The following is a 71,719-nucleotide window of genomic DNA, read 5'->3' as shown; positions in this document are numbered from 1 at the left end:
AAGACGGAGCGGTTGTCTTATTTGGCTTAATGGTTTTTCAGAACTCTTTGACCACATTGCTTCTAGTTTAATTCCTGCAGAGTACATTCTGCACTCTCTTTTTTACCCTTTGGCTTCGCATTTGCTTAAATATGATATCGAACATATTTCTACCTTTCACTTGTTTTTATTTTTATGATCCTGTTCGTTTTCTTCGTCTCGGGGCGATTAAGTTTAGACTGCTTCAGTGAAGTTCCGCTGATTAATTCTGTCTCCGCTAATAATTCGCCTAGAATACTGGTTTAATTAAAGCTGTCTGCAAATGACCGAGACGTTTGGCACCCAATCTCGAACGCGTTGGTTGCTAAGTGTCTGAATTGTTTCTATCCTCCTTTATTTCCAGTGTCGTAAATTTTTTGTCTGTGCGTGCGATATCGCTGTGCGGAGAATCTTGCATCAAAGAAGAAAGGAATCCTACGTTCATGATTTATTAATTTGTTCATTTTTGTACAGGACGGTGTGTCGGTATAAGCACTCATTTTTATGAGTGTGTGCAAAGACTTCTGTGGGCGCTGCTGCATGCCATTTCTCCTTTTTGTCACTCTGTTCCGCGCAGTGCATTCAAACTGGACCTGTACTTCTACTAGAAGAAGCAGTCCTCTTATCCGCCCTCCATAACTGCTACGCTACGGCCGCGCATATTAGGGAGGCCTCACAGTATCGTTGTCACACGAGTACAACAATGTCGTCGTCATTGGAATCGCTGCAGGAGTCGTCCCCGGACTGCATTTCCAAAAGACTTTCGGCTTTCCGCACCATAAGTTGAACAAAAAATCTCCAAGATGAGCCTCACGTCTCTTCGGCATGATCGCATCCCGATCATCTTCCTGCAGGAAGCAGCCAAGACTTGGCGGGAGTCGGCGTCCATGGCTCGGAAATGGCGGTTCACTGGAGCAGCACACACACAAAGCAAGCACCACGGCCTTCACCGGAGCGAATGAGCTTTAGGGAACGCGCCCGGTTCTTCAGTGTGAACAGCTCGCGTGCTCCAAAGTTATTGTTCGTGACGTCGACCCAGCATCTTCCCCAGAGGAAATACTGGAAGAGTTTCAAGATGACGGTTTCGGGGTTATTTCTGCCTATTGGTGCAGTAGCGAAGTAGTAGCGACAGAATCAATCAGAACGGTTTGCGCGTACCGACAGAATCAATCATAACAACTTTTGCTGGCTCCTCCTGTCCTTCTGTACTCAAGGTCTGGCCTATAGTGTACCGTATTGACCCCCTGCAGCCCTATTCAATGCTCCAACTGCTGGCGGTTCGGTCACAGTGGTAAAGCGTGCAAATCAGCGACCCGCTGCCGTCTTTGTGGTCAAGGTCATTCAGCTGACAACTGCGCCTCTGATCAGCCCCAGTGTTGCCCCAGCAACTCCAACACTCAGCTGATGATGTCAACTGTTCGAAGCGAGCTGACAAACAAAGCCTGTGAGATATAATCCAGGTGAAGCGATGCTCGAGGGCAGATGCATACGCACTTCTGGACCGGCAGAATAATTCATGCGCTAGCCGTGCGCGATCTTTTCTTGGGGAACTCGTGTAGAGTCGGAAATTCTAGTTCACAGTAAAACAGGCTCTTTCTGTGGTCGTGGAGCGAATGATGTGCACTTTTACGGAGGCTTTATCTCAACTTACTGCAAGCCAATCTGTACTTCCTCAATCATCTGTTCAGGCGGCGACGTCTGCATCTCTTCCAGATTGTGCTGCTAGTACTACTCACTCCATGTCGCCTCCTGACGCATCCCAAGTACCGCCTCCCACCAGCGCTACTGGCAGTGTCTCTAGCGTAGATAATTGCAGCACGGATGTTGAAATGTTCTGCCCTTCCAAGGAGCGTCCAGCTCCTGGTTGCTCCGCAATCCAAAACAAAGAAAGGACCCTCAAAAGTAATCCCCCAGTCTGATGTGCTGAAAGAGGCTGTTGCTGCCTCTGATTTCATCAGTGAATAATCATGGCGGGTCTATAAGTTCTTCAGTGGAATTGCCGCTCTCTACTTTTTTTCCCTCCCGCTCTTGAACTACTTCTTAATAAACATTATGCAGATAGAGATATTTTGCGAGAAACGTGGCTCCCTCCAGTTAAATCATTTCGTGTTTTCAGAGTTAATCGCATTAACGGCAGGGGCGGTAGGTTAGTAACTATGATCTCTGCAATAACGTGTCACTGGGCCTTTATTTCGCAGAAAATTATGCTCCCTGACAGTGAACCGTTGGCGGTCGACATCTCACTTCCACAGTGCGCCCAAGTTACTATTGTAAACGTCTACTTCCCTGTGAACGTTCACAGGACACACAGTTTGGATAGCTGGCTGAGCGACGGAAACAGTATATAGTCATCGCAGGGGATTTTAATTCGCGCCACAGTATCTGGCGTAGTAGTTCATTCTCCTGCGGCCAGCTTCTTTGGTCATGGGTGGCCATGCATGCAGTGTGGTGCTGCAATTCCGGAACAGTAACCTTTATTCGAGGAGCTTATCGTTCAGTCATAGCTATAACATTAGCTACCCGTGGGTTTGGGGTATCTGCATAGTCAACAGAGGACTCAGGTACATCTAGTGACCACTTTCCAATAACCTTTAATATTCTATCCTCTAAGAAAAAGTTGGGCGACCATGAGATCTGTAAATCACATTTCATACAAAACATTGATGTCTGCCTCACTTCCCTCTATAATTAGCTCGAGTCGAGCAGAAAGAACTCAGCACACCATTTCCTTTCTGCAAGATGCTGCTGAGCATTCTGTATTCTCCGTGCGCACTTCAGCCCCTGACAGACAGCCGCCTCCATTGTGGACGGAAAGGTGTGAGAAAGCTTACCGTCGTCGAAAAGCTACCTGGAAAAGCCTTTTCTATAACCAGAGCACAGTTAATTGTATACATTATAAGTCGTTCACTGCATCTTTCAAACGAACTGTAAAAAAGCCAAAGAGGAATATAATAAAAATTTAACTACGTACTATCGAGTCCCCAGAATAGGAAGGCTCTATATAGATTCATGGCGCACAATAACAACTCTCTGGCCGCCAACCGCACTAAGTCAATAGTGTTGTCTCCTCAGGAGGCTAAGCAAAACGTTGAACGTATCGCCCAGGGGCTGGATTTGGGTTTCCAAATGCAGAAAACTGAACCTTTACACCCACTTGCCCCAGCTTGGACTATTCGGAGGTCGATGCGTCGGAGCTCCAGCCAATTGTCTCCTCAATGCAGTCTGCCGCTCCGGGATGTGATGCGGTTGCTGTGCACATGTTGAACATTTTAGCGCAAGACTTCACCACTCACCTTCTGGATACTGTAAACGCGTCGTTTGGAAAAAACATGGATTCCTCACGGTTGTAAGATGATTGCGAAAATTATTTTGCATTTGAAGAATGCAGAGAATGGATTCCTATTAGACAACATGCGGCCAATTGCCTTAACCTCCAATTTACTCAAGTTGATAGCATGTTAATGACGTTAACGGCCTCAGCTCTGGCGCAGATTGGCTTCCGTCGCGGTTATTCCATATGGGCCGCCCATGTGGATCTAGAAAACCGAATGAGGCTTTTAGTGCGCAAGGGGAATGTTTCAGCCTTGGTGACACTTCATACTGCTAAGGCCCACGGCAGCGCGGAACACATGGTCCTTCTCAGCGAACTTGCGCAGCTACAGCCACCCCACTACATTTATGCCTACATTTTTTAATTTTTAAAAGCCATTGTTCTTCTGTAAAGACGAGTATTTCTGTTTCAATAACTATATTCAATCCAGGGGTGTGCCGCAATGATTTGTTCTGTCAACGTTGCTTTTTAACATATTGGTTCGGGACATCCCAAATCATCCTAACATTACAGTCTATGTATACGCAGACGATTCAGCTTTTTTCGCCTCAGCAAAGAATACTCATGCTCTTTACCAACATTTGCAGGCATACCTGGCTGCTCTTGAAGATAAGTTGGACCAAACTAATTTATCACTTAATGTCAGCAAGTGTGGCGTGCTGGTATTACCTCCAGAGACCCCTTTGTACATCTCGCTTATCTACCACTCCACCCCCATTCCGCAGGTGGAGTCGGTTACATACCTCTGCGTTACTTACGACCTAAGTTTGACTGAAGCCAGCATATTACGAATAATGTTATTAAAGAGAACCGTGCTCTGGGCCGGTTGACACGAGTAGGCAATAAACGCTTTGGCATGGGTCGCAACACATTACTGTTTCTCTATAAGGCTTATTGAGGGCAATTCTGGAAATTGGTTGCGTCCTGTTCTCTGGAAGCACAAACTACAAGCGGAAGCGCTTAGCCTTGCTGGAAAGGCGTGCCCTACGGCTATGCCTGGGGCTCCCAATATCAGCTTCAAATGCTCTCCTTTAACAGGAAGTTCGTACTCCATATCTATATTCCCGCTTCACACTACTCACAGTGCGTACTTTCCTCAGGTAATTTGACCAGGCCCCCGGTGTAAATACTCCCATTTTTCTATCCCACCTCCATCTGTTTTCCTCTAATCACTGGTCACGTTATGAGCTTCCGCAGATTAGGTTCACGCAGAACCTGTTAGCCCCGCTTCAGTCTATCTGACCTCCTTGCAACGAGTTACTGACACGCAGGCTGACCCCGTCTTCTATTACGACCATATCTTTCCGTCCCATGCGAAACACATGCCTGCAAATATCCTAAATGGTCTTCTTGATGAACACTTATAAAATTTTCCTCATCATGCTGTTCTCTCCCCTGATCCTTCAGGGAACTGTAAGAAGGTGGCGATTGCGATATATTCGCTGGATCCAGCTTCTGACTTTCAGCTATTCCGTTCGCATCCCTGATTATACTCCTGCATTTTTGGCAGAGTTTTTGGTTATTGGTTTGGCTCTTCTTAAAATTTAGAGGCATGTAGCACGGGTACTTATCCTTGCAGACTGCAATTCAGTTTTAGTGTCTCTCCAAACTTCCGGCACCTCTCTATTGAATCGTTCCCTTGGGTTTTTTGTTCCGCGCATGGTGAGGGAGGTCCGCTTTGTCTGGGTACCTGATCATTTGGATATCTATTTCAACAAGATGGCTGATTTATTGGCAAGGTGAGCTCTGACTGCCCCGGTAATCTATCCCGTACCTCGCCTCACTATGTTGGAGACTTCCCGTTTCCAGCGGTTCCAACATATATCAGCCGGCTTGGGTGATCCGTTGCTAAATACCGTAAATTATCAACTTTTAAAGTTCCCATGGAATGTCTGATCGTGTGAGTGAAGGCTGTGTGAAGTGCCCATGACGCCTTTCCGATGCAGAATCCCCCACCTCAATTTGTACTTATGCAGACGCGCCCGTTCGCTACGACAAACTTTTGTAACTCATGTGGAGAAGTTGAAACAACAGACAATTTCTTCTCTCTTGTCGGCGGTATGCATTTCAGAGAAAACAGTATTTGGAGGTCCCTCTTTCGAGGTTAGGACTCCCTTTGTCTCTACCAATTCTTCTTTCGTTTTGTGCGAGCGCCACGGGATTCTCGTTAAGCACTATTTGCGGCTACCTTCATGATTGCATTATTGCAACTGGTCGCTTGCCCGGTTAAATCCATATATAAAATGCACTGCATATCCGAAAACTATATTTCATTTTATTCCTGGCATTTTAGTTTTCTTAGTTTATTTAAATATTTCAGCAATTAATATATTTTTCTAAGTTCAGTCATTCTACTTCCTTGACATTCACCACCGTACCTTGACCGATCCCCCGTGTTTGTATGTGCCATGTGTACTGAAGAGAAAAAGAAGTATAACAGATATAAAAGTCCACTGAATGTCCAGAAGCGTGTTTTATTTTGTTCCTGATGTATCTAATTGGCTTATTTATTAAAGATCTTTAACAATTCATACATATTTTCTGATGTCAAACATTCTACTATTTTACTTAGCTTTTTTTTCCCGCACTTATAACTCCTTGGCATTCACCACCGTACCTTGGCCAATCCCCCCCCCCCCCCGTGGGTATGTGCCATTTTCATATGGAGAAGAAGAAGAAGAAGAAGTAATGTCGGCGGTGCCTGACCGAGCTCTAAAAGGCATCTTACGCGGGCCTAATAAGCCGCCCCCAGCCAGTGGTGAAGCCGCGCGGACAGTCGTGAACAACGGCGCAGGTTCGCGTAGACAAGGTAAAGCGACATCAGTCAACTATTGGTTCGACCTAAATGAACCCGGCCACCAGGCAGCAGCGGCGTCGTTCGCCATGTGCGCTCTCATCAGCTTCGCCGTGCTAGTCTCGGGAGCCACCTTCTACGTCAGCGGCGCAGCCGAAGGAGAGGAGGGCACACCCACCGCAGAACCAGTAACTACACCCAACGCCACTGAGCCTACCGAGTCAACTGAAGCAGCGCTACCGCAGCGTCGCTTAGGCGAAGTCACCTGGAGCAGCGAAGACGGCAGCATCGTCCGCAATCCCGACCAGGTAACGACATGGGACGACGACCTACCTGAGTCCGTCGACGAAAAGCAGCATTTATCTTTGTTATGTATGCCGGCAGAAGCCAGAAACTCGTGGACATCACTTCAATCACCACTGAGACTTTCCCGGGACTTATTTACACTTTCAGTGATCTAACAACTCTAGTCAAATTACATCTCAGCAGTAGATCATAAAGAAGAACAGCGATTATTTTCTGGTTGTCTGAATTCCATTTATCTGTCCCCTCCCCCCCCCCCCCCCCCCGCCCCTCCTCATCAGTGCCCGGCGCGCAACTCTAGCAGAAATGGAAGATATGAATGATATGGAGTTGAAAAATAATCGTCTCGTGGCAACTTGGTCTTGCTGATAGTAGCTATTTTCCAATGTGTCATAGTTGAAACTTTTTTCTTCTTCAGCGGGCGATCTCTATTTCAAAACTGGGCTTCGGTGCCATTGTGCTGACAGGCAATGCCCCGTATACGCGGTATCCGTGAACACAGAAAAATTCGTTTGGTCCAAGTTAACGCGGTTCTCAGTATTATGACGTCACTTGCAAGGCATCGTTCGTAAAAACCTGCTGAAGAAGTAAATCTAACTGGCGAACTGGGCGCAAATGGGCAATCGCCCCATGACTCAGTAGTAGTCTAGTGATGCAGGGGAAAAATAATGCGAAGGTGTTGCATTGGATGTAGAACTAAACAGTGCTTAGCAAACACCATGAATGAAAGTGATAATATCAAATATGTACAAGAAACTCTGCTTCCTGCCTTGTTCTGCCATCGGCTACCGGCTTGCTTATGTTTTCATACATCGTGTGCTGAATGGCGGCGCGCAAAAATATGACACTTATTGTCCTACCCGGCAAAACAGGTTAGCAGGGGCTCCCGTACCAAGTCTGCTATTCTTGCTCGTGAGCCTATTAGCGCCACGTCAGCATACAAACATGACTGCACGCTCTGTCACTCTCTCTAACACACACACTGCGCAGTAAACAAATTTGAGCCCTTAAAGGCATAACACTAATCACGGCACCCTCTATTTAAAAGGGTACGCGGCGCCTGTTATCACCGTTAAATACCCATACACCCTTCAAAGGTGCATAGGTGCAAGGATGTGTAAGGGTGTACGGGTGCTCTTTGACAAGCATGTTTATAAAATGAGGTGAGCTATTCGAGCTTTTCTTTAAATGATAGCTGCAGCTTTGACATATGACTGCGATTTTGCCTTCCAGGCCCCAGAAGTGATAATTAACTGAATTATTTTGGCTTAGGTGCTAAACATCACTGACTCCAAATGCGGTCTTGCTGAAATGACATACATAAACTGTGATAAAGTATGCCCGTCAAGGACAAGTAAGTGTTGTGCGCAGCAACGGTGTCTTCTGTGTTGAATTCTGTCACCTCCTTAGCTTTGTATGACTCATTCCAGCAGGAATGCAGTAGCAGGCCAGGGCCATGTTCCCACCGGCCGACCTCTCCACCTTTTCCTCATTAAAAATTTCCTTTCTCTCTCTCCAGCGAAGCTGACGCCTGTTTATGTTTACAAGTAAGCTTACTTGGCGAGTTAGAACATTCGCATTTTTCGAAACGTAGTGAAAAAAGCGAGGACACAGAAGAAGACAGACAAAAATTATGAGAAAGCGCTCGTGTCGTCTCTCTGCCTTCTGTGCCCTCGTTTTTTACGCTACGTGTCGAAAAATGCAAAATGCTGTTCATGTTCCTCTGCCATGTTGTACGCGGCACTTTCTAGCATTGCGTTACTATGCGAGCGGGTTTGCAGATTGTTGCCTCTTTTAAGAAAACCTTTTTTAAAAATTTGAGGAAACTCACGTTATGATCACCATGCAGACATCATAAAGGTGACTGCACAGCAAACAGGTTAGACACACCATGAAAGAGATATTTTTTGTATTTTAATTATACCTTGAAATACTGTAATTGAAATGCGAAGTCTGACAGGTGGTCGGAAGCTTTTCGTAGAGAATGTTTAGCTTCCTTCCAGGAGCGCACGCAGAAAAAAATTACCAGCCTCTTTCAAAGCAATCAAAACTTATGAAAGTGTAAAGCAGACGTAAAATAGGTTCACCTCTAGCAATCACGTCCATACTGTACAGGTGCGAGTTATAGACATGGAAATGTTCCCTTCAGGGTGCAAATATTTTTACAGCGTACCGCCGCGTAGCTCAAAGCGCCATTGAGATGTCCACTAACCCAGGGAGCCGGTTATGCGCCTTTCCTTTCGTGACTCTCTCTGAGGTTTCACACAAAGATTGGGATTTTGCAGGACAGGAGGCTAGCAATGCTTTGGCATTAAAAAATCTGCTTCTCGCTCGAAGCGTTTTGGACTGTCTCGCACTGCAATGCCAAGGTCGATGCCGGGGCGTCTTGAAGAGAACTAGATCCGCTACACTACTGGTTGCAGAAAATCGTTAAAAGTTTTTAGGAAGATGCGTAAGGGCTGCGGCTGGTAGCACTAAAGCATCACGCCGATAGGCTATGTCTCCATTGCAGCACCACCTTCAAAAGCGATGAAGATCGACGCAGCAGTCGTTCCACGGTGGCTTATCCATCCGGGGGTCGATGCACTCGTTTGATATCATATAGCGCCCGACGGCACTCTGAAAAAGCTAAGGAAAAGCTGCGGAGTTTAAAAGAATAAACAGATAGATTGAGCCTAGCCGCAAACCCCAGATATTTGCCCGCAAAGTGCATTATTATCCCGTTCCACTTGAGCCAACAGGGCAGACGGTACATTGGGCTTATAAAGAGCATACAATGAAACCGATAAATTCAGGCGTGGACAACAAATGTGTACTTAATGGGCATTTCGACGTCTGGAAAGAGTTCTCCGCAATATTCGTCGCGCGAGTTCGCCTTCTGCAGGTAGAAAAAGAAGATAAAGAAAGGCACCCAGCATCATAGACAGAATGTATGTGCAGCCTGACCAACCTCTGAAGGGCATCTTGCGCGGGTCGAAGAAGCCGCCATCTGTCGTGGACGTTGGCGCAGTTCACCGCAGACACGATGACACGCCTACAGTCAAGCACTGGTTCAACCTGAATGAACCCGGGCACCAGGCAGCAGCGGCTTCCTTCGCCATGTGCGCTCTCATCAGCTTGGCCGTGCTAGTCTCAGGCGCCACCTTCTACGTAAGTGGCGCCGCTGGAGGAGAGGAGGGCACACCTACCACAGAACACGTGACTGCCGCCGCACCCAACGCTACTGAGTCAACTGTAGTACCGCATCCTCGCGTAGATGAAGTCACCTGGAGCATTGAAGACGGCAGCATCGTCCGCTATTCCGACCAGGTAACGACATGGGACGATGACCAACCTGAGTCCGTAGCCGAAAATTAACAAGGGTCATTGTTATGTGTGACGAAAGATGCTTGAAACCTGTGGATATCCGATTGTTCACGAATATACTGAGACTTCGACGGAACTTATTTCCATTTTCAGCACATTAACAACTTGATTGAAATTATATCTGAGCAATATATACGATAAAAAGGAACGCCGGTGATTTTCTGGTTGTCTGAACTCTATTTATGTGCTGTCCGGCATCAATGCCAGGCGTGCACCTTGATGGGGAATGGAAAACGGGATTGGTATGGTGTTTAAAAATGACCGTCACCAGTCGAAATGATGTTAATTATAGTGTCTATTTGCCAATTCGGCTTAGTTGAAGTCCGGCTTTCCTTTTCAGCGGCGGATCTCGAGATGGAGATCCGGGTTGCGACAGCAGTGTGCCTATAGTGAACGCGCCTGAGTACGAAGTTTCAGTGACATTTCAAAAAACTTTGTTTGGTAGAAGCTAACGCGTTATCAGCATTACGGAGTTAGCTACAAGTCACTGTTCGTAAAAACCTGCTGAAGAAGTGGACCAGTAGTTCCCAAAATGTCAGAATGGGAGCAGTCGCGCAATGACTCAGTAGTGGTCTTGCGATGCAGAGCCAAAATAATGCGAAGAGGGTGGATTGGATGTAGAAATAAACAATACTAAGAACACTCATTAAATTTATTACTGGAGCTAAAAAAGAGAATACTCCGTTCTGTCATATTTATCGGCTACTGGCTAGCTTATATTTCATGCATTGGGTGCCGAGTGGCAGCGTGTAGTGATAATTCGCAGCAAACCATAGCGATTATTCTCCTACCCTCCAAAAAAAGTGCAGCTCAGGTTCATTTAGCAAGTCTGCCATTCTTGCTCGCCAGGCTCTTAGCGCCACGTCAATATATAAGCATGACTGCTTGATCATGCTGGGGTTCATGTGTGCGTCGTCGACTAATATATGGCCATTAGGGGCAAAAATTGACCGTGGTAGTATTTCATACCAAACTTTTCTGGAAAAAAACATTCTTGAGCGAGAAACCGTTTATGAACGCGCTTTTTTCATACAATGCAAGCGTTCGCCATAACAATCCATATATCATCATATCACCCAACGGCAGCCTTGTGTTTTTTTTCTATTACCGTTTTTGCTATCGTCAATAGCGTTCTTCATTGGTTTTCTGTGGGGAGTCTTAACTGTTCAATACGATCGACAGAAACGCTTTAAAAGAAAGAGTTTGAGACATATCAGAATAATACACCGTTACCTTCAAACTTCCGTTAGAGTGTCTTACAATTTTTCAATTTTCAAAGTTTTTGTCCCAAAAAAAGTTGGACATGCTTGTACTTCACTCGGCGCCTATAGAGAGCTAATGTGCACACACCAAGCAATTCTTCCTGCATGTAAATTGCATGGAACTTCGTCACTCATTGTCAACTAAATGCTGCCACGGCCTCCGCGATGGCGCAGTGCTTATGGCGCTTGGCTGCTGACCCAAAAGGTTTTATAGATTTGGCAAATGGATAATGGCGAAGGGTGTTGTGCAAACGCCGAACATACGGCCAGTAACAGAGGTGAAACAACAGCTCCTGGAGAGCCTGCTGTCCCTGAATACGGTGTCGCTCGATGGGGCGACAGCCTGCACGGTGACCAGCGGATGCCACATAACGGTCGCGGCTACCAAATGGTAGCCATGACCTGCTGTCACCTTCGCACGGAAGGAATTCGAAGATTAATGGTGAACGACAAAGCTCCCGACTAATTTCTGTGCACATGGATAAACGACGACCAATATTTTTTTTTCTCCTAGAAACGCAGAGCGGTTACAACGCTACAGCAGGTTTAGCTTAACGGTGATATGTTCACCGCGCTTATTTGGTGCCCAAGTGAAGAGGAGAACTTAGGGCAGTTAGCCAATCTGGTATCCTGCCCCACATCCAACCTTGACAGCAAGTCCAACGAGCGTCCTCGCGGAAGCCGGCTGTCAGTGAAGTCGGCGAGCCGAGCGAGTAGCTGCGGCAGACGTACCTCCGTAGTTCCCTCCTGCCCACCGAGTTAAGGGTGATGGAAAACATTTATGTAGGGATACACTTAAGGAGGTTATGCTTTAGCTGGCCCAAAGGGGGCCAGTCCTTAAAAGTACTAGGTGGAGGTCCCTATCTTTAAATCTGTGGCAGAAATGCGCTGAGTAAAAACGAGACGAGACATTACTGGACGAAGGGCAACTATCAACTGAATTTAATATGCAAAAATGAGACATACAAAGGAAAAAGGAAACCATCAAGGAGCATGCGTGAGATCCTTATTCTGAGAAACCGGCATGAGCTGTCTTTGAAGAAAATCAATCTCCCTTGACGATAACAGTATTGAAGGCGTGCTGGCGCAACCTTCGCTACAATTAGCTATAAGGAAAGCCTCAATTATCTCTCTGCTGATTCTGTCTGAGGCGTGGCTAGCACATGTGTTGTTTTTTTTCAGACCTGGTTTTCTTTTTTGCAATGACCGCAAACTAGTCCCCTAGAAAGTCCCTAGCTCGGGACCCCAGTGACATCGGCCGCCACCCGGGCTCGTGCGACCAAGGCCCGTTGAGCCGGCAGGTCAGAGCAGCCGAGCACGGCGCCTCCCAGTCATCCCGGGTTGGGTCGGGGTAAGGGGGGATAGCAAGGTTGGAGGGGCAGGCCCACACCATGTGGTAGATGTCCGAAGACTTCTCCGCACAGTGCGGACAGCGGCCCGAGAAAGAAGGTTTGAAGTGTCAGAGAGCTGCCCAGCACAGCAAAGTATTAGTACACAGGCGAAGCAGAAGCCGCTCCTCCTCCTTTGAGAGACCTTTACGCGGGCGGGGATAAAGACCCTCTGGTCAAATTTATAAAGTAAAACAATGTCTTTAAATAAGTAAGCTGGAGAGAATTCGAATTCCTGATTGTCCGGGTTGGAGGGGAATGTCCGATGAGAGAGTGCGCTGGTGGCGACGTCAGCTGCCTCACTTCCCTCAAGGCCCATGTGACCAGGAGCCCAAACGATACGCCGGTGAGCGGGGTCCCCAGTGTAGACGCTGTTTTGGAAAAGGTGGTAGGGTAGGTACGGTACCCAGCCCTGCTCAATGTTCCGACAGGCCCCTCGCGAGTCGGAAGTAATTGTTTTTGAAGTGGGACCAGATGCAGCCAACGCAATGGCGACCTCCTCCGCGTGTGTTGTCATGGGATCGGAAAGTAAGGTGGTTCACTGTTTTGGACTGGTGGACGACTGCCGCCGTGTACCATCCCCCATTGTGGGGGCCGGAGGCATTCACGTAGAATCCGCCGGAATTCATCCATTCCGAATCCATCCATCCGGGGTCTCCTGAGTGAGGAAGAAGGCGGGTGTTCCGAAACGAAGACACAAAAACATGCTAGCCCCACGCAGTTAGCCGGCGGTGTGGTACCTTTGAAACACAGTCCTTGCCGGTTACTGCTGTGTACGACGTCCTTTCTTGTTTACACTTGGCTGTTCGGCGCGCAGGACATGGAAAAGGGGAGGGCCTGCTCGTGTAGCAAGATTGATGGCCATCGTGGGTGAGATTCCTAAAACATTTTTCTATGCAAAATTGATTACGAATGAGTTTATTATCGGCGAATTTTGCTCAGTGCAATCTAAATGCGAGTACCACCCCTGTGCTAAGCAATACAAAAATTCACACGGACACCAGATTGCGTTGTGTGTCCGCAGTGCGTTGGCTTTAGAAGCTGTTCTTGCCTTTTTATCGAGTTTTCTCTTTCATTTATTTTAATGCACAGAAAAGATGCACAAAGTTAGCGTTGCTACCTGGATCCTTAGCAGGCGTCTGGTCATTGATCCATTACAGAAATGCCGTCTTTCTGGATTCTAAGTAGGATCTGCAACTGTATCCTTAGCCGGTGTCTGGTAATTGATGCATTACAAAAATGTCAGTATTCCGGGACAATTGATTAAGGCTGCAACATATACAAACATTTCATTAGTGGCGTGCGGGGCACTTTTAACACAATAGCGTTAAGGAGCCTTTGTTGCAGAAAATCCTGCACCGTCATCGGCGTCCATCGCCGGCGTCGTTGGCTGTCAGTGAAAAATCCACTAAGAATCCCTTGAGAAGCAACCAAGATGGGCCAGCTAGGTGGCAAGTGTTTGGTGTCATCACTACCGGCTTCCGGGAAAATTGCTCGCCTTAGCAGGTGGCAGCTAAATTATTGATAGGTACGAGAGATTGCACGAGAAGAGCAACATGGGTTGCGTAAGCCCCAGCGGTAGCAGCGCTTGCCGTCGCACGGCAGCAGCGTATCGCTGAACCGCTGCACCTACGCGCCAAGAGTAGTATTATGACTCCCATGGATCTATCAATATAGAGAATGACCAATTGCATATATGGGCATTACCGCTAGCCCGCCATGCCCCTAAAGCAAAGCTTAATTGTCCTTTTAAATTTTCAAAGTGGTTGCCATATTGGATAGGTGTTAAATGTTATATGGAGTGAAAATACCCCCCGTAGCCTGATGTTCACAGTCCGCATACACTTTGTGTTTAGGTAGATTCAGATTACTATCATTATAAAGTGTCTGTAGTCTCGAAGGCAGTAGCAAATCAAAGAATTATATGGTGCAATTGCTTTTGTAATGCTGTGACCAAAATGGCATTCTTGTAATCATGATTTCTATGTTAAGGTCTGTGCAGAGCGGTTTTGAGGATGAATGCCAATGCACTGGTGCTATTATTCTTAAACGCTCTTTTATGGGGCAGCAATGAGGCCCTCGAAGTACTCTGCAAAAGTGAAGCCCCACGACTGACTATATTATTATAGATGAAATTTAAATGCGCTGAAGTAGATGACGCCCGATGTAATCGCCCTCAAACGTTGTCTTCCTTTTATGAACGCGGTGGAAGCGAAGGATAATTTCATGCGCAGTGTTTCTTTTTGAAAAGTCCAATTAAACCATTGATTCGTCGTTATTCCAAAATACTTGTAAGTATATACTTTATCAACGTACTCCTCCGACCTACAGTGCACAAATTTTAAGGTAAAAACTACAAACTTAGTTTTGTTATCTAACCATTCTATTGTACTCTTCAGTTTTTTTATATTACCTCAGCTTCTTTTACTGTGTTAAAATCAGGGATTCGCCATCGGCGTATAAAAATATCTGTGTGCATTGAAGGGAACGGCGATAGCTGTTTATAAATATTGAGAAAAATATAGGGCACGACCCAACCGTGCGGCAGTCCAATATTAACCTTTTTAGTGCAGACTGGTAGCGATAAATTTTGACGTATTCGGCAGGATTACTGAAGTAACTTCTGAAAAAAAAACTGCTGCGGTTTAGCATGCTGAGCACGGAATATTAGAGCGAAAAGCTCTACTCCTCCCGTGCTGCGCCTGAAGGTCGTCTGGCTCTTAGATTTGACCTCTACCGGCATGTGCGCTGCATGTGCAAAATCGCGCGTGCCAGGTGACTCGACATTCTTCACAGCTGCGCACTTGGCAGTCACGTCCGCCACTGCTCTGGCTGCTGCTCGGCCTTTCCTCCTTGTCAGTTGTTTCATGTGATCTGTCACGTCATTCCGTCTTGCGCTTGGTCGTCACGTCCGCCACTGCGCCGACCGCCGCTCTGGAAACTCGCTCTTGCACTTGTGGAACGGGATGCATCATGTGATTTACTCTCGCAGAAACAATTTTCTCTCGGTGAAGTCTTGAAAAAATTAATAGAAGCCAAAGCTAAACCGTCTTCAACAATGGTGAACCGAACCTTTGTTCTGTATATCCTGGCTCAGCTGAGTTGAGCCACAGCCACTTTTTGTGCGAAAGCAGGTTTTTTCAGGTGGACACCAATGCCACGTACATAAAAATGCTACTGAGGTGTCCATTGGCCCAAGGAGCCAGTTATGTGCCAATCTATTCCTCGGAATGATTGGAGTTTACAATGCTGCCAACGCCATGTTTCTGCCAGACCGTTGTCAACGCAGAGGGCCCACATCTCTCTGTCACTACCGCTACGCAGGCCAAAGTGCGATTGAGGTGTCCGCTCACCCAGGGAGCCACTTATGCGTGTTTGTTTCTAAAATTGAAAATTGGTTTTTAAGGAAAGGAAATGGCGCTGTTATGGCGCGCAGGCAGCATCCACTCATACGGCGTCCGGCTCGGAGCCGTAACCTCGATGGAGTGCCTTCGCACGGGCTGTACGGCGCTGCTCATGGTGGGACGGGTGTATATTCCTCAGGAGCGGCTTGATGAGCAGCTCTCGGTGAAGGAGTCGAGGGATGGCGAGGAGGGTTGGGTCATTAGCCGGTATTTTGATTCCGAGGGAGTTCAGGATATAGCGGCCTGTGGTGGTTTGTGTGAGCCTGATGTATTGGGTCTGTAGGTGAACGTCCACGAGTTTCCCGATCGTGTTTTGGAGGTCCAGGTCTAGTAATCTGTCTCTGGGTGTGTTGAGGGGAAGATGAAGTGTTACCTTGAATACCTTGCGGATCATGGCATCCAAAGCATTTATGTTGTGGTTGGAAGGTTGTAGTTATGTGGTAGTGTACAGCCTACGGCTGAGGACGAAGGCATGAATGAAGCGACAGAGGTCGCGTTCCTTCACGCCTCGATGAAAGCCCGAAACTCTGCGGATGAGGTGCGATATCGCGTCTGCAAGCTGCGTCAGTTTGTTGAGGGTGGTGGCGTTTTTGCCATCGTTTGGCTGTGCAGGCCCAATACGCGGAGGGTGTTAACCTCCGGTACCGGGTCCCCATTCAGTTAAATGGCAGTGGGGCAGCTAGGGGGAGCGGCGGTTCTCAGGCAGGATGAGAAGCAGTTCAGACTTCTGTAAGGAGCGTGACACTTCTATCTTCCATGCATAATTTTGGGCGAAAGTGCCTGCGTCCTGTAAGGTGTTCTCTAAGCCACCGTCACTGCCATGGGTGGCCCACAGCGTGAGGTCGGCATAAAGTGGGCTTCGAGTGGGGAATAGTTGCCAATTTTTTGGCTAGGGGGATGAGGGTGATGTTAAACAGAATGGGGGAAAGGACGGATTCTTGGGGTGCCTATACTGTGAAGCGTGCAGGAAGGGGAAGAGGTAGGACAGAAGTGTATCTCAGCCGTGAAGTCAGAGACGAATGCTTGAACGTAGGTGTATGTGTGCTCACCCTCTTTCAATGTGGGTGGTGGTGGTGGTGAAAACATTTATTATCAAGGGACAGCAGGTATGTTTGGTTCAGCCCCTCAAACACCCCAGAGACGTGGGAGTCTCTCCTGCGTACTTCGGAGCCGGCAGACCAACGCCGGCGAATCAAGCGCGTGGTGGAGGCCGCAACATCCCAAGGGATCCCTGCCGACCTCCTCTAAGCTAGCGCAACCAGTCCTTGGACTGGTCCCCTGTTTTTGGGAGTAATAAAAGAGATCACCACCACCACCCCTAAAGGACCGATCCTTACAAGCTCTACGTGGAGGTCACTAGTTTGCGACCCCAGTGGCGGTGGCCGCAGCACGGGCGCGCTCGACTAAGTCGCGGCAGCCGAGGAGGGTCGCCTCCCAGTACTCCCGGGTTGGGTTAGGGTTGGAATAGCCGGGCTGGATGGGCTGGCCCAAACCATGTGATAGGTGTAAGAAAACACCGCTCTACAGTGCGGGCAACTGCCGTTAAAGGATGGGTCAAAATGTTTTCGGGCTGCCGTGCACAGCAATGTATTGGTGAGAAGGCAGAGAAGAAGCCGCTTATCCGCCTTCTTCAGGCCTTTACATAAGCGAGGGTAAATGCGTTCACTCTCTTGATAGAAGGTTTTAACATCTTTGAAGGTAAAGACAGGATTAAAATCGGGTTCCTGATCGGGTGACGAGGAGAAAACAGCCCTGTTAGAGAGCGCGCGGGCGGCTGCATCTGCTGCCTCATTTCCTGCTAACCCCGGTGAGAAGGGGCCCATGTAAGGTGGCGAGATGCGGGGTCCGCATCCCGTATGCAATTTTCGTCGATTCGATAGGCCAGGAAGGGAGTGCAGCCTTGTTCGACGTTCCGACCGAACCCTCGCGAGTTGGTGAATATATAATTTGAATTGGAAGGTGAGGCCGCGAGAGCAATGGCGACCTCCTCTGCGTGTGTTGCTGTGCGGGGTCTGAAGGTGAGGCCGTTAACACTGTCGCGGTTGTGAACTACCGCGACCGTGTACCATCCCCTGTGGTGAGCGCCGGAGGCGTCCAGGAGGCTTCCGCTCGTGCCAGGCGCCGACCATTATGACCTTAGTGTGACATGTTGGGTGGAAGAAGTCGTACATGGAAGGCGCGTCTGCACAGTTCTCTGATCTGAAACCTGTCTTCCATGGGAGTGGTTTCTTGGATATGGAGTCGAGAAAGAAGGCGACGACCCGACTCCGCTTGCGACAAGCGCGTGTACTGGTTTGTAAGGTGCACCTCCCGGAGCTCCTGGAAGGTATTCACCTCCCCAAGGGCCATAAGCCGGTTATTTTAAGTAGTGGTAGGGAGGTCAAGGGCACATTTAACAATTTTCTCAAGGATGACCTCAAGGGCATCCTCCTCTCGTTTCTGTAGGTGCAGATAAGGAGTCGAATAGAGAATTCGAGTGGATACGAAGGGGTTTGCGAGCCGCAAGGTGTCCTTACTTCGTAACCCCCCGCGTCTGTTGGAAACCCGGCTGACCATGCGGCCCACCTGGTCCCCAACCTTACGGAGTTTGGCCAGTGTAGTGTCTGACCGTTTGTGTTTGTGGATGTAGAGCCCGAGTACACGTATCTCATCAGTTTCGCATATGAGACCGTTCTCAGGTGACAGAGAGATTTTAGTTGTGCACTTTTGCGAGGGGCGGAGGTGCACAAATTCCGACTTTTGAGGGAAACAGCGTGGAAACGTTGCCGTGGGCGTAGCGGTCTACTATCGTCGCCGCTGTTTGCAGGCTAGATTTATAGTCCCCTGTGCTGCCCTTGGTGGCCCACAGGGTGATGTCATCGGCGTACAGGGCGTGCTGCACACCGGCGACACCACGCAGCTGTGCCGGTAGGGGTATCATAGCCAGATTGAAGAACAGCGGAGAAAGTATCGCGCCTTGGGGGGTTCCCCATGTGCCGAGTAGGTAAGAACCGTTCTCTATCTTGGATGCGGATGTAGGAATGAAGATCCATTAAAATTGGCATATGTATTGGAATGTGTTGAGGCCACAGTCGGTCTGGCTTAGATTAGTGAGTATGATCTCGTGTGTTACATTGTCCTTTAACATCCAAGGCGAGTACTACCCGGTCATTATGGGGGCACTCGAGGGGGTCAAGGACTTCCCGATTGAGTACATCGTGCACTGATCTGTGTGGGTGGAATCCGAACATGGTGCTTCCAAAGACATGTTTGTGTTCAAGATATGCAGATAACCGATCCCGCACCATCGTCTTCCTTAGTTTGCCCACACAGGAGGTGAGAGAGATGGGGCGGAGGTTATCTGTTTCATTTGGTTTGCCTTCTTTAGGAATAAAAGTGACCAGAGGCATTTTCCAGTCGATTGGCAGGGGCGTCCCCGCGCCAAATCGCATTGATGTAGCCGAGGAAGGACTGGTATGCCAAGTCTGGCAGGTTCGTCAAAAGCTTGATGGTGACCTTATCCCTTCCTGACGCAGAGCCCCGTTTCATTTCGGCGACAGACGCCCGCAGATCATGGAGCTGGAAAGGTTGATCCAGTTTCGTGTTCTCTCTGCCTGTACAACAGTACGCAGATCCACAGTGATCGTGGGTTGTACACATATACTGGTCCCGAAGTTTCTGTGCCAGTTGAGTCGTGCTGCCAGGGAAAGCGTGCATGGCTCGCTGCTAATGTTTTTTTTGTGTTTCGAATCGTGTTTGGGCTTGGTCGATTAGGGCTCGAAAGAAACGCCATGCGTTGCTGCTGGTCATTTGTCGCGCGGCCGTGTTGCATCTGTCTACCCAGTTGCCGTCGGCGAGTTGGGCCGCGTCCTCTGTCGCTTTCTGGGTAAGCTTAGCAATTCGAGCTTTAAGCTTTATATTGTGTTTCTTGCGTCGCCAACGGTGGACGAGGCTGCGACGGAGGTGTAGAAGGTGGTTATCCACGCCGCGACCTGCTGGATCTGAGTTTCATGCGAGCAGAACTGTCTCAGCAACAGTTGGCACTATTCTAAGAAGCCTTTCTCGGAAATTGGTGCATTATAAAGTCAGCCAAAATTTTGCCTCATTTCATCCAATCTGGGATACGGGCTTCTGTTCTGAGACGCTTGAGGGGGCATGTGCGTAGTATAGCGTTAAGGCTGCAGTGGTTGCTACCGAGGGTCTCCTCGATGTTGAGCCTCGGTGACGTATGCCGTGTCATGGAGTTTCCTAGCCGGGTTAGGTGGACGGGGTCAGTGTGGAGTGTGAGGCCCAACGTGGACGCAAGCTCCGCCAGCTTATGTCCGCGCGACTCCTCCTTGCGATACCCCCACAGCTCAATGAGAGCGTTAAAGTCGGCCACAGTCAGCAGGGGATCACGACCCGCTAATCTTAGCCCGCGGCTAAAGGGGTCCGCCCAAGCCATTCGCTCGAGTTTGGGAAAGTAGTACACGTTGAGTACATGCAATGGCGGGTCCCTGCGGCGGAGTGGTAAAGTAGTCACCATTACATAGGAATATTTGAGCTAGAGGTCGAGATCCACTTAGTTGGTTCTAAAGCTTTAGAGGGATCCAAAGCTAAGACGCTAGGGTGTGACCCGGAAGAAGTGGGTCAAATATATTGTATGTGAGTTGCAGCATGGCGTCCTGTGCCGATAGAGAGGGGCGAGATCCCACCATACTATGCAGGTACAGATTGTCGTTCTCCATGTGACTTGTGAGTCTCGCTAACCCAACATGTTCTAGGAGCTTCCGAAGGCATAAAGTTAGCGAAATCGGGTGATGGTTTTGGTGTGTACGTTTTTTTGGGGGGTTTGGGCATGAATAGTACTTTCGCGTGGCCCCAGGAATGCGAGAGGTTACTTTGCCTCCAGCACTGGTTGAAGTATTAAGGCGAAAGCCTTTAATGGTTCATACTGTCGTGACCAAGACGTGTTAGAAAATTTGTCCGCTTTTCAGATTGGTCGAAATTGTCGTGACGTCACGGCGCGCGAATTTTGACGGGTATCCACCAAAATATGTTAGACAGTTACTGCGCAATTTCCTTTCCTCAAATACAACTTTCGACTGGTGTCCACCGATACATGTGAGACAGTTACTGCGTAATTTTCTTTCCTCAAATGCAATTTTCATTTTCCTCATTAGGGCCCCTCTTTCTCTTTCTTTCTTCACTCCACTTCCTCCCTTCCTGTAGGGTGCGGTTTTGGTGTCCACCGAGATGACAGAGAATTACAGCGCCATTTCCTTTCCCCAAAAAGCGCTGCGTTCAAAGGGCAACGCATCGCGCCGAACGGGTGGTGGCGTTCCGTGGACTGCCTGGCAGCGCTACAACACGCTGTCGCGTTCCACTCCTAAAGGCAAAAATTAAGCATCATTAATTGGCAGTTAATTAATGCACCAACAGAATTTGAAGTGAACAATCGCGTAGCAGAATGCAGCCCTCAGGCTTTCGCCTTTCCCCACTTTAGCCGCTAAAGTTCCTCGTAATTTTTTACACAATCTGGGTGATCGATCGGTAGTCTATATTACACAGCACGGAGTTTGTGATTTGGTCTGCACCAGGTGCGGAGTTGGTTCCGAGAATCAGGAGGGCTCTCTGACTTCCGTCTCCTTGATGTCGGTGTCGAGTGTGGAATTGACTTGTCTTATGTACGGCAATTATTCTGCCATTTTCTTTTCACAAAAATTAGAACAGACCTCAAGTAATCACTCCAGTTCCAGGCCATCAATATTTTTTAAGACCTCGCCTGTAAGTCCATCCGGCCCAGGAGCATTGCACAGTTTTGTTCGGTCTTTGGATGCAAGAACCTCATTCATGTCGAACTTCCTCCGCATCCCGTCAAAGTCCCCTTTGCTTGGTGGTGGTGGCGGTGAAAAACTTTAATCAAAGAGAGCTTGAGGGTAAAAAAACCCTGCTGCATGGTCGGTATCCTTAGTCCGGGACACCGCATGGCGAGGCCCCGTCTCGCGCCCCCTTGACCAGAGCCCTTTGGGACTCCAGTGTGGAGCAGTTGAGGAGGGCAGTCTCCCATGCCTCTCGGGTGGGGATGGGGGAGGGGGGAAGGTGAGGATTCTGAGTACATGCCAACACCATGTGAAAGATATCGCAGATCTCTCCACAGTGCGGGCAGCGCCCATCTGCGTTCGGATCGAAGTGTTTTGCTATTGCAGGACAGAGAAGGGTTCCTGTCTGCAGGCGCCGCAGAGTTCGCTCCTCCGCCTTACTCAGCCCCTTGGCGGGTGCCGGGTAGAGACGGTGGCTGTCGCAATAATAAATTAGGATTTCGCGGAACCGCAGAAGCGGTTTATGAGCTTCCGAGCCATGAGAGCTAGGATGAGGAGCCCGGTGTGTGAGCGCTCGGGCGGCCGCATCAGCGGCCTCATTGCCTCGTAGACCCTGGTGGCCAGGAGCCCAGATCACTTTTGTGCGAGTTGGATCGGCGAGAGCGCGTCTTACAATTTGCGAGGCCATAGGTGATATTTCGCCTGCAAGATAGTGTTCACTGGCCCGGCGAGAGTCTGTAATAACCGTTTTCGATTTTGGATCGGCGGCAGCGAGAGCTATTGCGACTTCCTCCGCTCGTGTTGAATTTGGGGCCCGAAAAGATAGCCCATCGACATTCATTCCCCGGTGGACTACGGCAGCCGTGAAGAATCCCGCGGGCGACGGCCCTGTGATGTCCACGTAATAGACGCCCTCTTTATACCCATATTGCCTCTCAAGCGTGCGAACCCGCGCTTGTCGTCTGCCTTCATGTGAAGCCATGTCCATGTTACGCGGGAGCGGAGCGACCAAGAGCATGTGGCGCCACAGCACCGGGATGTTCTCCGTCCCCTCTGGTATGCATGTGTGTTGGATGTGTAAGCGGTTTAGCAGGCGGCGCCCAGGCATCGTCTGCGATAGCCGCGTATATTGGTTCACGAGGTGGGCCTCCCGCAACTCCTGATAGGAGTTTACCACTCCCAACGCCTTCAGTTTGGCGTTGGAGGTAGCCACCGGGAGCTCCAGTGCTCGCTTTGTTGCCTTCCTGATGATGGCGTCAATGCGCTCGTCTTGTTGTTTGGTGGTGCGTAGGTACGGCACGGCGTAGAGGATCCGGCTGGTCACGAAGGCATAGGCGAGCCGTAGCGCGTCCCTGCCCCGCAGACCACCCCGCTTGTTGGAAACACGGCGGATCATGCGCCCTACCTGTTCACCTATGCTCTTGAGTTTCGCTATAGTAGAGTCCGGCCTGAGTTTGTTATTGATGAACAGACACTGTAGTGCAGTGTCTTCTGACACTTATCACATGGTGTGGGCCTGCCCCTCCAACCCGGCCATTCCCCCTATCCCCAACCCAACCCGGGAGGACTGGGAGGCGACCCTGCTCGGCTGCCACGACTTACAGGCCCAACAAGCCTTAGTCGGGCGCGCCCGGGCGGCGGCTACCGCCACTGGGGTCCCAAACTAGGGACCTCCACCTAGTGTTTGTAAGGATCGGTCCCTTACGGGCCTATCCAAACACCTCCTGTTCTGAATAAATGTTTTCACCACCACCACCACCGCCACTTCTCTGATGGGACCGCCCGACAGAGATATGTGTAGAGACGTGTTGTCCTTGTGGTTTGTCCTGACGTGTAGAAGCTCTGATTTGGCGGGAGCACATTGGAGACCACAGTAGGCAGCATATGCTTCGACTATGGAGGCGGCCTGCTGAAGGCGGTCCTCCATCTCCCCAAGGCTCCCCTCGGTGGTCCAGATTGTAATGTCGTCTGCGTAGAGTGCGTGTTTTATACCATCCACCTGAGCCAGTCGGCCGGGCAGGTGCATCATGGCGATGTTGAAAAGGAGCGGTGATAACACCGCCCCCTGTGGTGTACCTCGTGTACCCATAGAGTACGGGCCGTATTCCTCGTCCTCGATCCGTAGGAGTGCCTGACGCGCAGAGAGGAAGTCTCTGACATAGGCGAAGACCTTCGCCCCGCAATTAGTGGTATTCAAGTTAGAGAGTATGGTGCCATGTTTAACATGGAGGCGAGGCGAGCCCGCTTCTGAAGGAAGGGTATTCGGGTAGGTTAGCGGCGCCATAGTCTGGTCGAAAGCCGGAAATAAAGAAAAGAATGTTTTTGAGGACAGGAAAGGGTGCAGTAAGTGTCCCACATATCTCGGTGGACACCCGAACAGCGCCTTAAGGAAGGGATAAAGGAGGGAGTGAAAGAGGAAAGGAAGGTGGTGGTGGTGGTGTGAAACATTTATTTATACTATATACAAGAGAGGTATTGCTTAGACCGTGCCTGAAGGGCCCGGCCCTCACAATCACTAGGAGGGATCCCTAGTCCGGGATCCCTGTGACCTCCGCGGCGGCCCGGGCTTTTGTCACCAGGGCTCGTTGGTCCTGGAGAGTTGAGCAGCCGAGCAGGGCAGCCTCCCAGTCATCTCCGGTGGGTTGGGGGTGGGGTGAGAAAGCAGGATTGCCAGGACATGCCCACACCATGTGATACGTGTCCGCAAACACTTCCCCACAGTGTGGACACTCGCCCGAAAAGGCTGAATTGAAATGTTTGAGCACCGCCGGGCACAGTACCGTGTTGGTGTAGAGGAGAAGAAGCCAACGCTCCTCTGCTTTCTTGAGGCCTTTACAGGGGGGTGGGTATCGGCCATGAGCGTTTTGATACAAAAGAGAGATCTCCCGAAAAGTAACAGCCGGATTAAAATCAGTAGCCGGATCAAGCGGCGAGAGAGGCGATGCCCGGTGGTTAAGCGCGCGGGCGGTAGTGTTCCCTACCTTATTTCCCTCTATCTCCGCATGTGCTGGGGCCCAGATGACGGTGCGCCGGGTAGGGAAATCCCGGTACTCACATCTGTGTAAAATTTGTAAGGCACGATCTGGAATTTGGCCCTGTTCAAAATTGCGGCAAGATTCCCTTGAGTCGGTGATAATGACTCGGGACGCTGGATCCGCAGCTGCAAGTGCGATAGCAACTTCCTCCGCGAATGTAATGTTGGGGGCACGGAAGGTGAGGCCCTGAACTGGGTTGTTTTGGTGGACAACGACAGCCGTGTACCAACCCCCATGGTGTGGACCGGCCGCGTCCGTGTAAAATACCCCTGGTCGAGCACCATACTGCTCGGAAATGGCCTCCGCTCGCGCGAGGCGGAGGCCATCATGGGCATCTTTTGTCAGGTTATTGGGGAGGGGGCGAACCTTTAGTGCGAAGCGCCAGGCCTCGGGCATGGATACCCGCTTCTCCTCTTGGATTGTGTAATTGATGTGGAGGCGGGTCAGTAGGCGGCTACCCGCACGTGTTTTGCTTAACCGCAAGTATTGATTGCTGAGATGAGCATCGCGCAGCTCCCCAAAGGTGTTCGTCATCCCCAGGCCGAGGAGCCGTTGGTTGGATGTTGCAACTGGGAGGTCGAGAGCTCTCTTATAGATTTTTCGGAGGATCACTTCGAGAGCGTTCTCATCGCATTTGCGCAGGTGGAGGTACGGTGTCGAGTACAGGATTCGACTGGTTCCGAATGCATTTGCCAGCCGCAGGGCGTCTTTGCATCGCAACCACCCTCGTTTGTTTGATACCCGGCGGACCATACGGCCCACCTGATCCCCACCTTTCGGAATTTCTTCAGCGTGGTGTCAATCTTGCGGTTCTTTTGTATGTAGAGTCCCAATACTCTGATTTCATCGTGTTCAGTTATCGGGCCACTAAGCAGGGAGAGGGCAATTTTGGTTGTGCACCTTGGATTGGGACGTATGTGCACGAATTCCGATTTGCTGGGGGAGCACTCAAGGCCGCAGGGGTGTGCATAATCGTCCACAATAGCCGCCGCTTGCTGCAGGTTGGCCTCGATTTCTCCAACCGAAGCCCAAAGGGTGATGTCGTCCGCGTACAGGGCATGCTGCACACCCAGGACATCACCCAGCAGGGTAGGGAGCTTCATCATGGTGTACTGCAGTTTCGACCACCTTGGAATATTAACGTACATTAACATCACACAACACACCAGCTCCATTTTGCACTTCGCCTTCATCGAAACGCGGCCGCAGCGGTCGGGTTCGGACTCTGGTACTCCAGCTCAGTCGCCGAGCGCACTAACAACTTAGCCCCCGCGGCGGCTGGAAATGAACTCCTCACAACCACTCACGCCAACTGACTTGACGTCTGCCCCGAAGCAAGACATGCGGAGCCTGCGGGGTCCTATAAACGTTTCCCGATTTCCACGTTTGCCGCTTTCCAGCAGAGAAGCTCGCCGCTTCTCTACAGGTCGTGGTGGCTCGATGCCCATTGCGGTTGCTGAGTGGTTAGCGCGCTCCGATACTAAGCCGGAGTACCAAGCTTCGAATTCGGTAGGGGAGGCCACGTTTCGATGAAAACGAAACGCTCATTGCGCCCATGGCTGTGCGATGTCAGTGCGCATTAAAGAAACCACGTGGTTCAAATTACTCCGAAGCCCTCCACTACGACACCTTTCTACTGATATCCCGAACTTCCTACCGCGTACATCTTCAGCCGGGTGAGCTACAAAACGCCGTACCTAGATCTGAAAGTGGCGGAAAGAGAAAAGAATTTTTCTTTGTGAGAAAATGCGGTAAAACAGCGCTGGGGCTGCCCACATGCACATCCACAGAGACGCTGATCGCTCTGATGGTGCACGTACCCCCCCATCTCCAATTCCACTCATTCTTCCTGGGAGGTTGCTTTACAGACCGCTCAGCCCGCCGGCCAAAAACGCCTAGTGAATCGGTCTTTTATGTGAAGCACAAGCCCTAGACTCCTGGACCCGTAGAGGACCGCCCTTGAAGACTTTTTTGTCTAATAAAAGTTGTTTCCATCCATCTAAAACATTGGTAGAACTAGCAAAAGCGGTGCGAACCTCTCAAATTGAGAAATTTAGCCCCACGGGGAAAGGCACAGCCATTTTGCAGAAGTTGGAATTAATCTGGAGTAGGCCCCACGCAAAAGGTAGAGGTGAATGGGGACGTAAGGAAATATCTCGATTTCCTCCTGCTGAAAAACATGCATCCGGAGCACAACAAAGAGAGGAGACAAAGACTGAGTGGAAGCACTAGAAGTTAGATTGGGCAAAACTTCCGAAGGTGAGATGGCTTACGTAGACGCGGCGGAGGGTGGCGGCGGTTTTACGGTGGCAACCGCCGTCAGCGGCTGGCGCAATATTGTGACAGCTGCCACTCTGCACGGGCGGAGCATAGAAGTTGCCGAGGATATTGCGATCGCGTTGGCTTGAGTAGGAACGGAAGCGAAATTTATCATCAGTAACAGCAAATCTGCCATTCAAAAATTTTAGCAAGGGAAGGATCTAGCTCTTAGCGTACAGAATCCTAGGCTAGAGAAAATTGAATAGCACAATTCAAATAATTTGAACTGCTGCGCACGGTGGTGGTGGTGAAAACATTTATTCAGAACAGGAGGTGTTTGGATCGGCCCGTAAGGGACCGATCCTTACAAACACTAGGTGGAGGTCCCTAGTTTGGGACCCCAGTGGCGGTAGCCGCCGCCCGGGCGCGCCCGACTAAGGCTTGTTGGGCCTGTAAGTCGTGGCAGCCGAGCAGGGTCGCCTCCCAGTCCTCCCGGGTTGGGTTGGGGATAGGGGGAATGGCCGGGTTGGAGGGGCAGGCCCACACCATGTGATAGGTGTCCGAAGACACCGCACCACAGTGCGGGCAGTTGCCGCTAAAGGAGGGGTCAAAATGTTTTAGTGCTGCAGCAGTCACAGTAAAGAGGCGGCCCACGATCTGGCTTGAGATCTCTGCAGCCGACCCGCTACGGGGCCTCTCGATGACCAAGCGAGCAGAGAGCGCATGAGAAACTATAGGAATATCACGCAGCATTATAGATTTGATCGTAGACTGGTACCCCCGCCAGAGATGAAACAACCGACAGGCAGTCGCGTAGAGGCGTCGGCAAACCTACAAGTATCCGCACCCGGTTATGGCGAACCACATGTTCCCCGTGGCCAGCAGCGGTAGGTGAAACCTTGGCGGGGCGAGAGGGACCCTTGATCACAGAATATGGGAATGCCCGTACTCTCCCAGCGGGGCATGTAATGCAGGTAGTAGGGAAACCTGGTAGACCTCCCGGCCAGCATCGAATGCAGCACCCCCTTCCCCGCCGGCCGCGTGCCGCGGAGGTGGGGGAGTTCGCTTTCTGTTACCTCACAGCACTGCCATGTTCCCACCTAGAAGTGAGAGAGTTACTGCGCCATTTCTGTTCCTCAAAAAGCACTAATTAATTAAAGACCGCTAGGTGGCCTAAATTATTCCAGAGTTCTCTACTGCAGCATCTCATTTTCTCTCCTACCTTCCACCCTTCCGTCAAGGTGCGGTTGAGGCGTTCACCGAGGAATGACAATTACTGCACCATTTCCTTTCGTCAAGAACCAGTGCTTCTTCTGGTTGACGTGTCCGTGTGCTGTCCTCCGTTTTCTGTGCGATTTCAGTGCAGCTGAAAGGTCTCCGGAGCCCTCCACTACGGCACCACTTTCTTCTTTCACACCCGCCATCCTCTCTTCCCCCACGGCGCGCCTGTGGTGTCCACTGGAAAGTGAGACAGTCACTGCGCCATTTCCATTCATTAAAAGTTTAAAATCGGTTTTTGAGGAACGCAAATGGCGCAGTAATTGTCTGGAATCTCGGTGGACACCCAACCACGCCCTAAGAAAAAAGAGGAACGTGGGAGTGAAAAAAGAAATTGAGAAAGAGGCGCCACAAAGGAGGGCTCAAGAATAAATTCGACCATCTCGTGACCTTTAGCGTGCACTGACATCGCACAGCATACGGGCGCCTTTCGCCACCATCGAAACGCGGCCGCGGCGGTGGCATTAAAAACACTTTCTTTCTTTTTTTGTTAGGGCCCTCAAAACGAAACTAAAAGGTGTTCGTGCGTTGTGCGATTTCTGTGCACAATAAAGATTCCCAGGTGGTAGAAATTATCCCGGAGACATGTACTGCAGCATCTTTCTCTCTTCTTTCTCTCCCGCCATCCTCCTCCCCCCCCCCCCCCGCAGTTCAGGTGTCCAATGAGAAGAGAAAAAGTTATGGCGTATTTTTTTCTCCAAAACCAATTTTCACTTTTCAACCAGGTGAAGTGAGATCTTGTTTGGATAGTTTTGGCATCGATCTAAGCAGTTCAACGTTCGTATGGGTCACTGGTGGCTAATGTCGCGAACAGGTGCAGTAGTTTTCTCACAGGGGGAACCTACACCTTTAGTTGTAATAACTGAAAACCGCAATGATCTGTTCCGACCTGTCGGAAGAGGACTGGTCCTGCGTGGACACAATAGAAATTGGTAAGATTGGTTTATGGGGTTTAACGTCCCAAAGCGACTAAGGCTATGAGAGACGCCGTAGTGGAGGGCTCCGGAAATTTCGACCACCTGGGGTTCATACAGCAGGACGACAATGAAAACTTCAGAAGCCAAGACCCTGCCAAGATACCTGCTACTCCTGAACAGAACCTTTCAAGGGATTGGCCGCTAGGGGGCCGTGTAGTACAGACGCACCCCACATCGGCTCCGCACAAAGACAGCGGAATTCGCCAATCGCCAGCATCATCAGCCAAAATTTCACCACCCACGGATCTGCGAATGTGAGCGCTGCACGCCATCACTTTTTCGACCGCCTACGCCATTTTTCGGGCACCCACGGCCCTTTATTCTCTGTGACCTCTCCGCCTGAGCGAGGCCTCGCTCCGCTGGGAGCTAGGCCTACTCCGACGGACGCTTCCGCCACCAACGCCATCATGGAGGTGCAGGTGCAGGGAGAGGTTCTTAACCCCAACGACTACGACCCAAGGGACTGGACGCACATTCTTAGTGTGCCTGCCCGCTACAAGGACGTCTTTTCAACAACCCGACGCCAGGAGGGCGCAGCCTCTGCTACCGGTTCCCCCAAGTCTCCATGCCTTGAAAAGTCACTGCACCTGCAAGCAACGCGCACAGCTGCGCAGCGTTCGCGGCAGCAGCCACCGCTTCCTGCTGCAGATTACAAGATCGTTTTTAGATCACGAGGCGGGCTGCAGCTGGACCTGCTTCCACCCCGACAACTACGAGAGGCCATCCTCCAAGCGGCGTCCCAGCTTAAGGAGCCAGCGCGCACCCAAATCAGGGTACACCCGGTCAACAACACCTGCACCGTAAGCACGCCCCTAAAGGATGACGCGCTCGCTCTGGTTCGGGTGAACACCATCACACACCAAGGCAAGGAATTCGCCGTAGCACCTTATATAGCCCCGCCGGACGGAGCAGTACGCGGAGTCATCTCCAATGCCTATTGGAATGAGACCCCGTCAGAGCTCCTGCAAGACCTGCTCACCGGCAACCCAGACGCCCTCATCGTGGACGCCCGCCGAATGGGCTCCACGCGTTCCATCTTAATAACTTTTCGGGCTGGACCTGTCCCACGCGCAGTTCTTTATGGAGGAGCCCTCCACAGATGCACACCGTACCGGGGGCATATAGACGCCTGCACGAACTGCCGCGTCCCAGGTCACCGGGCGGATGTGTGCGTCCATCCAAGGTCTCATAAGTGCCCCCGCTGCGGGCAGTCCCACCCAAAGGAAGATGTGCCCTCATGCACCCCCTGCTGCATTCTCTGCGGCGGCCCTCATATGACCGGCACCGGGAACTGCAAGGGACGGGGCCGCAAACTAGCGTCCCCGAAGAACGCTCTCTCTCCTCCGGATACATCGCGGCTTTCCCGCTGCGATCAACCAGGCACAGCCAGCAGACGCAGCTCGACGACTTCCCGGTCGCCTTCTACAAGCCGGCAGAATGGCAGCAAGAACGCCACGCGTCTCACCTGGGCAGACCGCGTTTCTGGCAAGGCTACCCGTCATCCCCCACCACCCCAGTCCTCCCAGGCAGATCCGAGAGACCAGGAGCTCAAGGCCTTGCGTGAAGAGGTAAGCCGCCTTTCCTCCCTCCTAAGCACCCCTGCCCCCTCCATGCCCCCTAAACCCGCACCCGCTGTCATTAACTCGACCCCATCATCCACAGACACATCGAGCACCCCTCCCGCAAAGAAACAACGCACCACAGACGCCACACCCCCTCCCGTACCCTCAGAAATAGACGCTAAATTAGCAGCACTCGAAGCCAAATTTGACCACAAACTAAAGGAGCTAGACGCACGCCTCGAGGCCAGATTCAATCACCTTGCCGCCACCCTCACCGAAAAACTTGAGCAGCGCATGGACGCTATGCTCACCAAGATGATGGAGCTCTTGGAACATAATCTTAACCATCGCTTCACCCAACTTCAAACCCCCTCCACTCCCCCCATCCTTCCTCCGCAAGCACAAACCACCTATCCTGAGCCACACATACCAATTGACACCCGTCTTACTTCCATCCTCAATCCCCCTACCATCCAATATGGCGGGGGGGAACACTAATTATCTACACATTTTAACTTGGAACTGCCGCGGCTTCCGGGCGAAGCGCGCGCCTGTGCAACTTCTCCTTCCCACCATCACACCCACGCCCCACATACTACTTCTACAGCAGACTGCACACCGGGCAACCCTCCCCTCCTACACATCTACACACTCGGATACCACTAACACACCCAGGGCCTCCACACTCATCCACCGCAGCCTCACCTACAAAACTCATCACATCACGTCTGAGACGCCCTGCGTGATCACAGAACTTATACATCACACACATTCACTTCCTTCTATATTTATAGCAAACATATACCACCCCCCGTCCCTGCCGATGGCCCCGCTAGAATCATTTCTGCGAAAGCTACACCATCTAGCAGGGAAACATCCCCTACTCATCGGTGGGGACTTCAACAGTCAGCATACTGACTAGGGATACACAACCACGACACATCGAGGTCGCAGGCTCTGGCTGCTCTTGCAGAACCTCCAACTCACTGTGCACAACATGTTTCAGACGCCTACGAGGATCGGCAACAGTGTCAGCATGGACACCAGTCCGGACCTTACGCTGAGCCGCTGTATCCGCGGCGTTACCTGGAACAGAACACAACATACACTGGGCAGTGATCATTACATTATACAAATCACTGTCCCGTACAAAGCATCCCGTCACGCAAATACAACACACAAACTCATTAACTGGGATGCCTTTCGCGCTGTACGCACCGCCCTCCCAGACACTCCCATCGCAGACATCGACGAATGGGTGCAGTCACTCAAGCATGACGTTCACCGCAACACGCGAGACATTGAAACTACAACCGAAACACCTACCCTTGACACACGCCTAGCCCACCTCTGGGAGGCTTATCACAGCATCCTAGAACGCTGGAAAGGCAACAAACACAACAAAACGCTTACGAAGCGGCTGGCCGCGCTGCAGACACAAATCCAACAGCACTCTGAGGAGCTCTGCCGATCCAACTGGGGACAGATATGTGACGGCATCGCCGGAAACCTGTCCAGCAAATGCGCATGGCAACTCCTCCGACACCTCATTGACCCCACGCGCACAAAATCAGCAACACAGCACCACGTGACACGCCTCACACATGAACACATTGACGATCCCGACACCCTTCTAGACACACTTCAAACCATGTACACATCTCCAGGCGGCCCCATACCTCTACCGCACTACACAGGACAAGCAAATCCAACACTCGGCACCGACATCACGGAGACGGAAGTCAGAGCGGCCCTCCTGACTCTCCGCGCCAACTCCGCACCTGGTGCAGACCAAATCACAAACTCCATGCTCCGTAATCTGGATGACCAATCGATCACCCACATTACGAAATACTTCAACCAGTGCTGGAGGGAGGGTAACCTCCCGCAGTCCTGGCGCCACGCGAAGGTAATATTCATACCTAAACCCAACAAACCACTTACACTTCAAAACCTTCGCCCTATTTCGCTAACCTCATGCCTTGGGAAGCTCCTAGAGCATGTTGTGTTAGCGAGACTCAAGTCACATGGCGGACAACAATCTTTACCCGCATAGCATGGTAGGATTTCGCCCCCATCTATCCGCACAGGACGCTATGCTGCAACTCTCACACGACATTTTCGACCCGCTTCTTCCGGGTCACACCAAGGCAGTCTTAGCTTTGGATCTCTCCAAAGCTTTTGATCGCATTGAACATCAGGCGATCATGACTGCTCTATCCCCCTTGAATGTGGGTGTGCGCACGTATGCCTACATTCAAGCATTCCTCACTGACCGCACAGCTGAGATACTTTTCGGCCCTCTGTCTTCCCCCTCCTACACTCTTCAGAGTATCGGCACCCCTCAAGGGTCCGTCCTTTCCCCCTTTCTCTTTAACATTACCCTCATCCCCCTCGCCCGAAAATTGGCCACAATTCCCCACCTGAAGCACACTCTTTATGCCGACGATATCACCCTGTGGACCATCACGGCAGTGACGGAGACATAGAGAATACCTTACAGGAAGCAGCCACCCTCACCCAAAATTACGCACGGACCATCGGACTGTCTTGCTCCCCAGAGAAGTCCGAACTCTTCCTCATCCGGCCTAAGAACCACCGCTGCCCCCGCTCCCCCATTGCCATTGAACTGAATGGTGACCCGGTACCTGAGGTTGGAACCCTTCGTGTATTGGGCCTGCACATCCAGAACGATGGCAAGAACACCACCACCCTCAAGAAACTCAAGCAGGTTGTAGGCGCGATATCGCACCTCATCCGCAGGGTTCCTGGACGTCATAGAGGCATGAAGGAGCGCGACCTATGTCGCCTCATTCATGCCTTTGTCCTCAGCCGTGTGCTGTACACTACCCCATACTTACACCTATCCAAACATGACATGAACGCTTTGGATGCTTTGATTCGCAAGGCATTCAAGGTAGCACTTCACCTTCCCCTCAACACACCCACAGACAGATTACTAGGCCTGGGCCTCCACAATACGATCGGGGAACTGGTGGAGGCCCACCGACAGGCCCAATACATCAGGCTCACACAAACCTCCACAGGTCGGTATATCCTGGACACCCTAGGAATCAAAATACCGGCCAACGACCCAACCCTCCTCGCCATCCCACGATCCCTTCACCGAGAGCTCCTCATCAGGCCGCTCCCGAGGATAATGCACCCGTCCCACAATGAGCAGCGCCGCAGAGCCCGTGCGAAGGCACTCCATCGAGCGTACGGCCCCCAGCCGGACGCCGTGTGGGTGGACGCTGCCTGCACGGGTGATGAAGCGACAGCAGCTGTGGTGGACTCCTCTTTATCCGCCCTCCTCACACTACCTCTCCCTCCAGACACGTCCCCACAGGCTGCAGAGGAAGCCGCCATTGCCCTTGCTATAACCCGCACGGAAGCCCGGTACATTTTATCCGATTCTAAAACTGCGATTCTAAATTTTGCTCGAGGCCGAGTCCATGTCCCTGCTTTTCGCATACTGGATTCGCCCGATGCCCCCCCCGCCCCGCCAAGTGGAGCTGATATGGGTGCCCGCGCACTCCGGGAATCCCGGAAACGAGGCCGCCAACCTTTTAGCCCGAGGTTCTTTAAACCGGGCTCAGGTGGCCTCGGATCGGGGATTCACGAAGGATCGCATGCACTCATTCAGTGAGCTGACCCAGGCATACAGAGCCTCTCGCCAGCTCTACCCCCCGCCCCACCCCTCCCTAGATAACAGACACGCAACACTCTGGCGCAGATTACAAACACATACTCTCCCCTCGCCCCTTACACTAACCCACTACCATCCCTCCTTCCCCACTCCTACTTGCGCCCTATGCCCAGAACCCTTCGCTTCTTCCCTCCACATCCTTTCCCTCTGCCCGGCGGACCCTCCCCCGCGGGACCTAGAGAACCTCAAGACCTGGGAGGACTGGGAGACCCTGCTGCGCTCGGAGGACCCGGCCGTGCAGACCATCGCCACCGGCCGTGCTGCCAGTGTTATGGACCTTCGGAACATAAACACTTGAGTGCAGTGGGGTCGTGCGGGGACCCTGGGGCGTGCCCCGAATTCCTCTGTAAATAAAGTTTTCTCTCTCTCTCTCTTCCACCTTTCAATACGACTAAATACTTGGACTTTGCAGCAGAAGCTACGCCATGTGCTTTTTAAAACTTTAACATTCTGAAATGTCCATAGCACAACCAAACACCTCAGCAAGCAAACAACTCTCTCTCAGCCTAAAAATAAGGCTCCTTGATTTATTCGCTCTGGTGATGCAGTCGTTAAGGATTAGGCTCCGGAGCCCAAGATCGCTTTTTATATCATGACGGGTTGTCTGGAGTTCGACAGCCGCGAAGTGCAAAACAGCCATTTAATATAGCTTCGGTGCCCATACCAGATACTCAGGTATCGGCATTAATCTAGGTAATATAGTATGGTGCACCTTATAGCTGTGATTATCTGGCAAGCAAAATTGAATACTCGCTTATCTAGAATGGCGTTCCTCTAGAAGCGCTGACAAAGAGCTATGTTACGATTTTTTGCCGCAGTCTTTTCAGCGTGGTCGTCTGCATGTGCTATCCACCATGTATTGCCCAGGGACAAAAATTCCAGAATCAATGGAAACAATGGTCTAAGACACACACACTGCTTGCAGAGCATGTAGGCGTAAAAGGCACACAGAAAAGATGGAGAAATAATATCACAAGACTAAGCCCTACACCCTTTTCTTTATTTTAGCCAGATAAAGGAAGTACATAATCAGATGATATGTCCTTTGCTTAACGCTTTTCATTGCTTTGGATAGGGGTGGACACCCAACTGCGCGGGAACGCGGACGTGCTCTGGCTCCGTGAATGGTCAGTGTTTTTGACCGGAAAACCCCAGTTTAATGCAAAGTGTTTATTGGATGTGTTCCGTGAAGTTACGAGGACCATCTGAAAACCAATTTTATCTCTGTGAGTAGAATCTATTTCCATTTACGGGACATTGAAATCTTGAAGCGGCGAGAGTCACGCTAACCCTAACGCCGACGTAGCGTCGGCCGTGGCCGAAGCAGGAGACGCATGGGCTTCGCTGGCCCTACCGGGGCTGAGCAGCCTCGACGGCGGCATGGCATCAGCATCGACTGCGGCACACATTACGGCCCCGGTTATTGAAAATAGCCCGGGTACGGACCAGCCCCAAGCCATGGAGCTTGCAAGCACCAACAACGCTGGAGCTACGAGGGGACTGCAAGAACAACCAAGAGTCTACCCAGTCAACGAGACCACGTGACGAGTGATGAAGGAATTAGTGGAGCGCAGAGCTCAGAAGGATAGGAAAGCTACCGGTCAAGCAAGTACACCTTCCGAGGCAAACAAGACTCCAGTGAAAACGAGTGAGCCGCAGCAGCAGAAACCTGGGACGCCAGGACCGAACGCCATGGTCCCGAACGCGCCACCGGCGTCCGCTGTAAACAACCAACTGAAGACACTCGCTGGTAAAAGGCGAGATTTCGTACAGCTCCCGAAAGGAGGATACAAAATCGTATTCCGACCGAAGAGCCACAACCTAAGAGTGGGAGATTTCAAGCCCAGCGATTACATACAAGCCCTGGTGAAGGAATGCAACCTGGTCTACATCGGCGACATGCTTGTCGCGGTGAAAGCCATCTCAAACATAATAATAGTCCGGACGCCAGATGGTGCGAAGGCAGAAGCTCTGCAAAAGACGAGGAAGTTGTGCCTCGGAGACAAACAATTCGAGTTGAATGCCTACTGCTCCACGGCGGAGGGAACTGTCCGGGGTGTGGTGCATGGACTGATGGCCGTCACCACGCAAGAAATCCTAATGAACCACATCCAAGTAGCAACGCCGGGAATTCGTGCAGTCTACACAAGAATACTCGGGAAGTCAGAGTCAGCGCTCATCGCGTTCGACGGACCGAGGTTGCCCAAGACAGTCGCAGTGATGAGAGGACTGTACAGAGTTCACCCTTACCAGCCTACGAAGCAGGTGTGCTTCAGATGCCACCTGCAGGGGCACCGATCAGACGTTTGCCCGGAACCACAACCCATTCCGCAGTGTCCTAGATTCAAACGTGCCAACGTCGACGGACACGAGTGTGGGGAGCCCAGGTGTGAGTGGTGCAGCGACGCTCACGCCACGGGCGATATAGGATGTAAGAGACGTCTCAAGCAGAAAGGCCAGCAGAACCAGAAAGGCAATAAAAAAGAAAGCAATTACCGCGGTGGCCACAGGCCGCGGTGGTTCGACAGCGAGGAAGCCGAAACTAGAGGAAAGAACGGATCTTCGAGATCTGCGTCTCGGAACAGGCGCGGCGGCCACAGAAGCCGAACGCCGTTCTTCAAAGAGGGAGACTTTCCGGGGCTAGTAGACGCGAGATCCACCGACCACGGTGGCGGCAACGCCTGGGTTCGAGGGAACGCTCATGACGCTTCCGCATCTAAACAGAACACCAAGAAGGTGAGTCAGTCTAGGAGCGAGTCTCCAGTCTATCCCACTGCTCTAGACTATTCGATACAGGCTAGATTCGAAGCTCTAGAAAAAACAAACAGGGAACTTAGAGAGGAACATGAACGACTAAAAAGGAGGCTCTCGTTTATAGAACAGCGACAACAAAGAAGAAAATGATACAAACCGAGGAAAGGTACACGGAGTACAATTGCCCACGACGACAGCAAGCACGCAGGGGCCAGCAGCCGTACAACCGCAAGTAAGGGAAGAAATAGATGCTACTATAACACTACACCAAATACAGGAGCAACAGAAAACAGTCTTGACGACGCTGGAACAAATCATGACCAGACTGAACGCGACCGATCAGAGATTGGCAGAACTGTTCAGGAGACAAAACAAGAGAGCACCGGAACAGGTCGACCTAAACGAAAGCGCGAAGATCTTCGCGGTGCAGCAGTAGTGTCACTTCATGGCTAACGCAGAAGAAAAATTTACAATATGGCAATGAAACTGTAGAGGATTTAGAAAGAAAACGATTTCAACATACATGTAATGCAGCATAAACACCCACCAACTGTAATAGCGCTGCAAAAACTAACACTTCGCCGAAGATAGTCGGCTACGACACCATAGTAGATGAAAGATATAAAAAAGTGGCCATTTTATGTCAGAAGGGGGTCACTACGCACAAGCACACGGCACCTGAAGAAGATATAGAACACCTTGTGATAGAGGTAATACCTAAGAAGCGCGGGGAGAAGAGCCTATTCGTACTTTATATTCACCACCGCGCAAGAAGAGACATGACTTCAGAGATATCATTAGAGCGGTGATCGGCCTGGTAAAACAAAACCACCTTGTGATTGTAGGAAATTTCAATGCTCCGCACAAAGAGTGGGGCTACAAGATGAATACAAAGAAAGGAAAAACCACCCTAGATGGAGTGGACACGCACGGGCTGGAAATCGTTACCGATAGCAGATACCCTACTAGGGTCGGAAACAGCGTTTCAAGAGACACTAGCCCTGATTTGACCATCATAAGAAATATCCTAGACTACGAATGGTCTAACACCGGGGAGCAGTTCGGAAGTAACCACTACGTAATTCAAACGGAAATTAAACTTACAAGGTTCAGCACAATCCAGAGGAAGACAAAAATCACAGATTGGAAAAAATTCCGAGAACAGTTTGAGAATGAAGCCGGAAGAATTGCGATAACGGACATCGAAAAGTGGACCAAACGACTACGGGAGGTCCACAGAGACAATACTACGACGCTAGAGCTTACCGATGAATTTCCACGTGCGGATAAACGATTGCTACATCTTTGAGAGGCTCGTAGGGGGCTGACGAAAAGATGGAAGAAACAAAAACATAATCGGAAATTGAGACTCAGAATAACTCAAATCAATAAGGAGGTAGAAGACCACACCGCAAACTTAGAGATAATTGGCACCAAATTTGCAATGAACTACACGGCAACTTGGGTAGCGCTAAAACATGGGCGCTGCTCAGGCACCCCATAGACCCGACAAAATCGAAGAGAGAAAACAGCAAAACGATAGAACGTATCACGCACAATTTTCAGGGAACGGACGCCCAGATTACAGATTTTCTTTGGTCCAGGTACGTCAAAAGCACGCAGGTGCCACCCTCCACCATGGTGTATTCAGGGACAAGGAACTCGAAGCTGGATGAACCGATAAAAGAATACGAGGTATACGCGGCTGCCAGGTCATTCACGAGGAACACAACACCGGGAAAAGATCAAGTAACCATTGCAATGATCAGAAACCTCAGTGATGACCAAATCGAAAGCCTGACCGGACTAATCAACGAGCACTGGGAAAGGGGCACGGTCCCGGCGGAGTGGAAACACGCTGAGATTATCGTCATACCTAAACCAGGGAAAACGCCCAGTTTAGAGAACCTTAGGCCGATATCACTAAATTCATGCCTTGGTAAACTATACGAGAAAGCGGTCAAGACTAGACTGAGCAACTACATGGAGGACAACGGTCTGTTTCCGGATACCATGTCCGGGTTCAGAACGGGACTCTCCAAGCAAGATGTGATGCTCCAATTAAGAGACATGGTACTAAAACAAATATAGGGAACTCGAGAAGGCGTAATCTTGGCTGTAGACCTCAAGGGGGCCTTCGACAACATCAGCCACAACGACATTCTCGCAGAACTCTCGACAACAAACTGTGGGGAGAGGATCTTCGCATACGTAAAGGCTTTCCTGTCTAACAGAACAGCAACCATCGGCATCAACAACATTAGGTAAGAAAAGAAGACGACGCCCAACAGAGGGACACCACAAGGATCCATCATCTCGACTTTGCTCTTTAACATAGCAATGATTGGATTAACTAGGAGACTGAAAAACGTGAAAGATGTAAAACATTCAATTTATGCGGACGACATAACAGCGTGGACGACAAAAGGATCGACAGGAAACAAGCAAGAAATACTGCAAAGAGCAACGGATGAGATCGGTCAATTTGCTTTATTTAGCGGGATGCAGTGCGCTCCAGAAAAATCAGAATTTATTAGACTTCACAAAAACAAAGAGGACAGGGGAACGATAGAATTAGAAATAGATGGACAACCCGTAAGAAGGACAAATAAGCTTCGCATCATGGGAATGTGGCTGCAGGAGAAAGGCAAACGGGACCATACCATCCAGCTCTTGGAACACTCCACGAAACAGATATGCAGGATGTTAAGCCGGATTACGAACAAGAGAAAAGGGGTGAAGGAGCGAGATGCGTTTCGGATCACTTCTGCGCTCATCATACCGAGGATGACGTACGCGCTTCCGTACCTGCAACCTAACTAAGGGGAGAAGAACAAAATGGAAACATGCATCAGAAAGGCATATAAACAAGCCTTAGGCGTCATGACCTGCGCCTCGACAGAAACGCTAATGAACATGGGTGTGTACGGCACCTATGAGGAGCACAGCGAAACCATCCTCAGATTTCAACTCGAAAGACTTAAAAGAACAGCCGCTGGCCGCGCACTACTACTAAAGTTAGGATACCCGGTAGAAGGCGAGGGCGAAGACAAGACAGACATTGACAGCAAAATTAGGAGCACTTTCTTGGTTAAACCAGTGCCCAGAAACATGGACCCGATGAACCACTAAGGAAGACGGGAGGCGAGATCCTTGGAGTTGGACGGGTTCCTAAAGAAGAAACAGATGGTTCTGTATGTTGACGCGTCCGAGTACAGAACGAAGGAAAACGCTAGGGCGGTAGCAGTAGTGAACGCCAATGGGAAGATAATTACTGGTGCATCAGTGCGCAAACACAAGCAGCGGAAGAGATCGCCATAGCTCTAGCCCTGACTGAAGCCCATCGGCAAGGACTGAGTTACTGGATAGCGACGGATTCTCAGTCTGAAGCGAGGGCATACAGAGATGGAAGGATCGGCCAAAAAGCCGCGAGGATTCTCTTCGCACAAAACAAACACAGACATGGATCAAACAACACAAACATTCAACACAGCATCATTTGGGTCCCTGACACTGGGGTTGAGGGAAATCTCATGGCAGACACCGTTGTCCGAGGGTTCACGAACCGGAGGGTGGGTTTGCCGGTCGAACCCTTCAGCACTCCAGAATCTTACGGGGAGGCAATGAAGGCGTTGTTGGGAGCGCGCAAGAAGTACTCGGCTCCGGCGGATATCCTCAACAGAGAGCAAGCCACCACGCTCAGACGACTACAAACAGACACCTACCCAAGCAGAGCCATGTATCAAAATGTGGCCGAACAGATACGCGAAAGAGTGCGTGTGGTGGGGGGGCTACGCCACAACGTACCACGCCACCTGGGGCTGTGAAAAAAGCCCTTTACTACCAAAGGTAAATAGCCCTAGTCTAAAGCAGTGGGAGGCCCTCCTGGCTGACTCCGACGCGAGCACACAGCTTATGCTGGTGACGAGGGCCAAGGCAGCGGCGGAGGCCAACGGGATCCTGGACTAGGGAAGACCGACCACTGAAGCTCCACATCTATCTATCCCCAACCCCCTACTCCCTAACTCTTCCTTTTGTTACAATGAATGTGTTTACTACTACTACTGGATTCCATATCGTCCTGACTGCTCCAGCGTTGTAGGTAATGCTTAGTCATGCATAATTTGTTTTAAAATTCAACATGCAGATTTATTTTTTCTACTTTACGCAGCTGCTGTGATCGAATTATTTTCAGCAAAAAAGAGTGAACTTGGCTTGACGAGTCATTATTATGGCCGCTTCTTCGGCACTGGGACAAGGTTGTTGGACAAATCTGCAAATAGGAGAAATAACAAGCAACGAATTAAAGTGTGCTAAAGCAGCTATACCGTTAGTTACATGTATACCAACAGCTAAAAGAAGTAGCTGGTGTTCTGTCGACCTCCATAAGTGGTTTCTGCCGGTTCCCCGGAGTTGGAGGTCATTTTTCGCGTTGTAGGGTATGGCGACAAGCAAGCCAAAATTTTCGGGGAGGCCGGGGGGGGGGGGGAGAGGGGGGGGGGCAGTTTTTTAGGCAGAGTAACTTTCTGTTGGTAACATCCTACCGCGGTTCCTAGGCCTAAAACAAAGGCGTGAATGCCACAGAAGTTCAGACTGAAGCGTGTCACTATGAGTTCGGAAAATATCACATGCACTGCTATAAAGAGTCGAAGGCCTCCAAACGCAGCTTGTCCAGCTGTCTTCTTGCTTTCTAGCTGCGCTCTACTCATTTCTTTATATATAACACCCCTATTTCTCTTCCCTCATTTAGGAATCCTTCATCAATTGCTTGTGGCAGTGCGATGGATCAGAGCGACCTACGGTGAAATGCTTGAGTCGGCTTCGTACTAATGACGTATTCTTTTCAACCAGTAGTTGTGCCCCAGCCAGAACACATACACTGCATTGATGATATTCTGATCTTCCAGCATATTGCGAGTTAGCTTAATAGATCTCTCTCCCTTCCTGTGTTCGCATTTTCCGTTCATGACGACCAAGTATAAATGCACTGCCGCTGTCATAGTGACGCTACCGCTGCTTACGTGCTTCTAAAGTTTCACATTGGTTTAGTACCGTCGCGCACCGAACTCCTCTCTGTGGCCAGCATTTTGAAGGCATATAAAATAGGACGCGAACCCAGTTTTATGGTCGCATGGGTTGAGCATGACATCTCCGCGGCACTTCCCAATAAAAGCCGAGACCAAAAGAAGCGGAGCACTTTTTGGCGCCCCCTGCTGCGCTTTTCTTCTCTAGGAATCCAGAGTTACCCTTACGGACCAGTGGTTATTTTCGCATTGCATGTCCTGCCCAAGCCCATTTCTTCCTCTTGATTTCGAATAGGATATCATTTATCCGCATTCGTTCATTCATTCATTCTGCCCGCTTGCGGTCTCTTAACGTTACACCTATCGTTTTTCTTTCCATAGCTCGATGCGTTGTCCTTAACTTCAGCTGAACCTTTTTTGTTAGCCTCCACGATTGTGCCCCATAACTGAGTACCAGCAAGATACAGCTGTTGTACACTTTTCTCTTGAGGCATCTTGTTAAACTGCTATTCATGGTCTGAGAGAGCGTCCCACATGCGCTGCACCCCATTCTTATTCTTCTAGTTATTTCCATTTCGTGATCCAGATCAGTAGCCACTACCTGCCCTAAGAACACGTATTCCCTTACTACTTGAATTTCATGATTAATGATGCTTAATGTATGTAACATTAATCACCAAAACTGGTTTCTCCTATACGATAATCAAGTCGTTTATTCTTTGCACATCACGTGTGATGTCTTTCATGTAAGGCAGACGTCCAGTTGAGTTAATGAGTGACTACAAAAGAACAAAAAATGTGGACAATATAGCGGTATCTGGGAACCTGGCGTCCCAGTCGCATGTATGCAGCAAAGGAAAATGCCAGCTGATTAACGGACTCTGTGTTCGTAACCAAGGGCAAATCCCAGCTAACGAGCGCGATAATGACGGCCTACCACATTGCAATGTACCATGATCCATGTGTCAGTAACCCGTCAGTTTATTTTTTTAAAGAGAGATCGAATACCTATAATCGCTTTCATATCACTGCGTAAACTTCTTGTATGTTCTGCCCATCATTATTTGGTGCTTCTCATACAATGAATTTTGTATAAATCGACAACCTTTTGAATAGACTCATTAACTAATAGCCCGCCCTGTTTCTGTCCGGCCATTGTGTTCGTGTGGTCCTTTTCGCACTGCGGCTATTCTAATCATATAAAACAGCAGGGGCAAATTGCTGACCACGGTAAGCGCAATCACAACGCCTACCACTACCGACCAAGTGAAATATCAGTGCGATGCCAGGTATTACGAAGTAAAATTTTATGCTTGCTTCCATGGCTCATATGATTGAATTCAATAGTGCATAGCTACAGGAGCGGCAATATGACAGTTAACCCGTTATGAGTATCCCAAATTTGATAATTTTAATATGAAAATCAAGCCTCTTCCAGTTAATAGTTGTCCTCTGAGCATACACTGCACTCTGCAGGTTTGAAATTAAGTACAGCAATAGTAACAAAAAATGTGTACGCGTTGAAAAGAACTGTTCCACGCGTGTTCCTTAAAATTGCAGCTGCATGTTTATGTGCGCACGCGAGCCTAGCCTTTAGCCTACAGATTTTCTTCCGTCCTACACACATAAATGTGTTGCTGTACAGTAAATATTAATCAAAATTTACAAGATCTGCGCAGATATCTTTAATAACAGTTGTATTTTAAACGCAACAAAATCCTATCCGGAATTCCTTACTGGCCAGGTCGAGGTGCTTAAAAACCTCCAGGCGGGTGACAACACGCGAGGTCTCACGGCTGTGTAGACCTATTATGGCAGCTGGCTACAATATACTTCAGTTTTTACGACAGCTTCTTGAAGCGCCTCATAATATCGTGGCAGCAAAGACGCATGGATTCCTAATAAAAAGGTACTAATATATACAGCGCTCGAGCGGTGCGCCGGATTATATGCTACAGTCGTTAAAGAGTATATTAAAAACTAAGCAAGTTGGTAAGCGTCCATTGTGAAAAATTCAAGGGCCAGCAAACAATGGCACAAGCGCCCTGCTGCAATAAATTTCTATTACAGCGAGCGTTCTGTGTCCTCCCAGCACCTCCCCCTTTTGTGTCGTTGTTTGCTAGCGCATGAATTTTCCCCAATGTACTTAAGAGTGTCCAAGGGCTCAAAACAACGGCCGTATCATTCACGCACATTTGTATAGATCGTTCTTTACTTGTCGTATATAACAACGCTACTTCGGGCCCGGCAGGTAACGAGGAACGCAGCAAGTGCACAATTGAGCGCCCCGTTTGAGCGCTCTAGAAAGGTATGTGAACGTGTGCACAGCTGTCAAATACTTGACTAGAGCACTCGTGAATTTATGGTGATTGCCGGTGCCTGCTGTGCACGAAAAGGTTTCTTTTTGAGCACTATGTCACTCGTAAACAACGCAAGTTTACTTCCCGGTGCCCCGCTTTAAAGCTTTAGAGAGGCGTGCGGACGACTGTACTAATCTTCCCACATGCATTTTCATATACCTTCCTGGTCAAATCAGACAGAAAGACTCCCCTCGCTAAGAGGACTATGCGCCGGTTAAGAAGCAGCAAAGTTTTGCGCTACTTATCCGGCAATTTTTCAGACATGCTTTAACTAAAAAGCAAATAAAATACATCGAACACAAAGTTTTTCTCGGCTTCACGTGGCAAAAATGAATGATAGGAACCTTCACATAGCAAAAGTAAAAAAAGAAAATTTTCCTGCGCTTTGGTGGGCCGATGATGCCCCCGTAAATTGGTGCCCAATACTCACTTTGCCTATCTCGTCATTACATGAGTCTTTAGGTCGGTGGCCGATGCCTGTCCACCAGAAGGCGTAAAACACGTTGCAGCGCTGCTGCCAGCCCATTCAGAACTTGGGCCTGACGGTCGGACACAGCCTGCAGTCGCCGAGCTGTGATATCCACCTGTTAGAGGGCGCTACACGTCAGCTACCTATTTCAGCCGTAAAAAGCGTAAGTGCGCATCACATTTCGAGGAACTGTGCGTTTTAAGCGGACTTTTTTAAATAACAGAAAATTTTCAGAGGCCTTGCAGGAAGAAAAAAACATGGTGATTCCTGTGTCAGCGAGCCATTAGTGTCTTTATAGGCAAGGACCCTGGCATACGTCAGAATAATGGCCTTGGTACATGACGACCTTGGTACATGAGTTGGTACATGACGACCGCTTTTGCTTCAAATGTTCGACTCTTCTTTTGCTATGATTGGCATTTGTTTTTTTATTTCTATATTTACTTTTATTTTATTTTTTATTTTTTCTTTGGGGGGGGGGTTAGTTTCTGACTGCATTTGCTTCTCATGTATGACTCTGCTGTTGCCACCGTTGCTTGACACTGCTTTGGCTAAGAGACGGCTTCCTCCTCTTTTATCACAATCTGTTAGTTTATCTGCAGGGTTTAAAGGTTTCTTCTCTGTTATCCTGATGTTGCTGCTTATTTTTCCACGTGTTGGGTCGGAAGCGATAAAGCGATGTGTCACATGCTTGAGCTCTATGTTTAAATATGCCACCTTTCCATCTAATAAACAGTTGGTAGTGTGCGCATGTAGTGTCCCTTTCTTGTTAGTGTATTTGTTGCGCCGCCGCTCATTTCACCCTGGCATACCTTGGAGCCGGAGCATAAAAAGAAATATTTAAAAGACGACAAGCTATTGCGCGGCAGTACAGCGTCGCAGTGTTTATTGCTTGCCGCCCGGAACAAATTCTGCCCAGGCAATAAACAGTTTCTCGTTAATGCGGTGTTGTGTGCACCAATCTGTGCAATTCCTTTTTGGCGCGCTTTCTTTGAAAACACTGAACCAACTCGCCCAACTGTATTTCCGAGGCATTCAACGGGACAATCATATTAAGGCGGAAGCCTTTAATGTCTCATCGTTGTAAGCAGCAGTTGTCGACAGAAAATGTCACGCTTTTCAATTGGCGGAAACGGTCGTGACGTCACAGTGCACGAATTTCAAACGGGGCCAATTGTATTTCGGCTAGTAACCATACAACCAATTGAAGGGATCGTATAGTGATGCTCCAAGTAAGTGGGACTGAGCTTAGTTAATTGCTTAATTACCCAATTAGCCTAATTAGCTTTACTAGTCAGGCCATATAAATAAATAAAACCGATTAAGAATTTGGTCGAGCTCAGGAATCGAGCCCCGGTCTTGGGCGTGAGAGACGGGCATGCTATCCACTCCGCCATGCCAGCTCGATGGTTTGGAATGAACAAAGGCGCGTCTAGTGAATACGGTGTTTTCACTCACTCTCATCCTCCTCCATTCCCTTCCGGCGACGTTTGGGTGTCCACCGACAAATGAGAGACAGATAGATTTCCTTTCCTCAAAAACCAATTTACCGACGAGCTAGGCGTAGAACCGAATGGGCGATGGCGTTCTATGGACTCCTTGGCAGCGTTGCAAGACGCTGTCGCGTTCCACTCTTAGGGGCGAAGCTTAACATCTTAACCACACATCAGTGACCACACTTTAGGTCAAAAAAGTGCCCCCCTGAATTTTGACGGGTGTCCACCGAGATATGTGAGACAGTTACTGCGTAATTTCCTTTCCTCAAATACAATTTTCATTTTCTTCATTACGGCTCCTCTTTATCTATCTTCTTTCACTCCCACCTCCCTTCCTCTACGGTGCGGTTCAGGTGTCCGTCGAGATGACAGAGAATGACGAGATGACAGAGAACTCTTAGGGGCGAAGCTTAACGTCTTAACCACACATCAGTGGTGGTGGTGGGGAAAACTTTTATTTTGTGAAAAAGAGTTTGGCAGCCACAGAGTGGCCCCGCTACATGGTCGGCGTCCCTAGTCCGGGACACCGCATGACAAGGCCCCGTCTCTCGCCCGTGTCACCAGAGCCCTTTGGGACTCAAGCGAGGAGCAGTTGAGGAGGGCAGTCTCCCATGCCTCTCTGGAAGGGGTAGGGGAAGGGGGAAGGTGGGGATTTTGAGTACATGCCCACACCATGTGGAAGATATCACAGGTCTCCCCACAGTGTGGGCATCGCCCATCCGTGTTAGGATCGTAATGTTTTATTATTGCAGGACAGAGTAGAGTACCTGTCTGCAGGCGCCTTAAAGTTCGCTCCTCCGTCTTACTCAGCCCTTTTGCAGGGGCCGGGAAAAGGCGGTGGTTGTCGCTATAATGTGTTAATATTTCCTTGAATCTCAGCAGCGGCTGGTTAGTCTCCGAGCCAGAAGAGCTGGGATGAGGAGCCCGGTGAGTAAGGCAGCCGCGTCAGCGGCCTCATTACCTCGTAAGCCCTGGTGGCCAGGAGCCCAAATGATTCGTTTGGGTGTTGGATCAGTGGCAGTCCGTCGTAGAATACAAGCACCTAAGGGGGAGATCTCCCCTGCCAAGTAATGTTCACATGCTTTTCGGGAGTCCGTGATGATTATTCTCGAATTGGCGTGGGCGGCAGCAAGCGCTATCGCTACTTCCTCGGCCCGCATGGGTGGTGGTGGTGGTGAAAACATTTATTACGAATGAGCAGGAGGTATGTTTGGATCAGCCCGTAAGGAACCGATCCTTACAAACACTAGGTGGAGGTCCCTAGTATGGGACCCCAGTGGCGGTTGCCGCCGCCCGGGCCCGCCCGACTAAGGCTTGTTGGGCCTGTAAGTCGTGGCAGCCGAGCAGGGTCGCCTCCCAGTCCTCCCGGGTTGGGTTGGGGATGGGGGGAATAGCGGGGTTGGAGGGGCAGGCCCACACCATGTGATAAGCGTCAGAAGACACTGCACTACAGTGTGGGCAGCTGCCGCTAAAGGAGGGGTCAAAATGTTTTAGCGCTGCCGGGCACAGCAATGTATTGATGAGAAGGCGGAGAAGGAGCCGCTCTTCCGCCTTCTTCAGGCCTTTACATGGGCTAGGGTAAAGGCGATGACAATTTTGATAATATGTTGTAATATCTTTGAATGTATAGACCGGATTAAAATCGGGTTCCTGATCGGATGGGGAGGAGAAAACAGCCCGGTGAGAGAGCGCGCGGGCGGCTGCATCTGCTGCCTCGTTTCCTGCCAACCCCTGATGAGCAGGGGCCCATATGAGGTAACGGTGTGCGGGGTCCGTATCCCGTATGCAATTTTGGTATATTCGATAGGCTAGGAAGGGAGTGCAGCCTTGTTCGACGTTCCGACAGGCCCCTCGCGAGTCGGTGATTATGTATTTTGAATTGGAATGTGAGGCCGCGAGAGCGATCGCGACCTCTTCTGCTTGTGTTGCACTGCGGGCTCTGAAAGTTAGGCCGTTAACTGTGTTGCTGTTGTGAACTACCGCGGCCGTGTACCATCCCCCGTGGTGAGGGCCGGAGGCGTCCACGTAGTATACACCTGTTTTGTTGCCATAATATCGGGCTAGCGCTTCCGCTCGTGCCAGGCGCCGACCATTATGGTCTTCATGTGACATGTTTGCTGGAAGAGGCCTCACGTGGAGGGCACGTCTCCACAGTTCCGGGATGCGAAACCTGTCTTCCATTGGAGGGGTGTGTTGGATATGGAGTCGAGCAAGAAGGCGGCGACCCGACTCCGTTAGCGACAAGCGTGTGTACTGGTTTGTAAGGTGCGCCTCCCGGAGCTCCCGGAAAGTATTCACCACCCCAAGAGCCATAAGCCGGCTGTTTGAAGTAGTGATGGGGAGGTCAAGGGCACGTTTAACAATTTTGCGAAGGATGACCTCAAGGGCGTCCTCCTCTTGTTTCCGTAGGTGGAGATAAGGAGTCGAATAGAGAATTCGACTAGTTACGAAGGCGTTTGCCAGCCGCAAGGCATCCTTACTTCGTAACCCTCCGCGTTTGTTGGAAACCCGGCGGACCATGCGGCCCACCTGGTCCCCCACCTTACGGAGTTTAGCCAATGTAGTGTCTGGCCGCCTGTGTTTGTGGATGTAGAGTCCGAGTACCCGTATCTCATCACTTTCGCGTATGGGACCACTCTCAAGAGAGAGAGATATTTTAGTTGTGCACTTCTGTGAGGGGCGGAGGTGCACAAATTCCGATTTTTGAGGGGAACATTGAAGACCGCAGCGGCGGGCGTAGCGGTCTACTATCGTCGCCGCTGTTTGCAGGCTGGTTTCAATGTCTCCTGTGCTGCCCTGCGTGGCCCACAGAGTGATGTCATCGGCGTACAGGGCGTGCTGCACGCCGGCGACACCACTCAGCTGGGCCGGCAGGTGCATCATGGCCAGATTGAAGAGCAGCGGGGAAAGTACCGCGACTTGAGGGGTTCCCCGCGTGCCGAGTAGGTAAGGACCATGGTCTATATCTTGAATTCGAATGTAGGATTGACGATCCATTAAAAATTGGCTTATGTATTGGAATGTGTTGAGGCCACAGTCGGTGTGACTTAGGTTAGTGAGTATTATCTCATGTGTTACATTGTCGAATGCCCCTTTAAGATCCAAGGCGAGTACTACCCGGTCATTATGGGGGCATTCGAGGGGGTCAAGGATTTCCCGATTGAGTTGCAGGAGGACATCCTGTGCGGATCTGTGTGGGCGGAATCCGAACATGGTGCTCGCAAAGACTTGTTTGTTTTCAAGATATGTAGATAACCGATCCCGCAGCATCGTCTCCATTAGTTTGCCCACACATGAGGTGAGAGAGATGGGGCGGAGGTTATCTGTGTCAATTGGTTTGCCAGCTTTAGGAATAAAAGTGACCAAAGCCGTTTTCCATTCGATTGGCAGGGGGGTGTCCCCGCGCCAAATCGCATTGACGTATTCCAGGAGGGACTTGTATGCCAAGTCGGGCAGGTTCGTCAAAAGCTTGACGGTGACCTTATCCCGTCCTGGCGCAGTGCCCCGTTTCATTTTGGCGAGAGCCGCCCGCAGATCATGGAGCTGGAAAGGTTGATCCAGCTCCGTGTTCTCTCTGCCTGCATAAGAGTACGCAGATCCACGGGGGTCTTCCCTGCTGAAAAAAAGTTCTATGATGCAATAACCTCATAGATCATTCATCATTGAATATCATACAATCTGTATGACATATCATACAATCTGTATGATATATCATACGAATTGTATGATATATCATACAGATTGTATGATATGTCATACAGATTGCATGATATATCATACAGATTGTATGATATGTCATACAGATTGTATGATATTCTATGATGAATGATCTATAAGGTTATTGCATCATAGAACTTTTTTTCAGCAGGGTTGGGCTGTACACAGATACTGGTCCCGAAGTTTCTGTGCCAGTTGAGTCGTGTTGCCAGGAAAAGCGTGCAGGGCTCGGTGCAAATGTTTCTGTGTTTCGGTTCGTGTTTGGGTTGGGTCGATTAGGGCTCGAAAGAGACGCCACGTGTTTCGGCTGGACGTTTGTCGCGCGGCCGTGTTGCATCTATCTACCCAGTTGGAGTCGGCGAGTTGGGCCGCGTACTCTGCCGCTTTCTGGGTAAGCTCGGCAATTCGAGCTTTAAGCTTTCTATTGTGTTTCTGGCGTCGCCAACGGCGGACGAGGCTGCGACGGGCTTCCCAGAGGTGTAGAAGGTGGTTATCCACGTCCGTGACCGCCTCTGAGAGCTGGATGTGTGTTTCATGCGAGGAAAGGTGTGCCAGCAGCTGTTGGGACCATGCTGTGTAGCCTTGCACAGAAATGGGTGTATTATCAAGTGAGTTAAAATTTTGCCTGAATTTCGTCCAATCTGGGATATGGGCTTGTGTTCTGGGACGCTTGAGGGGGCGTGTGCGTAGTGTAGTGTTAATGATGCAGTGGTCGCTACCCAGGGTCTCCTCGGTGTTGAGCCAGTCTGCGTGTCGTATGTTGCAAGTGAAGGTTAAGTCCGGACACGTATCCCGTGTCACGGAATTTCCTAGCCGGGTTGGGTGGACAGGGTCAGTGTGGAGGGTGAGGCCCAACGTGGACGCAAGCTCCGCCAGCTTACGCCCGCGCGACTCCTCCTTGCGATACCCCCACTGCTGACTGGGAGCGTTAAAGTCGCCCACAATCAGCAGGGGATCGCGGCCCGCTACTCTTAGCGCGCGGCTAAAGAATTCGGGGCTCGAAAGGAGAGTCCATCAACGTGCATTTCCTGGTGAACGACAGCGGCCGAGTAAAATCCCGTGGGCGATGGCCCTGCTACGTCTACATAATACACACCGGGTCGGGAGCCATGTTGTCTCTCAAGAGCCCGAGCCCGCGCTTGTCGTCTGTTTTCATGCATGTCGGTGTCCATGTTACGGGGGAGCGGGGAGACCCAGAGCATATGGCGCCATAGTAAAAGTGCCCCCCTGAATTTTGTGACACAGTTACTGCGTAATTTCGTTTCCTCAAATACAATTTTCATTTTCTTCATTACGGCTCCTCTTTATCTATCTTCTTTCACTCCCACTTCCTCCCTTCCTCTATGGTGCGGTTCAGGTGTCCACCGAGATGACAGAGAATTACTGCGCCATTTCCTTTCCTCAAAAAGCGTTGCGTTCAAAGGGCAAGGCATCGCGCCGAACGGGCGGTGGCATTCCGTGGACTCCCTGGCAGCGCTACAACGCGCTGTCGCGTTCCACTCCTAAAGGCGAACCTTAAGCGTCATTAGTTAACAGTTAATTAGTATTCAGGCAAAAATAAGTAATTAACCATTAATTAGTGATTTGTCATCACTTAGTAATTAGTACTCAATCACATGTGACGCCACCAGTGCCACAGAAACAACGAAGGTGGTGCGGAAAACGCTTCCGCCTCTACCCACTTTAGACAGTCAAAGTGCCCCCTGAATTTTTTTCTTTGCGCTTTCTATTGCGCGTACGAAAACCGCTTAAGCTTTCATTTCCCCGCACCTGAAGAAATGTGCGTTCATCACACTCATTTGTCCTCAGATTGAATATGCATCAGCCATCTCGGATCCAGACCAAGCCTATCTCGTAGCTAATGTTGAGTTCTTGCTGAACCGTGCTGGCATTTTGTTTTTTTTCGACTACTCACATGCTACCAACGTCACTGCCTTAAAAATATCGCGCCGAATTTGAAGACTTGTCTTAAAGCCGTAAAATATCACGACTAGCACCTTCCCATAAACTCTATAACAATCCATCGCTTCACCCGGATTTTTTCCAATCACCGTCGGCCTCTTTTCCGCGCCTCGACCATTCGTATAAAGTCAAACGCATTGCGTGTCGTTCATCCGCATTTTCGAGGTCATTCATACCACGCACTACCAAGAGTGCAACAATTTACTAGTGCTAATAGCCATTCAATCTAACGCCTCCACATTTCTTGACCTCGTCCATAGCGACGTTGCCATCTGAAATGTTTTTTTTTTTTCACTTGCTGTACTTTTGCGTTTACTTATGTACTTTTCGCACCTTATACGTGCACTGTAGTATTTTTCATTTTCGTTATGCCTTATCGTCCTTAAACCTATAATTTGCATTATACCGTTTTCTATCACCTGTTTCTTTATTTACTCTTTGTGCCTAATTATTATTCCATGTTATACCTAGCCTGTTTATTGTTATTTTTCTCGTTAATGAGGTTTCTTATACATGTTTTCTTTTTTTTTGACACTGACCCCCCCCCCCCTGTAATACCATCGATGAAGGGGGTTTAGGGGTATGTTGAATAAATAACTAAATAAATAAAATTAAAGAAAGCCTTCATTGCTTCTGTTGCGTTAAGCGAACTCGAAATGAGATTGAATAACTGTTACTGTAAAGACGACTTCGTACCGTTTCATAATGTCTGTGACTAGCGTATATTCTTCATTACGGCACGAAGCTGAAGAAGAGTAAGTTCAAGAACTCGTTTTAAATTTCTTTACCATTTCGTATGCACCATGTGGAGGCGCACTAATAACAGCCGAAATTGTATTCCTCTGCGCCGCAGTTAAATGAGCAACAAAGTTGAGGGAAGCTGAGACAGAAACATGTATTGCTTTGCTGAACGCCTATTTTCTTATCCGAGCATCAAAAAGCTCATCCATCGAAAAACATTTTTCCATCCTTCAGGCCTTTCCTATTTCAACATGTCAGCCTTGATTTGTCACGCAAAAATTCACATATGGCCCATTCCAAACAAACACACCAGATATCACGCTCAGCCTTCTCCGATTTCTTCCAGATTATTTATGACCCATTATAGCAAGGTGGAACATAATCTAGCTGCAATATTTGTGGCAAAGTTTTCTGGTCACGTCACATCCCTTAGGATTTTCCAGACAATAACATTACGTCATCAAGATTTTCCACTCATATAGAACCACCTTGCGAAAACAGGCCTTCATTTGACATAAGGACAACAATATCTATTACTGATCGCTGCACATTAATTGAGTGAGGGCAAAAGAAGGTCTGGTTAAAAAAACTGCAAAAATTTTGACGTCTTCACTAGGCTGAAAATTATTCCTCGTCTATCTAGAAGCGTTTTCTTTAGTATTACCCAGGAATACACGGGCAGCAAAAATTTTTTCTTATGCCTTTTTTTCTTTATTTTATCTCAACAAGTACCATTTCTACTGCTTTTTTTTAAGAAAATCGACGCCACGTTGGTCAGCGACATAATACTCTTCATCGGCTGCCTGAAACATGTACTACTTGGAAAAATTTTAAACTCGTACAGAGTAGAATAAATAACAAAAAAATTCTGAACCATCGAAAAATTTGATTGGGCGCATATTCAGCCTGAAATATCAGACTGCATTGGTGCAAGTAAAAATAAAAAAATGTGAGTGTTTAGAAAGCTAATATGATACTAATTACGACAGCTATATTTAAAGGAACAATCTTTATTTTACCCAAGGAAAAATCTTGAAGTTGAATGCCACCGCCGCCGAGGATTGTTCTCCCGTAATGCCTCACCTCTGCACTGCACAGCACGAAGGCGGTGCTGCTCGAAATCCTAACTCACGTGCTTTCTTTACACGAGCAATAGCGCGCTTGGTACGCAGTCACTCGGCCATCCTGGGCAAGCATATAGGTGCGTGTTTCGCCGTCGTCCCACTCTGCCTCCTATTGTTCTGTACCCCGTCTCGCTGTTGATAGTTGATAGTTTTTCGTAGTATGGTTGGTATGTATTTTTATTTCAAGAAATAAAAATTCAAAGGCCGCTTTCTGAAACAGTAAACTAGTCGACAGCTACAGGTAACGACGGAAGAAGCAAAACGGCTCGTTACGCAACGACTCTCAAGGCATGCGAACCAATCTTCCTCAATGGACTACGCAGCGAATGGCAGCCAACTTGCTGCGGATTTCTTGACGGCTGCTTGAGAACTACCACGCTGTTTCTCCTCACAGGTTTAGTACCTAATCATCTTCTCTCCAGTACTCCACGCTTGCTTAACAGATGCAATTAAATCGATACGCCATTAGTCATGGCTAAGTCAACCCATATTGATATTTTCCGCTCGCCCACACACATTTTATTGCCGAAACATAACCCGCAGATTTAGCTTATCCCTTAAGTAAATGCTGCAGCACACTTATTACGAGAACTAGGGCCCCGAAAAATGAGCACCTAGCTGTAATTTAAGGAGGCCAAAAAAAATCTGGATAAACGCTTAAGACTGCTTATGCGTGGGAACGCGAAACCATTACTCTCCCTGGGTGCATTGTTTCAGAGTGGTCCATTGTTTCAGAGTAATGTTTGTACATGGATTAAAGTTGTTTTCTACGAATTTGAATGTTTGCCTATTGGTTGCGCACTAGACCGCGAGCACACACGCAAGTACACACGCACGCACGCACGCACCGAAACGCGAGCGGAAGCGCGCCTGACGCCGCGTCCGCTCGTTTGGGAAGGCATACCGTTGAAGGTGCATATGTCGTCGGTTCGAATCCCTGTCGCAGGCTAGCCTAGAACTCTAGAAGCTATGTAAGTTATACGCTCAGGATGCACAAAACACCTGCTTGCGACTCTCAAGAAGTGACGACAGCATGCCGTGCAGTGCAGTAGCAGTACGGGACAACAGTCATCGGCATGATGTCATTCATCTTTGAAAAGTATTTTTCCTAGTTCATAACAAAAATCGCTGCTATAGAAAGATGGCGCGTCATAATAGCACGTAATGAGCGGCATTTTGCAATGGATCGTCTAATTATTAAATATAGGGCTGTGAATACGCTGCAATTGGCATTTTTTGGAAATTCAGAATTTTTTAATCAACTTGTTCTATAAAATTTACCAACTAGTAGAGGTGCCAGGCAACCTACGAAGCGTGTCACATCGCTCAAGCATAACGCGTACATTTTCCGAAAAACTTTTAAAAGGGCACGTTTGGGTCTAGAACCAAGAACAAAACTATTAAAAACATTTTGATGGCAGTTTATTCTCAAGCGACACTCAAGTGAATGATTCTACATTTTTAACTTCATTTTGAATAATTTCTAAAGAAACTTAGTTTTGAACTCGTCCTTTTATTCAAAGCGGTGTCAAATAACAGAAATTTTTTTCTGAAAAAATATCGAGGGAAGCTATTTCCGGCAGTGCCATAAAGAGCCATAAATATTGTTGAAAAAATCCAGGAAGCCCGAGCTCGCGCTCTTGGGCGTTCAGCGTGAACTGAGCCATAGAACTACTGAGCACATCTTCGGCGCCGTGCTTACCTGCTGAAGATGTCGAAGCACCTGGGAACGAAACTGGTCATCAGTGATCTCCGTCTGCTCTTTAAGCTCCGCGAGGCGGCCTTGGTTGTCTGCGAGCTGCTCGCAGGATCTGTCCGACGACTGCCCTAACGAGGTCAGACTTATACTCTTCTCTATAGACGAGTAAGGCTTTTCCTGGTTGTCTGCAACACAATGCAGTTACCTTCAGTTATGCTTCCATTAACGTGTTTATTTAAGAGCCTATTGCTTTTCTTTTTTTGCCGCCAGAAAATCTCAAACAAATGAGCATTTCAGCGACCTGACACTGTTCGCGGTGGAACAAAAGCCAAGCCTTCCTTCAGGCATCAGAAGTCACAAAAGTGTCGCGTTAGCTCCAAAATAGTATATTCTTCCCTACCTTGGAATAAATAGGCCGTTAATTTTAAAACACAACCTACTAGCCTAATAAAAACTATCGCAGTTCAACGCTTTGCAATCGCAATGAAAAGATATGATGAACAAAAAATGCCCATGTACAAGATTTGCCAGAGGTTTTGTCCTATTGTTGGAATGTTCCTGCAGCAGTTTTCACTTGTCGGCGTCAAATGGATTTTGCATAGTTTTTTAGGCAAATTCTACTCGCTTACAGAGGCGCTTGTAAACGACCGAAAGTGTTGATTTGTCGTCATCATCATTGGTTCGTATATTTAACAACTTTAAAAAATGAGACCAGAAACACGCACGAGGCACCCCCGGCACACTAGTAAAGACAGAGAAAATATGGACCCCAAAGAATAGAAATCGCACTCAAAAGAAAAGAAACTCATGTAAATTGGTTTACTTCCTTAGTTAAACAGCTCGAAACCTATGCCTGAATCTTTTTTGTGTATCCCGCGTAACGATCCTGCCCCGTCGGTTTCAACGCCAGTGGTGCTTCTCGCGCGTGTTATTAGTTACCAGTTTTTCATGCTGTTTAATCGTGGCGTTTAGAAGCGCTCTTGGTCTAGAACGTACGTACAAGGCCGAAGCAGAGCAAGAGCTACATAGTGTTTTTTTTCTACAAACGCAGTTTGATTCGAATTACTGCACAATGGAAATATTTCCAGTTTCCACATTCCACTGCACATAGTAGTCCGTATAGCAGCCCTCTTACATAGTTATCATTGCATTGCTTGCATAACATTCGTCCCACAAAACAGAATATTTTTCCTATTTTTACTTCTCACCTGCCACGTGTCAGGAGGAAGACAGGGCTCTACCAAGCGGCCCAGTATTCCACACCATGTCTGCTTTTTTAAACAGCGTTTAATTCTAAACCTGCCCTATTGGTAGCAAACGTTCCGACATTCACGGTTCGTGCAAGGTTTCATTTTGGCAAGACTTTTCTATTTAGAAATGCGGTCGTTAACATTTCATTTGAGAAGGCGCATATACCCAAGAATCATAACAAGATTTTCCTCGGCGCAGACCGAAAAACTCGATGAACCCAGAGAGAAAAATGCCTGCACAAACCGGATGCTGAAGTCGCTGCTGGCAGTTTTTCTGCCGAAGGGCTGCCATGTTGCCGTAGAGCCGCGTCCGAAGCTCGATGCTGCAGTGACTTGTCAGCCGGCTGTAAATGTGCGGGCATCATGAGTACAGTTTCAATCCCAAGGCAACGCACTGAAACACATGCTGATGTCCCATACTTGGACCTGAATTAATATGCTGAATGTTAACAGGGTGCTTCTATTCCACAAAGAATACTGTGAAACGATGAGCGCTGATTTAGAGACGAGCCCCAACCGCAATGAACGTTGGATTGTAAACGTTGTCAGGCTCACTGCGTATCACACTACCCAGCTATAGGCTCTTATCAGCTTATCCTCAGCCTGCCTACGTCGATGCAGGCTTTTCAGAGTGATTTCCAGTTAGACCAGCCCTTCCCCACATGCAACCACGTCATTCTTGAACACTTCGTAGTTTCCCTTGTTAGTTTCCCTACTAATTCCCCTGGATGCCACTCTCTGCATTCAATATCCGTCCCTCCATGATCCACTTAGTTTCCCCGGATGCGACTCCGTACCCTTAACGACCATCAGCTATTTTCCAGTTGCGCATCATGCCCTGCATATGCCTATCTTCTTTATTTGGGCTAGGATATCATAATTACCTAACCCACTCTGCTCTCTTCTTGTGAATTAATATTGCACCTATCGCGCCAGAGCTTGCTGCTTTCTTCTCGATTTAATTTTACCCCTTTTCACTAGCCTCTGTCTTTTCATCTGCTGCGATTATTTTTTGCTGTGTATGAAATCAACCAGGACGCCATGAAAACAAGAGTAGCCCGGCGCATTGTGTTAAACTTTCGAAGAGCATAGGGAATGTTCACTGGCAAAACAAAAGATATAGTGTCCTATATACTTCTGAGCCAAATACAGCTGTATTTACATCAACGATAGGACGCCGCGTTTTAGGAAACTAGACAAATTTAGTCCGGCTTAGCAGTCAGACAACGCAAACTAATGTGCATGCGCAGAGCACTGCTCATCTAGCAGGGTCTAACGCGAATACGCGAAATGTAAATCAAAGAATGCGCACAGTAACCATACGTTACTGGTTGCATTTACATTATGCCGGAGCCTTACGAGCCTACTTCAGACCAAATGGAGCTTCGCCGTTGCATTGCTTGGCGCAATAGCTGCTGAGTGCTTAGGATTGCTTTGTTTATAACCCTCTGACCATATGTGAAGGCACATTCGAGAAGTTTTTGCTGTTTTTTACATAGTGGGGACATTTTCAAGCAGTTAGGCCTAAACACATGTGCTGTACGCTGTGGTCATAGCAATGCCACGTGGCGGAGCAGTGTTTCAGTTTCTCAGAAACTATCTCTGCTTGCTTTATTTGATAGCAAATTTACTTGAAAGAAGAATTGCTCGTTATGCACTCACCATTTCTATCATTAGTTGCAGAAAACGCTTCTTTAGCTCAGCGCTGGAGAGCATTGGCTTATGTCACTAGAGAGCGTGACAGCGCCAACGCAAGCCCCTTTTAGGGGAACTACAACAAGCAAAATAAAAACGTCACGTTTGTGAGCACTGTGCACGCACGCCTCCTGCGTAAGCTCAACTATAAGTGACTAGTAGCAGATCTTCTCAGAGCGCTCTAGGTTCGGATGCACGACTACAAATGGAAGTTGTCATTACTAGGTGCAGCTGAAGGGTGAAGATTAAGCACCGGCGAGCTTCTTTTAATGACCATTCCACAGGATTTGACAAAGCCCTTTTTTTTTGAGCAGCTGCGATGACAGCGTTTTCTTTTCTTTGCAAGGGGAGTAAACGAAAAAGTTAGCAATGAAACTGCCCTGGTTACACTCGCTCCATTGTATAGTTATTACTGCCTGTGCACAAACTTCGCTGGACACTAATAGTACAGAGATATTGGGGTCAGAAATGTACATCGCTGTGATCGCAGCGGCTGTCCCAGCTTCTGAAGGCAGGTTGCAGTGAAAGATACCCGTGGGCTTGTATGTGTCCATCACTGTTTCTTTCCTTTTGCGGCTGTGACTTGCGTTGTATTTTCACCATGCAGAACCAACTAGCCCATCAACTCGCTCCTATTGGCAGGATTGAAAATTAACACGTTTTGGCGGGCTAGTTGGTTAAGAATCTTGAGTAAACTGCATCTTGAATAAACGGTGGCGTCTTCTAGGACTTTTGGTACCACTGCTCCTGGCCAACGCCGACAACTTCAGGTTTCGTTGCCGATGAGCCATATAATGCTATCTCATTAAAATTGATAGAGAACTCCTGTTTAGGATCCCAGTGTCGCTCATGTGCCATAACCTACTCGGCCGCTTGCCAGTGCTTGGTTTGGTTTGGTTTTGTGCGGTTTCACGTTCTGAAGGCAACTTAGGTTATAAAATATGGAAGATTGTTGAGCCAGTTGATTGATGAGACAGCAATGAAAAGGCGCAAAAAAAAACGGGACAGGAAGACAAGACGTGACAGATACAGCGCCGAACTTACAACTGAGTGTATTTCATGCAATATCACAAACATGGGTAAGGAAGTTCGGTCAAGACAGCATCAATTCTATGCGTTCATGACATTACCCATGGGTTGAAGACTACTGCGGGACGAGGCGGAGCGCTTCTGTTGTTTCCTGCGCCAGACAAATTGGGCAAGTTCTGCAAAAAAGTGCACTGGAAGCACCAGAGGCAGGAAGATTGTGGCATGAAGTACGTGACAAAATTGGTTGAATGTAAAAGCAGAGCCATCTGCGAAATTCCTCTGTCATGTGGTGCCACTTATGTCGGCCTGACTTGCCGCTGCGTCAATGACAGATTAAGAGAGTGCGCACACGAAGTCAGAATTGGCAGAGTAATAACATTATCCACTCTAGTGACAGAATGCAAATACCTTCCCCAGTTTGATCAGGGCAAAGTAATTCGCACGTACGTAAGTCAGCGGAAACTGGAACTGTACGGAGCTTTTATTATACTCAAAAGACGGGACCAGTGCTAGAGCGTGCCTTCACTTTGCCTATCGAAGAAAGAGATAGCCTTCTTAGATATGTACCAGTAAGAGCGACATTATTGACGGATGTTTTTGCTTTTGCTTGTGCTGTATGCCTTCGGTGTTTCATGCGATATTGCATGAAATACACTCAGTTGTAAGTTCGGCCCGGAGTCTGCCACTTCTTGCCTTCCTGTCTCAATTTTTTTACGCTGTTCTATTGTTATGATCAGATTATGAGAGACGCCGTAGTATAGGGCACCGAATAATTTCGACCACCTGCGGTTCCCTACGTGCACTGACATCGCACAACTTCACCAGCGCTGCGACGAGGAACAAAGACAGAAAAGGAAGGACAGGGACATCGCACACTACACAGGCCTTTAGCATTTCGCCTGCATCGAAACGCGACCGTAGCGGCCGAGATCGAACCCATGTCTTTCCGGTGAGCAGCCGAGCACCATAACCGCAGAGCAACAGCGGCGGCTACTTGCCACTGCACGGTGTCTCAGGCGGACATGGTTGCACCTTTGTGTGGTAGATTATGCATCACGCGCTTTACACATCCGCTCAGTTTCTCAGTGAACTCTGAGATCAGCCTCATGCGCATGACCGCAAATTCATATATAGCGAACGGGTTTTAAAATGTTTCTTCCCGGAATGTTAAAATAGTAGTGCACTCGATGCCTAGTTTTTGAACTGTAGTGTTCACCCGTTCTTAGCGAAGTGCTGCAGCGTTTAAGCGATGCGCCACTGCCCAGCGATGGCCGGCGCTGCCACAGAAGAGGCTTGTGCGGGCCACTTTGCTCTTGCCAAGATACCCGCAGCGACCAATCATTAATTTGACCATCACCTGCCATGGTGGGCAATTTGCTCACAAACCGGTGGGCAGGTTGTGATCACGCGAAGGCCGCGTGACCTAAGAGGCCTACCTGCCTACTAGGTTGCTTCTCTGGGAATTTTTCGTGTACTTTTCGCTCATGGTCAACGATGCCTGCGCTGAGACATGACCTTCGTAACGCTATCCTGTTAAAATGCACAGTAATGAGTGTCGAGTCCTACAGTTATTCCCCACAAGAGTGTAGGCGTTAATAACGCATTTAAGCAAACAATGGAAGGGGATGAGGGGCTCGTTACAAATATTAGAGAAGCCAACAGCCACAGAAACCAAAGGACACAGGGGATTTTTTTTACATTAATTAATTTATTTTGTGGTGTTGATCAATTTGGAATATTACTATATTCTAAATTACTATTACTATATAGAATATTACTATATTTGAATATTATATTAGAATATTACTATATTCGAAATTACTATATTCTATATTCTAAATACTATGTTCTAAATTACTATATTCTTAATACGATAAAATATTAGTAATATTCTAAATTGATCAACACCACAAAATAAATAAATTAATGTAAAAAAAATCCCCTGTGTCCTTTGGTTTCTGTGGCTGTTGGCTTCTCTAATATCAATAACGCATTGAGGTTTTAATTTAGCGCCGCATCTCGGCGCATGTTTAACGAGGAAAAAGATTACTTTCCTCGAGTCATCATCAGTGATGAGTGCCCTCAAGCAAGACCACCGTTTAACCAAATAAAAGCATACATGTATAGCGGTACAGTCATGGATGCAACAAGCCTTACAGCATTCGTCGGGGAGGCGGACGTCAGGGCCGGTGAGCTACAGCCAGAGTAGACATGTTCGCGCCGCTTCTGGACCACGTGACCATCGGACACTTCGAGCGACACCTCGTCACCAACGACGCTCAACACTCGAGCGTCTTCTTCCAGGAGCCCAACGGACATCGAAGGTCGGCCATCGGTGCTGCTTGCGGCGCTGCGTTGGGATTCAAGTTTGGTGCATGGAATACATATGAAACCCTCATTAAGGCCGGAACACATGGAGCGTTTTTACCGCGGAGAGTCGTCGATTTTCGCCCGACGGCGCAGATTTGACGCCCGGCGTCGAGAAAAACGCCCGCAGCCGCCGATCTGGACCGGCTAGATTTTCACGCGTGGCGTCCGGTGAGACTGGCAGCGGCGGCTGAAGCGAGCCAATAGCAGCGCAGAAAACCCGCTCTTCCGGTCCTCTGCCTGCCGCCACCAACATGGCCGCCATGGCCGTCGAGCTACGCAGTGTTTTTGGCACGCATATGTTATTGCCGTGAAAATAAACGCTTCATCTGACTTGAAATGTCGTTTTTTTCGAGAAAACGGCCGAATCTTGGACCGGAATGCCGGCGCTCCCTCCCTGAAGCGAATGTGTCGAAGACAACCGCAGCCGCTGGTGTCCGCGGCTGAGCGGTTGTCCAAAGGTACGCGACGGCATGCATTCGAGCACGCAAATCTTTAGATACTTAAGCGCGCGTGCTAAAATTTGTAGAATGGTGTCGAAGTGAAACTTTCCAGATTTTAACAGAATTATCAGCGTCGCTGTTCTCACAGACCTCCTTGCGCAGTGGTGTTTGCCACTTGTTGATCACATTTGCTTTCGCGTCGAGGGATACGCGGCGGCGCGCCGCCGCTTCAACGCTCCTTGTATCTCCAGCTGGGCGTCAGGCCACCGCGACGTTTTCTGCCGCGCGAATGTCGTCGAAGAAAACGTCGCATGTATACCGGCCCTTAGGTATGTTTAGTGCCCGTATAAAAAGAAGGCAACGACATCGGGTTTTTCTCCTGGTTAATTTTCACCTGCGTGTCCTTAAATTAAATTTTTGCTCTATCTTCATTTTTTGTTCAGACTGGTTTAACCTTCACAAACTATAAGTGATACCTGAATTATACACATGGTGACGTCTCGTCGTACGTAATGCAGGGTTAAAGTAATAATTGGGCTTTCTCTTACGAAGTTATATAAGAAGAGGCCGTTGATTAGTCTGAGTTCGCCCAAGGATCTTTTGCTCTCTTGGGTGACAGGTGAAAAGAAAATATATAGAACTCCTGTCGATAACAAGTGCAATATACTCGACAGACTAAGTGCATTTTTTATCCATTTCTCTCTCCTTTCTCTACAAGACGTAACGAACACTCTTTCTTTGGATGCATGAAGCAGCTGGCTTTATGCTCAGGGCGAATGGTAACGAAAACGGGAAAATTCACTCAGGAAGTGCAGCACTTAAAGCCTGCGTTTTTTTTCTTTCTACATTACCGCTGCTCGGACCTGCTATTTAGAATACAAAAAAGCTGATGCCGCAGTTGCGGATCCCAGATCGTAATAGGCTGTTGGAGTGACTAGAAAACTTTGTTTTATTTCAACTGCAGCTATATGCAGCGGAAACCTTATACATGTTCTACCCTTCAATTTTCCTTCCCTATGAGGAGAACGTTCACTGGTAAACTGAAGAACAAGCTACTCTAAAAGCGACCCAGAGAGCACCGGAAGAGCTCTGCTTATTACAGGCGAAGAAAAGAGTCAGCCATCATTACGCATTAATCGCCGTAGACGACTCGATATTGTGTGATGAACCGCGCTGTACTACGCAAAGAGGCAGAAACCTCCCTGAAACACAAAGTCATGAATTATGCACTATAAATTGTATAAATTAGTAAACTGCATGGCTTATACTAGGTTAGAGCACAAATATGCTACAGCGCTTTAATATCAGCCAAAAAATTTGCCTCGCGCATATTTCAGATTACACTATCGTCGAGCCACATTCCGCATCCCGATTTGGACTGTAGTATGGGAGTAGAGTACTCCATCCGAACCATTTCCTTTCCATTCCATTTCACACTCTCCCATTGATCACTGCGCTCACTGACGTAGTGCGTAAAGACATCACGCTGGTCGTGAAACAAATGTTCCCATAATGCCACTTACTTTTCCAAAACGTGCCTCGAGCTTATGTCGTACTTGAGAACAGGCGCCAACGCCCGACAATGACGGACAACGACGACTCGTTTGACGCGTCCGACAACAGATATCGCTGCCAACCATGTCTCGCTAGAGAGACTGGTCGTTGCATGTGCGACGAATTGCCACAGCGGTGTGTATGCGGCTCATCCTCACTGGATGCGGAAGCACGAGGCTGACTATCGGCGGGTCCGCGGCCAGGGGCTGTGGTCTCTAAGCTCTACAGAGGGCAGAACGCTTGTCTAGAACACGTTCTGGGCGTGTATCGGTCTTAACACGCGATATCTACCGATAGCCTTTGGTTAAAAATGGGCTGGATGTAAGCATGTGCAGCTGAACTCATAGGATTTCATCTTCAATTCTTGCTTTCATGGTCGCGGAGGCTTTGGGATTTGCGGAACACACAGTTCGGACGTTCTTGACATGTGTTTTGCCCTCTGTACATTTTAAAGTCGCCATTTCGCGCCCGTCGGGTCCTCTGTCATTGGTCACTCAGATATGCCCGCGGCATTCATGTGTTCGTGGAAAGCGACCCGCCCAATGGGTGGAAACAACCGGACCTCACCGTTGGCAGCATATTCCAACCAAAAGCAGCCATTGTCAAGTCCGGTCGCCTGCTGCTGACAGAGCGCTGCGATGAACCTCCCCAGTGGCTGCATATGGTAGTCAGTGCCAGCCAATCGTAATGTATGGTCGCCAACAAGCAATGGTCCGGCCGCTTCCCACAGATGATTAAAAGCCGCGGGTATATGGTTGGCCAATGACGAAAAGACGGATGTGAAATCGCCATTTTGAAATGAACAGCTTATGGAATATGGCTCAAGAGTGGCTTTTGTCTGATGGGCAGTTTGCTTTCCCACCTACTTTTGTATTCGTCAGATTGACGTCCAATCCAAATAAAACGGAAAATGGAAGGGATCGTTACAGAATACCGCTCCTTGTTTTTTCCCCTCTTGGTTTTTATTTTTCTGCTCCGACCTTTGGGAACATTTTCGGTTTCGGCAGCTGCTGAGGTGTCCCACTAAACGGTTGTCAAGTACGATGACATGAGCTGTAAGCCTACGACGTTCCCTACTAAACATTTCGTGCTTAGTGTCGTGCTTAGTAGCCAGGGGAGGCGTTTTTTTCGCCTGTTGCCTGGTGTATGTTATATTATGATGGCGAAACGAAGGAAGGGGGAGTAGGGATGATAGCAAAAATTAATTTCAGCCCCTAACGCCTTCAATGGGGCGCAACTAAGGTAATGTGTTCATGGTTGTGAACTGAATCGTGCCTACGACCACTGTTCTCATACCTGTATAAGATGCCCTAACAGCCTCCTACAAGAACGTCCATATACCTCTGCCGCCATAAATGTAGGCACTGAATGCCGCGACTCAACGTGTTTATTACGTTCACGCCCCGCGAGAAAGTTGACACTTCGTTAGAGATACCTTTCTGGCCTTCGAATTCGCTTAGCAGGTATCACGCGCAACTATGAATGACAATATTTTATGTTAATCTCAAATGGACTTCTCCATAAAGATCTTCACCGTCAAGAGACTGAAAGAGTGTGTTGTTGCGCGAGCCGGTCAGAGAGTGTGTTGTTGGGCGAGCCTGTATGTCGTTATCAACAAAGGGTAGTGCGCATGCAAAAAACAAAGCAGAGAAGGGTACACATAAAAGGCGGACATCCATATCTTTCATTCTGCTGCAATTAACTCATTGCCTAACAGTGCGTGCTCAACTGTAGGCGATTTGAATCTTTCATTCCCTGTAGTTTTGCACATTCTTCCTGTGTACCTCTAGGCTGTCGTTTCCAGGTCTCATTTTTCTTGCAGGGAACGGCCGCGCAGCAATTGATATCAATCAAACATCATGACTGTGCCTGTCTATTGCGCTATAGGAACTAAGTGAACTCATAAAAACTGCATAGTTAGCTCAGAAGACAACCGTACTGCACCGCAATGTTGAAGGTGAATCGTGAGTTCATCATTATAAGAAAAGGCCTTCCCGCAACCCCTACTGACAACATAGTTATGCATCTTCGCTCTTGAACACAATGTTGCGATTAGAGTAAACAGTGCCCCACTCTATTCGCCAGTGTAGAAATGAATTCAACAGCCACTGAATCCAAAGGAAGTGTAAATGAATTGATAAGTGCGAAAATACATGAATATACACCAGGCGTTTTTGGAAAGTTTTTCAAAATTTTTCTAAAATAGGCTTTCTGGGGTAAAAATGGCTTTTGAGGCAAAGTAATGCCATTGTTCGCGGACACCAAAAAAACGGTGAATCTCCTAAGTAGTAAGCTGGCTAAATATTTACTATAATTAACTTTTTAACTACTACAGCTAGGCGCCTAGTTGCTATTAGTGATCTGTAGCCGGTTGTTAGTAATAGCCATATCAGTTTTTAGACTTTCCAAAACGCGAATACCTTTCGCGCTGTGGCTCGACAATGTTTGGCTTTTTGGACTAGTTACAAGCACTGCAAAGGTTGTTTTGCCTGCATAATTTCTGAAAGCGCATTTATTTTGGCACGATGTAGCCATATTTTGTTGATCCGCAGCGTCGAGGATAATCGCATTTTCGAAATTCTAAAAGCTTATATGGCTGTTACTAACGACCGGCTACAACTCTCAAATTGAAACGAGGCGCTTAACTCGAATAGTGAAGTAAAAGTTAATTATTAAAATGAACTCGCCAGCTTACTAAAAACGAATCACCGGTTTTCTATGTCCGCCAACACTGGTAATACTACACCGCAGAAGCCCTATTTCTATCCCAAAAAGGCTATTTTTGAAATTTTTTAAACTTATTCCTGGAACACGTGGTAGAAGATTATATTCCAAAATAGAAGGGCAAGCAGCAGCCACCTTAGCTCAGCTGGTAATGCACCGCACGCGAAAAACAGACGCGTATTTTTCTGCTTAAAACAACATCAGCCTCACTATAGTGTCCACGGCAAAGATAAAGCCTCCTCCAGATCCGGTTAAATAACCCTGCCTTTAGCCAAGAGATGTCACCTTAATCGCGCAGCCTTTCTGGTCTTATATGCCCACCTAACTTTGCCGCCCCCAGCTGCGCTTTCCTCACCTTGGAATTCACAACGTTACCTTTAACGACTATCACTAAATCTGTCCTTCGAATTAGAGCCTCAGCCAATTGCCACTCTACGATTTAGAACTAAGATATCATTAACTGCTGTTCGGTCCCGACTCACGCAGCTCGCATTATGTCTCTTAACATTATAACTGACTACTGTTTCCCTTTCCGTAGCTTTCTGCGTTCTCGTAAAGTTGAGTTCCGCTGTTTTCGCCAACCTCCATGCTTCTGCCACATAGATGAGTACCGGTAAGATAAAGCGGTGGTGCCCTTCCGTCTGGAGGGATACTGGTAAGCTGTCATTCGTGATCTCAGCAACCCTACGAAAGTCACTTTAACCCATTCTTAGTCGTTTTATTATTTTACTGTAGTGGTGCGCGTCGCCGTTTATTGTATTGCAGGCTGTGAGTACGGCGGCAAATGGCGCCGACGACGGCAAGAGAGGGGGCGACCTTCCGGCGGTCGGTACAGTAAACAAGACCCGCAAAACGCTGCTGCACGGATAGGCCTCGCGCTGGAGGGGCTGAGAAAGTGGGAAAAGGCAGAGACAAAATTGGAGGAGACACCTAAGCTCCACGTTCCGAGTATGATGCTATAACGTCAATGATTTAACGCCAATATATGTGGAATTGGTCATCCTCGACTTCTTATTCATATGTACCCGGGAGTCCTCATACCACTCCTTGTGCAATTTTGCAGCAGTTCCATTGCCGAGTGAAGGCAGCTGCTGCCACCAGTTGGTCGTTGCTACCCAAGTCGCTCTTCCGGACATCTCGCGATTAACAGTTAACTTAACGTACACCTGCCAGGGTGGTCAGTTTGCTCAGAATACGATGAGCACATTTTTACGACCCCACAGGGTCGCAGGACCTAGACTGATTCTCCGGGGTGGCTGCCTGAGTCACCCTACGCCACCCTATTTATCACTGACGACGCCGGCACCGGATTTTCTGCTTAGCAGGGTGTTCACGTACCGACAAACCAAACGTGTCGGTCGTTCTCTGCACACGCTGCATGCACGCTAGCACTACGTGGTGGTACCGGTCGGATGAACCTTGAAAGTAGCCCCAACGGACGGATGGTCCACGCTGAGGACTGCGGTAGCCACATCAAGTTTTCAGTGCAAGCGTTCTGAGGAATTTAGCTTCTGAACGCCAATTGAGTGGCCACACGGAAAGTCCCGTTTCGAACATTTATCGAGCCGTCAGCTGTCTTGCTGCGAAGCCCATCGAGAAGCAGGTGCACGCGCTGGTCTATTTCATGGAGGATTAAGCATACGATATACTGCTCATTGTTAAGTTAAAAGACGATCAGAAGAGGTCATCACACGATCTATTACAGGCTTTTGAGAAGCACATCGTTTATCGTGGAAATATCGTCTACGAACAGGCTAGGTTCTTGAGAACAGTAAAGAACGAGGCCGAAAGAGTCGAAGAGTTCGTAACTGGCTTGCATAGACTTGCAGAGCTTCAAATTCGGGGGGCTGCACGACACAATCGCCTTAGGCATCAGAAATTGCAATCTATTGGAAAAGCTATTGGAAAGAATGCAGCTGGACGCAGAGCTGAAGCGGTTAAAGGCTACGACCATGGCGCTCCAGTCAAAAGTGTCGAAGCAACAACCTGAAGTTTTACGGAAATGTAGAAAACGAGCACAGGTTCACCAAAACTCCGCAAGCCAGCTGGTTCTCCGGCAAAGAATAAGAAATCTCTTGCTCAAGTCAAGGTGTCTTTCCAGCGGCTACGAACAGCATAAGAAAGCACGGTGTTTGGTGGAGAAGGTCGCCTGCAACAAATGCAGCAAGAGAGGACAACACTAGGCTCGAGTGTGCCAAGAAGAAAATGCTGCCCACGAGATCGTCGCCACGAGCTGCGCACTCTTTGAAGGCATTTCACCCGACACTAGAGACAAGTGGGTAGCTACAGTGGACGTTCACGGCTCATCAGTAAGGTTAAAGTCGCCAACGCGGCAGACGTCGCTCTGATGTCAGGGGGCACGTGCCAACAGCTTTTCGGAGACGTTTGTTTTCAACAACCAGAAAGAGTGCTGAGAGGACCGAATCAGCAGGAGCTCACGATAGATCCTTGACGTGATGGAAGCAGGCATGTTACCTGCGACAAGACTGCAGAAGCCGACATCTACGTCGTGGGTGGTCTTTAAATGGAAACTGCACAGGTTTTAGAAATCAACGAGCTTAAGAGGGTGGAATGTGTGAAACTTGCAGTCATTTGTCAGATGTGAAGTCATTTTGGGTTAGCACTTGAAATAGTGAAGTAATCGCCGATTAAAATCCGGACGCCCTTCAAGCTTCTCCGCAGCGCACAACGCCAAGTGGGGGGCGCATGATGACGTCATCGAAGGTATCGGTACACTTACGACGCACAAACGCCTGCTTTCAAGGAAAAAATTCAGGGGGCACTTTGACTGTCTAAAGTGGGTAGAGGCGGAAGCGTTTTCCGCACCACCTTCGCTGTTTCTGTGGCACTGGTGGCGTCACATATATTTGAGTACTAATTACTAAGTGATGGCAAATCACTAATTAATTGTTAATTACTAATTAATGCATGACTACTAATTAACCGCTAATTAATGACGCTTCGCCTTTAGGAGTGGAACGCGACAGCGCGTTGTAGCGCTGTCAGGGAGTCCACGGAACCCCACCACCCGTTCGGCGCGATGCCTTGCCCTTTGAACGCAACGCTTTTTGAGGAAAGGAAATGGCGCAGTAATTCTCTGTCATCTCGGTGGACACCTGAACCGCACCGTAGAGGAAGGGAGGTGGGAGTGAAAGAAGATAGATAAAGAGGAGCCGTAATGAAGAAAATGAAAATTGTATTTGAGGAAAGGAAATTACGCAGTAACTGTCTCACATATCTCGGTGGACACCCGTCAAAATTCAGGCACTTTTTTGACCTAAAGTGTGGTCACTGATGTGTGGTTAAGATGTTAAGCTTCGCCCCTAAGAGTGGAACGCGACAGCGTCTTGCAACGCTGCCAAGGAGTCGATAGAACGCCATCGCCCATTCGGTTCTACGCCTCGCTCGTCGGTAAATTGGTTTTTGAGGAAAGGAAATGTATCTGTCTCTCATTTGTCGGTGGACACCTAAACCTCGCCGGGAGGGAATGGAGGAGGATGAGAGTGAGTGAAGACACCGTATTCACTAGACACGCCTTTCTTCATTCCAAACCATCGTGCTGGCATGGCGGAGTGGATAGCGTGCTCGTCTCTCACGCCGAAGACCGGGGTTCGATTCCTGAGCTCGACCAAATTCTTAATCGCTTTTATTTATTTATATGGCCTGACTAGTAAAGCTAATTAGGCTAATTGGATAATTAAGCAATTAGCTAAGCTCAGTCCCACTTACTTGGAGCATCACTATACGATCCCTTCAATTGGTTGTATGGTTACTAGCCAAAGTGCAATTGGCCCCGTTTGAAATTCGCGCACTGTGACGTCACGACCGTTTCCACCAATTGAAAAGCGTGACATTTTCTGTCGACAACTGCTGCTTACAACGATGAGACATTAAAGGCTTCCGCCTTAAAAAATCAACACCGCCGAATGCAAACCCTGCCGAGAGCTGTTTGGCAGCGTCCAACGACTCGGGACAGGGTGTGGCTGACGACAGCGGTAAATTGAAATCATACCTTCCGTGACGTCACGCTGAGTTTCCCTGCACTCCTCTGGTGCTTTGAGGAGAAGCGCAAAATTCAATCGTCGATTACGTCACTATTCTAAATGGTAGTGCAAAAACACTTGGCATGCTTTACCGACAGCCTATATAGATTTGAATCCTTGAATATCGCGAAATTCTAAAAAAGTGCCGCCGTTGTCCTTTAAGTCCCTCTTTTGTCAATGGAAGTCAGTGAGAGACTAGGCTTCGTCAAGCTTCTTGTCAACATCAACAGTAGCGGAACATTCAACCCAATAGGAGAGTTCGCAAAAATTTTTATTGGTCTGGGTAACGTAACACTTGCGTACAAGATCAGCTCAAGAAAGCTGCAGTAAGTTTCGCACTTTCGCACTGAGGACTCCATGTGGAGTCGCCATACCTCTTGTGTCAAAGTCTAAAGAAAAACTGCAGGAAATCATCGAGCTTGGAGTTATTGAGTCATTTGATGGGCCAACAGAATGGTGCTCTGGTATGGTTATTGCACAAAAGTCTAGCGGAGGCGTACGCATATGCGGTGACTTCAGTGAACAAAGTTTGTAGCGAGAGAAGTTCACCCTCTTCTGATCAGTGAACGTGTACTCGGAAAACTGGCTGTAGCCCATCACTTTTCGAAACGTTATGTCAAATCAGGCTTCTGACAGCTCGATCTAGCAAAATAGTCACGAAACCTGACGACCTTTACCAACGATTCGGGAGATTTAGATTTCAGAGGCTTCCATTTGTCATTATTTCTGCAGCTGAATTCTTCCACAAGACGATGTCAGAGTTCCTGAATGGCACAGAAGGAGTAGTGTGCAAAATTGACGA

The 71,719-nt window shown here is 48.9% G+C and overlaps 2 protein-coding genes across 3 annotated transcripts; one reads left to right on the top strand and one right to left on the bottom strand.

The window, feature by feature from the left end:
• Positions 1-29,029: 29,029 nt before the first annotated feature.
• On the top strand, positions 29,030-31,307 carry LOC149362345 (uncharacterized). 2 transcript variants are annotated; one of them, XM_089572994.1, is made up of 3 exons: positions 29,032-29,449; positions 29,566-30,763; positions 30,858-31,047. In XM_089572994.1, exons 1-3 carry the CDS (start codon positions 29,196-29,198, stop codon positions 30,930-30,932), a joined length of 1,527 nt encoding a protein of 508 aa, XP_089429120.1. In that variant the 5' UTR covers positions 29,032-29,195; the 3' UTR covers positions 30,933-31,047. The 2 variants fall into 2 exon arrangements, with proteins under 2 accessions (XP_089429119.1, XP_089429120.1); XM_089572993.1 differs by having other exon boundaries at positions 29,030-29,449; positions 29,566-31,307.
• Positions 31,308-45,062: 13,755 nt separating this feature from the next.
• On the bottom strand, positions 45,063-62,136 carry LOC149362344 (uncharacterized). The gene is made up of 4 exons (XM_089569700.1): positions 61,944-62,136; positions 57,307-57,406; positions 55,816-55,997; positions 45,063-45,188 (listed from the first exon to the last, which is right to left on the bottom strand). The coding sequence occupies exons 1-4, from the start codon at positions 62,103-62,105 to the stop codon at positions 45,063-45,065; spliced, it is 570 nt and encodes a 189-aa protein (XP_089425826.1). The 5' UTR covers positions 62,106-62,136.
• Between the last annotated feature and the right edge of the window lie 9,583 nt (positions 62,137-71,719).

This window comes from Amblyomma mixtum, chromosome 2 (assembly GCF_055824585.1).
Source record: "Amblyomma mixtum isolate Tamu chromosome 2, ASM5582458v1, whole genome shotgun sequence".
NCBI lineage: Eukaryota > Metazoa > Arthropoda > Arachnida > Ixodida > Ixodidae > Amblyomma > Amblyomma mixtum.
Note: the sequence above shows the minus strand (reverse complement) of the source record. Positions and strands in the feature narration are given on the sequence as shown.

Excerpts from the sequence above, each read along its gene's own strand:
- LOC149362345 (XM_089572993.1), top strand. The coding sequence starts at position 29,196 with ATGAGAGACGCCGTAGTGGAGGGCTCCGGAAATTTCGACCACCTGGGG. Across the intron at positions 29,450-29,565 it reads CCACCCACGGATCTGCGAAT|GCCTACTCCGACGGACGCTT; the intron begins GTGAGCGCTGCA and ends GCTGGGAGCTAG.
- LOC149362344 (XM_089569700.1), bottom strand. The coding sequence starts at position 62,105 with ATGTCCGTTGGGCTCCTGGAAGAAGACGCTCGAGTGTTGAGCGTCGTT. Across the intron at positions 57,407-61,943 it reads CCGCCTCCCCGACGAATGCT|CCGGCTGACAAGTCACTGCA; the intron begins GTAAGGCTTGTT and ends GCACATTTACAG. Across the intron at positions 55,998-57,306 it reads AGCAGCGACTTCAGCATCCG|ACAACCAGGAAAAGCCTTAC; the intron begins GTTTGTGCAGGC and ends ATTGTGTTGCAG.